The following is a 72,089-nucleotide window of genomic DNA, read 5'->3' as shown; positions in this document are numbered from 1 at the left end:
GGAAACCCAAGGAGAAAAGTAAAGCTGGCCGGTGTGTAGAGACTCTCGGGTGAGTGTGCATTTCTTTCTGTGTCTGCCTACGTATCCCAAAAATCACATTTCGCTAAGCATCACTTTCCAGTCCCGCATGTACAGCTGAGTGTGTTGGTGTGTACAGCTGTGTCTGGCCATGTGTACATCTGTGCTATACACAGGAAATGGTAGTGTAGCGTGTGTGCACATGTAGGCATCTGAGCGGGTATGTGTGTACTTAAAGCTGTGTGAGTGTGCCCGTGAGGAGAGTTTTCTGCGTGGGCACACGATTGTGTGTGTGTGTAAGTTTGCATACATGTGGAGTTAGATAAAATGTTTGAACTTGAACTTAATACACCTGGCAAACAAGACGCCCAGAAGAGAGATCAACTTTCCAACATTCCTCCATGTATGTGTCTGCCTGTATGCATATCTACTGTACCTGCTTCTGTGTCTGTTGGGGTACCGTATGCTTATATATATATACTGTATATATATATATATATATATATATATATATATACAGTATATATTCTTCTTCTTCATCTTCCTTCGGCTGCTCCCATTAGGGGTTGCCAGAGCAGATCATCTTGTTCCATATATACAGTATATGGTGTGTGTATTATATATATGGGCAGCAAGGTGGCACAGTGGTAGCGCTGCTGCCTCGCAGTTAGGAGACCCGGGTTCGCTTCCTGGGTCCTCCCTACGTGGAGTTTGCATGTTCTCCCCGTGTCTGCATGGGTTTCCTCCCACAGTCCAAAGACATGCAGGATAGGTGGATTGGCGATTCTAAATTGGCCCTGGTGTGTGGGTGTGTTTGTGTGTGTCCTGCGGTGGGTTGGCACCCTGCCCAGGATTGTTTCCTGCCTTGTGCCCTATGTTGGCTGGGATTGGCTCCAGCAGACCCCCGTGATCCTGTGTTCGGATTTAGCGGGTTGGAAAATGGATGGATGGATATATATATATATATATATATATATATATATATATATATATATATATATATATATATATATATATATGTGTGAATGTTTATACAGATCCGTTTAAGTAATGGCTGCATGTGTGTTTCTTCTATACGCCGTCCAATGTTGTAGTTAATATGTGGTGTTGTAGTCATTCTCCTTATTATTGGTATTTTTGTATGATGGCTAGTCTGTAGGCTGCAGGCATGCAGTTCAAAATTTCATTGTATGTATATGACAATACATTCAAAGTTGGATGCAAGGCTCTTAACCCGAAAATTGCTCCACGGGCACTATACAGTGGCTGACCAGCCAAAAAGACAATTTCCCCTCAGGAATTAATAACGTATATCATCATCATCATCATCATTCGTTTATGTACATCATATATTTATATTTATATATTATATATTTTTTTGAATATATTATATATATGTGTCATATATATTATATATTATATTTTATAATAATATATATTATTTATATTATATATATAATATTATATATATTGAATATATTATTATATTATATTTATATGTACATCACATGGATGTACAGAAGAGCACTCTGTGTACAGAGAACTTAACTATTAGCTAATATCTGGAATCAGGCTTTCTAATGTTCTTCCATGGACATGTTCAGCTGAATAAACATTTGAATGGTCTGACTGCTCTGGCTTGGATGAAATTTACAATCCATATGTTTATGGGGTGGGACGGTGGGGTAGTGGTAGTGCTGCTGCCTCAGAGGGAGGAGATGCAGAGTTCGCATCCCAGGTCCTCCCAGCATGGAGTTTGCATGTTCTCCCTGCGTCTGTCTGCATGGGCTTCCTCCAACAGCCCAAAGACACACAGGTTAGGTGGATGGGCGATACAATACAATTTATTTCTGTATTGCCCATAATCACAAAAGAAGTACCGCAATGGGCTTCTGACTGCCCCATAGCCTTGACTCTCTAAGAAGACAAGGGAAAAATTCCCAAAAAAAAGCTTTGTAGGGAAAAAAATGGAAGAAACTTTGGGAAAGACAGTTCAAAGAGAGATCCCTGTCCAGGTAGGTTGGGCGTGCAGTGGGTGTCAAAGAGAAGGGGGTCAATACAATACAATACACAGAACAGAACACAAGTAATCCTCAATACAATACAATAGTGCAATAGAACGGTAGCAGAATTCAACAGTAGATGATATCACAGAATACAAATTGGATCCGATAGTAAATTGTCCCCAGTTTGTGGTTGGATTCCATGTGTGTGGGTGTCCACTCTGTGATAGATTGGCACCCTGTCCTGGGTTTGTTCCTGCCTTGCTCCCTATGCTGCCTTTGATAGATTCCATCCCCAATTGTGTCCCTGTTCAGGACCAAGCAGGTTAGAAAATGACTGAATGTTTATACTCTATATGTTGTAAAAGACAGGGACCGACACTGATCCCCAAAACCCAGACACACCACACTAAGGAGTCCCAGGCTCATATTAAAGGTTTATATTAAACAAAATATGTGATTTCCAAACCAATTCCACAATCGTTCAATACATAATCCACCTCTTCCTCCTCCAGGTGAGCTTTGCCTTCTGACTCCCAACTCTGACTTATTGGCTCACTTTTAGTTTCGGTACCGGGGCATAGCCTGACAGAAGAACTTCTGAGTCAGATGCCTCGTGAAGCAGGGAGACCCTTTCCCTGCAGCTCCCTCGGGCGACACACAAGTACCCCGACAGGATTGTCCCTCAGGACTACAACTCCCTAATACTGGTTCTGCACCAATTGAGCACTGCAATCTATTATACTGGGGGAGGAACTGTCCTGAATGCACCAATTCACCCGCATCATCCATTAAGTTATCACTTTGAATGGAATCTCTGCTGGAGTTATGCCTCCTTCCATATTGTCCTTTGATTACAGCGTCCAGAAAAGGGTCCACCATAGCACTCACAATGTGCATGTGTACACGTGTGTGAATTTGTACATCTGAGTACACATCTGTACATGCGAGTGGGTTGGTTTGTCTGTAATGAACACTTTAAGATTGTACAGGACAATTCCATTGTTCATTTACCCAAAAACCCAAATGGGTTGAACAGCTTCCTCCTGGTTGTAAGTCCCCTAATGTTCGAGTGTTTATGTGTCTGTGTAGAAATCCGTATGCATCGGAGGGTGCTGACCTGGGCGCATACTGAATTTCGTTAAAGTACATAATTTCCAATGTTTCGTATGTGTGCGTCTTTCTCTCTTTCAACACAGCCACGGGGTAAGTTTATTCTTAGCTGATAAACTTTCTAATATCATAGGGGCCCTTCCCTGTGTACAGCTGCCTTCATTTGAGTGTGTGCTCGGGTGTGTGTCAAAGCGCACGCTGTATGTCCTTTAAGGGTCTATAAAGAGTCTTCATCTCTTAGACATTTTCAAAGAGTCTTCATCTCTTAGATCAGTGGTTCTCAAACTGTGGGGCGGGTCCCCCTAGGGGGGCGCAAAGTAACAAAAAGGGGGGGGGGGGGGGGGGGCGCGAAGATGTGAAAAAAATAAAACAAGAATCGAAAATATGAAAAATACATCTATTGAAACCAAAACAAATTAACTTAAACTACATTCTGATACTAGAAAAATAAATATAGAGTTAGATAAATGTCCATAAAAGTTAAGTAGGTATAATAAAATATGCATCTATGATATATCATTAACTAAAAAAAGAACAAATTGGTATTAGTGGGCTCCTTTCAGAAAAACCTTAAGGGGGCGCGATTAAAACTGTTATGAAAACTCGGGTCGCAAATACTTGATGGTTGAGAAATGCTGTCTTAGACTTTTTCACACTTTACTGCCTCCCACTGTTCCAGTGTGGTGCTGAGGGGCCACTGGCAGCACACTGGTCCCAGTTCAGGTGGTCCGTCGTGTGTTGGGTGCGGTAACGTGCTATCTGTGCATTCATTGCTATTCTACATTGAATCGCAATGCACTAGATTTGGCTTTTTGTATGCCAATCAACAGGAAAAGACTCTTTAGTGTCAAATCTCTGCAAAGTGGTCTAAATGAATGACAAATATAAAACATAAAATGATTGAGTGCATACGCAGTCCATCCACGTTTAAGTCCATATTTAGTAGATGGCGACGGTGATTGACGTGAGTCTGTGTACGCAGCTCTTCCTCTAATGAATGCTTAGTTACTCAGTTCCAATGACTGTGACTTTAAGACGAATATAAAGGGACAGGAGATTAGATTAAATGATTAAATGTTAGTTTAGAGAAGATAAAACTTTAAAATAAAATAAAATGCAAATGCATGCAGCAGTAGAAACATAAAAAAACAAAAATACAGACTCACATGTCAATCAATCAATCAATCAATTAATAAAAATAAACTCAGCAAGTAGATTGGGGGAGTGCATTGTATTGCCTGATAGCGGTGGGCAGAAAAGTGCTCCAAACGAGAGATCGCCCCCTGGTGGGGATGGAGGGGATTTTTCATGATGGCATCCGATTTTGCCATCATCCTCTTTTCCACATCATCTTCCACTGTGTCCAGGGTTCGCCCTGTGATGGAGCTGGCTTTCCTGATAAGTTTCTTAAGGCAACAAAAATACATGATTTATAAATATCAAAAAATCATTAATTGAATTTTAAATATGCAGTAAATACATCCTTCCATCCCTTGTCCAACCTGCTGAATCCGAACACAGGGTCACAGGGGTCTGCTGGAGCCAATCCCAGCCAACACACGGCACAAGGCAGGAACCAATCCAGGGCAGGGTGCCAACCCACTGCAGGACATACACAAACACACCCACACACCAAGCACACACTAGGGCCAATTTAGAATCGCCAATCCACCTAAGCTGCATGTCTTTGGACTGTGGGAGGAAACCGGAGCGCCTGGAGGAAACCCACGCAGACACGGGGAGAACATGCAAACTCCACGCAGGGAGGACCCGGGAAGCGAACCCGGGTCTACTAACTGCGAGGTGCAGTAAATACAGGGTGAGCCAAAAAGAAGTACTACATTTCAAACTTTTATTCTACAAAAACGCTACAAGATAAAATACATGTAATTACGACACAAGAAAGGGTATACGAAATAGATTTTTTTGACTGTGTTTTGAAAATGATGTCTTCCAGGTGGTGGCCATCATTAACGATACACTCTTCGAGAGGATTTCTAAGCGCTCGTATGACTCATTCGGCCATTTCAAGGGGAATTTCAAGGTGAATAGTGAACTTGAGGGCTGGTCTTGAGGTCAGTGTGTGTATACCTTCGACTTGTGAGAGCCCCACAAGAAAAAATTGCATGGAGTGAAATCAGGTGAATGGGAAGGCAACCCAACATTGTCATGCAGGAAGATCAGCTGCCCCGCAAAACTAGCATGGATCTCCACGCCGTATGAGCTGTTGCTCCATCCTGTTGAAATCAGGCATCCAGTACATCCATTTCTTCTAGGCGGGGCTGAAAAAGTTCTCTAGCATTTCAATGTAACGTTCTGGGCTCTTGTTCAAAAAGTGGATGCCAAAAGCAGACTAGGGGTAACCTTAACATCAGGGCCATAGGTAATAAACTATTTTAGCCTCAGGGCCCAGTTCCAGTGGGGTTAAGGTTAGGATAAAAGGCGAGGGCAAGACAGTCGCAAAGGGGGGTGGGGGATACGGAGTAAGACATTAGGATAAGAACCAAGTGGCGTCCACTTTTTGAACAAGACCCACGTTCTGAAGTGACGGTGACCGTTGCTACCCCCTCCTCATCAAAGTAAGGGTTTACAATGCCAAATTCTACAATGGCGCACCATACTGTAACACACGCGCACTGTGCAGGGGTCTCTGATGAAGTTCACGAGGGTTGATTTCAGCCCAATAGCAAAAGTTTTACTTATTTACTCAGCCATTCAAATGGAAAATGTGCCTTGTTGCTGCACATGACGATGGCATCTCGATGAACAGTTTGCAGAATGTTCATGCACAACTCTCTACGGCTCTCCCAGTCTCTCGCAGTGAGTTCCTGCACTACCATCATTTTGAATGGATGGACATTAAGGTCCTCATGCAAAATCCTCCTGAAAGACGTGTTTGAAATGCCTAAGGCAGAATGGCGCGCTGAATGTCTAGGAGACTACGAAATTGTTGCCCTTACAGCTGAGATGTTTTCAGACGTTCGTACGGTCCGAAGACTGCTTGGAGATTTTCTGTTTAATGTTGTACCCATCTGTCTAAATTTAGCCACCCACTGAAGAATTGTTTTCCGATTTGGGACGTCACCCTTAGGAGTAATGCTGAAGGGTGTTCAGAAGGCGCGTTACGTAGTGATGGTGGATTTGTTGTTTTTGAAGAACACTTCGACAGCAAAAGCACGGTGTGCACCGGACCAAGGCATGTTGCCGACTGAAAACTACAAGGGATCGCCTATCAAAGGACCTCCCACCCCAACCCTCTCAGCTGCCTCTACCTTGCACAATGACCTTGAGAAATGTGGTACTTCATTTGGGCTTACCCTGTATAATTAACCCTGTTCATTATATTAATAATAATTAATTATATCTCTCTATTATATGAAAAATCTTGGGACGAGACGAGACTTTTTCAGAGAGACGAGACGTGACTTTCTCAGAGTGACACTTTCACGTCCTGCGAGACAAAGAGTAGATGACAAAGTAGAACGTCGTAAAGAATTCAAAAACTTTGGCTCGATACACATGCAGAGCAGGTTAGAGATAATGGAAGTAGGAAAATTCGAAAGTCTCCAAAAAATGATACTAAAGATCGCATTAGCGCTAACAAATGGAAATCATTACTCGGAGATATAATGGAACAGCGAAAAGAGATTGAATATATTGTTCAGATTTAAACTTTAAGTCAGAGACTTGTAGATCATCTCATTCGTGTTGCCATCAAGGAAAAGTAGTGTTACTTCCCAATGAAGAGGCGTATCCACGAGAATTAAAAGTTTTGTTGTTTGGTGAAAGTGAAATCCTCATACGCTGTCATGCTTGGGTCACAGAGTAGCACGGATACAGAGGAGATTTTAGAGACAGAAATGTTATTCAGACACTTCAAACAAACAAAAGCCTCTTTCAGCAGTGAATCGAGCTCCGTGTGTAGACAGAGGCGACAGTTCCGTCTCTCAATTAAAAGAATAGAAAATCTTCCCCTTCATAGGGGCGCGCCTTGAAAGTGGGACCCCCAACAAGAGCAGACACAAGGCAGTCTGGATGAGAAGAGAGACAAGGCAGTGAGACAAAGAGTAGGGCAGCTGCTGTACAGGCTTTTAAAGGTTCGAAGCGCTCTGCGAGATGCAGATCACACGGCACGGCAGCAGCAGCAATCCAGAAGCTGATCGAGCAAAGAGGAGGTAAAAAAAAACCTATTTGCTTCCCATTGTATCACTGTTTAAGAGGGGGCTTCAGAGGAGTGACTGTGCCTCCTTGGGGTGCATTCAGCCCCCCTCTTCACAACGTGAGCGGCAGAGATACGAAGCGGCTGGCGTGTAGCGCAGGTAGGGGTTTGGGAGGGTGGGGGGATAGATTGGCACACGAAGCGAGCAGGGGGCGAAGCCTCCTAGTTAATTATATAATAATAGATATATAACTTAATAACTTAATGTAAGAAAGAAAGTTTACAAGAGAGCGTCATGTATTTCTAGACACTTTCCTTATTTGATATGCGTGTGGACGGTGGACAGAAGCTCCTTCTCTGCCTCTCTGAGGTGGTCTTCAGACACTGGTGCCGTTTTCTGACCACAGCACACAGAAGAGGCCGTCATAGGGATGTCTGGCATTACTGATGGTTTTCTTTGCCCTGGTCTGACATCATTTGGTGTAGATGTCCTCGACGTTAGGCAGTGCGCCCCCTAGTGATGCATTCAGCTGGCTGCCCCCCACCTGTAGAGCCTTGTGGTCCTGCTGCCTGCTGTCCCCAAACCAAGCAGTAAGACTTCCTGTCAGGATACTTTCAATGGTGGATGTGTAGAAGGTCTTTAGTAATTAGGAGGGCAGCCTGCCATCGTTGAGGCGTCTGAGGTTGTACAGATATTGTTGTGCCTTCTTCACCAAAGTGTTTATGTGCCTGAACTGTGACGTGGACCCCGAGGTATCTGAAACTGTCTGCCCTTCCCACTTGAGTGCTGTTATCACTGAGGAGGCGTTCGTGCCTCTGCTGTTTCCACTTAAAGTCCACAGTCAGCTCCTTTGTCTGATGGATATTCAGCTGCACACTGTTGTCCTGACTCTCCACCTCATTGCTGTTAGAGATCAGGCCTACCACAGCTGTGCCATCAGATGATGTCAGAGACATGTGCAGCCGTGCAGTCACATTTAATTGTATAATATTTAATGATGCTAACCTTGTATTCATATTTGCATACACACAAATATCTACAAGAATTAAAATGACTTACATCATATAGTTGAACATGAGAAACTCAAACACACATTTTAATTAAGCCTGACAATAACACCCAGGAGAGAAGAAGAGAAAGAAACAAAACTCTGAAGATAGGTGTTGTCAGGTTGACTTGAAGTCGTGTCCACCCTTCACTACCACCACACTGCACACTTGACAACAGCTTCAACATGTGGTCGCTGAAGTCGAGAACAACAGAAGGCGGACACCAATAAAAAGTAAAAAGCAATTTCTTTTATTCTTGGTGAGAAGAGAGGCTGTCCGCCTGCCAGCTCAAGTTGCTACTGACAGGTCAGATCAGACAACCTGCCCAAAGCAGGAAGTTTATCTCTTTTTATAACCAGTCTTTATTCGTAAAAAAAAAGAGGAAATATGGCAGTTCATTTTGAGGTCATACATAGATCGTTATAGCTTGTGGACACACCCTGAATTGGAACATGCAGGAACACACAGTGTTTCTAACAGTTAAAAGAGTTATTACCACATTCACAGTCTTAAGCAATAGCCCTTGTCAGCATCAATACACACAAGACCAACTGCAGCGATCTCCCAGCTAACTGTCACAGGGTGTGTGCAACCTAAGCAGATTTAGACGATACACACTTCCTTATTCTTTCTGCACCATCAGGGTTACAATACTTCAGCTGCTATGTGGCAGTTACAATCTTTTGATTCAGCTTATAAAAGGATTAATGTTATACTGTCAGTTAATGCACAGCACATTCTTATTATAGCTTACATATCGTACATAATGATCATCACACATAATAATTGATTATACAATATCAAAAGCTACCTTAAAAGTTAGTTTAGTACATTTGTCTTACAAGAATACACTCTTACAGCTTAATGTCTGTATTAGGTTACATTTGTTTGGTTAGCTTAACATATCCTTATTTAATGCATAAGTGACACGCTTCTTATAGTTCTATTAGTACCATACTTTGTTATTTGGAGAGGCTGAAGCATCTTAATTCGAAATATTCTTTCTCAGACAACAACTCTGTGTTTTTGTTTTAACCATGTGCGGTGGCACGTACATCTGCCTCCCAAATCCAAAGACCCAGGTTCAGATTCCATGTCCAGTCATTGTCAGCGTCAACTCCTTGCGGATTTTTCTCTTTGGTTTACTATATTTCTCTTCACACAACCCAAAGATGTCTTGAGTTTTGTGTGTTTTTTGTTAATTTGCAGGTCTGTTTTGGGCCTGGAAGTGTGAGTAGGCCTTATGATTGAAGGGTTGCTGCTTCATTTTGGATTTGGATTTTTTTCCTGACTTAACCCCGGTATGTTTGCTCCAATTGACTTCAACCGCCATGCAGCTCTGAATTGGCTTAAGCAGACTGAAGATGTTATGCCATGTTACGTTTTGTTACTAGTAATTATTTCACTATGTTTATTATGCCTCATCAACCATTTTGATATTTCCTTTGAATGTCATCATATCTGGAGTGATCCTGCCAGAAGCTTGGCTTAAATATATGAAAACCAGAAATTTAAGATAGTGTAAAATTCTTTGGTTTTTGGCTCAGATTTGAATGTAGAGGAGAGGTGGCACCATGTTTAGAGCTGCTGCCTCGGACTTCCATAGACTTTCTCTTCTACAGTGGCGTGGGAAAGAATTCAATCCCTTTAAAAGTCTCCCTGATTTTCTGCAGGACAAGAGATTTGTCCACATATGTATCCATTCAGTCATTTTAATGTGAACTCTTATGTTGTAACAATATATTTCCAAAGTCAAATCCACCATTTCTGTACATATCTACTCTCTATATAAAATCCTAAAAGTCTAACTTGAAGGAGGTGAATACTTACGAGTTCAGTTACTTTGTGGTTAATATTTCTCATTAATGTAGACCACTTTGCAGAGATCTGTTTTCACTTTGACATTAAAGCGTCTTTTTCAGCTGCTCATTGCCAAAAATAGCCAAATTAACCCCACTATTGTGAAACAATCAAATGTGAAAGCTTTCTAGGGGAGTTCGGCACAGTGGGTAGCGCTGCTGCCTCACGTAAAGAGACCTGTGGTTTGCTTCCCAGGTCCTCCCTGCATGGAGTTTGCATGTTCTCCCCGTGTCTGCGTGGGTTTCCTCCCACAGTCCAAAGATGTGCAGGTTAGGTGCATTGGCGATCTTAAATTGTGCTTGGTGTGTGGGTGTGTGTGCCCTGTGGTGGGCTGGCGCCCTGCCCAGGGATTTGTTCCTGCCTTTCGCCCTGTATTGGCTGGGATTGGCTCCAGCAGACCCCCATGACCCTGTGTTAGGATATAATGGGTTGGAGAATGACTGACTGAATACTTTTTATCAGCAGGGTATATTTATGAAAGTATTTGCTAAACATTGTCGGAAGTCAAAAGTACAGGAAAGTATAAATGCAGAATTATTGGAAAGTGATTAACAAGCTTTAAACTCCTAATGCAGGATGACCCTCTGCTTTCTGTCATGTTCTGCCCCATCCCAAAAGACCTACACTCCAGAAGGGTCTCCCTCCCACTCTTTTTAGGATTTCAGTAGCCATCGTGATCCTTTAGTTGAGCAGCTATGGCACCATCCCGTCCTCCAGCCTGGCATCCTTGGCATGTTGATGGGTTACTGCTGTAAAAAGACTTGTTCACATGATGCTCTTTTTTTTAGTCAGATTTATTGAAAATGATGGCATCTGTGCACATTGGTGGTGACACAGCTGTCCACTCAAGTGGCACAGTAAAAAAAACAAAAAACAAAACCAAAAACACTGATTCTGCATGCAGTATTACAGTCAAAAGAACAAGACGAAGATGTGGCCTCCTGCTTGCCAGCTGACACCACTGAGCACAGCCACTTTGGCTTCTGATCAGACTGAACCCCAAAAGTCCAGGGAGGCACCCCCGAATACTGGTGTGACAGACCCTCACTTCCCCCAAGCCATGTAAACTCCCATATTGGCCAAACATCTGCTTATAGCACTGGCAGCTAAGACCAAAAAGGTGCCTCGATGGTTTTTAACACCTTGAGAGTAATAAATCACTTCCCACCCCCATATCTCATGATCACTCTTGTGCTTTTAGGAACCAAGTTACTTGAACTCTTCTCTTTAACTTCATACCCTTGGTTTAATGCTTGTTCTACTATTTATACAATTACCATTATACTATTACAGTATGAATTACCAGGTTTATCCTGGACTAGTTTTTAAAATCACTCCCAGGGTTGTTTTTTTTTTTTTTTTTTTTTTTTTTTTTTTAACCTTAATATCTTAACTTAAAAGCGCTGAAGATTATTTCAAGATTAAATATTGTTAATGAGAACATTTTCGGCAGATAGTATTAAGGATTTAACTGTAAAAGATATCTCTGTTTTAATTCTGTAACGCCGCTGCAGGGTGGGGTTTGTTTTGTTTTGGACGTGCTCTGTCTCTTCGTATGTCAGAGGACTGGAACATCGCGAAGTGGGGTCTAGCCTCATGTGGGGAGGCAAAATGGGGGGGTGGGGGGATAAAGGGGGGAGAGAAGGAGAGCAGGTTATATCTAATCTATTCTTATAATCCTTATAATTATAAATATCAATGCAGCAACAGGCTAACATGCAACAACTCCTGGGGAATCTTGAAACTAAGATTAAAACTGCCATATTACCAATTAAAACTATAAAATGACATTAAAAACTCAGAATCAATGTCTCCATGATGGGACAGTTAACTTTGTGAGCTGGAATGTTAAAGGCCTGAATCACGAATTAAAGAGAAAGAAAGTATGCTCTCACCTAACAGGCTTAAACGCTAAAATAGTATTTTTACAGGAGACCCACTTACTAACCAAGGATCAGTTCAGATTACAAAAAGACTGGACTGGCCAAATGTTCCATTCTAGCTTTATAAAGAAAACTAGAGGGGTGGGAATTCTCATACATAGAACAGTTCCTTTTGTAGCATCAGAGGTAGTGTCGGACCCTGAAGGGAGATATGTGATGGTCATGGGCAACTTATATAACAGTAAAATGATTTTGATAAATGTTTATGCACCCAATGTTGATGATAAGGAATTCATGCAAAATCTATTTGCATCCATTCCCAGTGTGAACACTCATAAAATTATAATGGCTGGGGACTTTAATTGTGTTTTAAATCCACTCTTAGATAGGACTCCTGTGACAGGGGGGACGACATCTAATACTGCAAAGATAATTACACAGTTTTTAAAGGATCACAACTTATCAGACCCCTGGAGGTTTCTTAACCCAAACTCAAGAACATATTCGTTCTACTCACCAGTGCATTATAGCTACTCAAGAATTGATTATTTTTTTATAGATAATAATTTCCTGCCTACAATTAAATTATGCAAATATGACACAATTGTTATCTCTGACCATGCCCCTCTAGTCTTGGAGCTAAAATCAATAAGCCCCTCGTACTCACCTCGCAGATGGCGTCTTAACCCTCTTTTATTGGCAGACGAGAACTGCACAGAATTTATATCCAAACAAATCAGCTTCTTCCTAGAGACAAACATGTCTACAGAGGTTTCTGCAGGAACACTCTGGGAAACTCTAAAGGCCTTCCTAAGAGGCCAGATTATTTCATATCTTTCCCATAGAAATAAATTAGAAACCAAGAAAGTGTCAGAGCTAAGAAATGAAATTACTAGAATAGATGAAGAACAAGCCAGGCGTCCAAGTGAAGCTCTTCACAGGAAAAGGCAGGCCTTGCATACAGAACTTAACATCTTAACAACTAAAGAAACTGAACAACTTATTTATAAGTCTAGACAGCATTACTATGAACACGGAGAAAAAGCTAATAAGCTTTTAGCTCAACAAATTCATAAACAAGAAGTTCACAATGCAATACCAGTAATCACCAACAAGAATGGAGAAGAAATCATCGACCATAATAAAATAATGCACACATTTAGAGATTACTATAAGTCTTTATATTCCACTGAGCCCAAAGAAGACAACACGCAATCTAATGCATTTCTGGATAATTCACAAATACCACAAATAGATGCTTTAAGTGCTGAGGAACTAGATAAACCTCTAACGCTAACAGAATTACTAGACGCTATAAAGTCACTACAAAGCGGGAAATCATCAGGCCCTGATGGTTACCCCGTAGAGTTTTATAAGAAATTCTCCACTCAGCTAGCTCCACTCTTATTGGTAACATTTACAGAAGCTAAAGACCACCAAATACTACCTCAAACATTTCGACAAGCATTAATCACCGTCTTTCCTAAACAAAATAAGGACTTGTTACAATGTGCATCATATAGACCAATTTCACTCCTGAATAATGATGTTAAGATACTCTCAAAAATCCTAGCTAGAAGGATGGAGAAAGTGCTGCCCTCGGTAATATCACAAGATCAAACTGGATTTATTAAAGGCCGACATCTATCTTCAAATCTCCGACGCTTGTTTAATGTTATATATTCACCAGCAAAATCAAACACCCCAGAGATATTACTATCATTAGACGCAGAAAAGGCATTTGACATGATCGAATGGAATTACCTTTTCACTGCATTGGAGAAATTTGGGTTTGGCCCGAATATTTGTGCTTGGATTAAACTACTGTATACCAGTCCAGAAGCTTCAGTTTGTATTAATAAAATTTGCTCAGACTACTTTAAACTAGAACGTGGTACCAGACAAGGATGTCCCTTGTCGCCACTGTTGTTTGCAATCGCTATTGAACCACTGGCGGTTCACTGCCGAAATTCTCATCAGATAAAGGGGATTGTCAGAGAAGGACTGGAACAGAAAATTTCTCTATATGCAGATGATATGGTCTTATATATATCGGACCCAGAAAACACTGTCCCTGCTGTTTTAACAGCACTAACAGAATTTCAAAAGATATCTGGTCTTAGAATTAATCTGAATAAAAGTATACTCTTTCCAGTGAACTCACAAGCATATAATATTAAATTAGACACCCTACCTTTTACCATAGCAGATCAGTTTAAATACCTAGGGGTAAATATCACAAGTAAACATAAAGCTCTTTATCAACAAAATTTTGGCGTCTGTATGGAAAAAATTAAGCAAGACTTGCATAGATGGTCAACCCTTCATCTCACTCTAGCCGGAAGAATTAACATTGTTAAGATGAATATCCTTCCTAAACTTCTCTTTTTATTTCAAAACATTCCAATATATATCAATAAATCGTTTTTTAAACAGTTAGATTCAATAATAACCTCATTCATTTGGAACTCAAAACACCCACGTATCCGAAGAGCGACCCTACAAAGACCTCAGGCAGAAGGTGGCATGGCTTTACCTAATTTTCAGTTTTATTACTGGGCAGCAAACATACAAGCCATAAAAACCTGGACACAAATAAATGCACATACACAGGCTTGGTCTGCAATAGAAGTAAAATCCTGTAGTACTTCTTTATATTCCCTGCTTTGCTCTCCAATAAATGAAAGTTATCGCAAATATACTAATAACCCAATTGTGCTTTACTCACTCAGAATATGGAACCAAATTAGGAAGCATTTTAAGATGGAAAATCTTTTATCAGTGGGACCTTTGCAAGGGAACCACCTCTTTCAACCTTCGCAAGTATATCCAGTTTTTAATACCTGGAAAAGTTTTGGGATTAAAATGCTCAGAGATCTTTATATAGACAACATATTTACATCTTTTGAACAATTACGTTCAAAATTTAACCTCCCAGCTACACATTTCTTTTACTATCTTCAAATTAGAAATTTTGTTAAACAGAAATTGCCCGATTTCCCCCACCTTGCACCCTCCACAATGCTGGAAAAAATACTGCTCAATTCCGAGGAAACAAACACTATTTCCGCAATATATAAAATCTTATTAGAGTCCCTACCTTTCAAAGATCCAAGAGGACATTGGGAAGAAGATCTCTTAATCAATATATCAGAAAAGGAGTGGAAGGTAGCAAAGCAGAGAATTCACTCGAGTTCTATATGCGCAAAGCATAGAATTATTCAACTAAAAATTATATATCGAGCTCATCTGTCTCGCTTAAAACTGTCCAAAATGTTTCCAGGCCAGGATCCGACCTGCGAGCGCTGCAACCAAGCTCCTGCCTCACTGGGTCACATGTTCTGGGCCTGCACCAAACTAACATCATTTTGGACAAAGATTTTTAAGTGCCTCTCAGACAGCCTTAGTATCACAATCCCTCCTAACCCACTAACAGCTGTGTTTGGTGTCCTTCCAGATGGACTTGAATTGGAGAAGGACAAACAAACGGTGATTGCATTCACTACACTCTTGGCACGCAGACTTATTTTGTTAAATTGGAAGAATCCTAATTCTCCTCTTATAAGTCAGTGGGAAACTGATGTTTTATATTATTTGAAATTGGAAAAAATCAAATTTTCAGTTAGAGGATCTGTACAAAACTTTTTCAAAACTTGGCAGGATTTAATCAATATTATTTTAGAATAAGAGAATTAACTATTATTGTATTTAACTCCCTTCTCCATCTCTTATTTATATAGATATTTACTTCTCCCCTTTTTTTGCCTAATGTTGCCTTATTAAAAAGCTTAAAGAAATTTTCCTTTAGCTAAGCTCTCCTTCTCAGGGATGGGGTTTGATTTGTTTTCAAATTTGTTGTGTTATAAATGGATCTGTTTGTATGGAATGATTACAATGAAAATTAATAAAATAAAAATATAAATGAACTCTTCTCTAACATTTCGGGAATTCTTTACCGCTCTGATGCTGATCACTCTGATCATAAAATTGGTCATTACGATAGTAATTGACGAGAAGGATTCATAATGAATTGCAGAATTATGGTATTTGAAGCTTCCTCGAGAGTGCTGCCTCTTTCTCTTACACGATTTAGCTCAAAACCTAATCGGCACATCGTCATCTCATAACAGGCTGAAGTTTCGAATTTGGGATTTTTCTGTCCAGACGTTTTAGCTCGAGACCATCCTCAAGAAACTGTGACACACACACACATCATGGAGATATCGATGTTTTCGGTATCAGGAGGCCCCAAAACGTCAAGATCCGGAGATTGATATTTTTGACAAATCTAAAGCTTTCGTTCCTCCCCCATAGATGACAGGTTATGTTGGGTGGGGTTTGGAGTCCCCTAGACTTTCTCAAGGGCCATCTTAACGCATGGGCACACTGGGCAGTTGCCAGGGGGGCCCATGCTAATCCATGTAAGTTGTGACTTGCTGAGTGGTTGTGTAGTTAGGGGCCCCAGTGCACTACTTTGCCCGCGGTGCCTATAATGCTGTTAAGGTGGCTCTGGATATGGGGATGGATATTTGAGGAGTAAACTGCAAGACAATGATTCTCTTTTTATATTATGTATATTAAAGAACCATCAACAACAAATCAAATCAAATTAATATATTGAACAATTATTATGAAAGTAAAGTTGAATAAATTGGACTCTGCAGATGCATGAATTAAAGGTAAAGTACCACTTTTGGTTAATGGAAATAGCCCAAAAGTTGACAGAAATCTACGTTTTTTACCGAATAATTGTATGCAAAATTTGGTTGACCAAAGTGTACTCAGGTTGTTTGTGTTTACATACACACACACACACACACACACACACACACAGGCACAGACATCATTTCAAAGATGGTATTTTCAGACTCTGGGAGGTCTAAACGTCGAGATTCATCAAAATCTCGAGAAAGAATTTCTGGAGGATTCCAGTATTTTCCCCATACTTTGTATACGAGACAGTCAGGGAGGTCTAAAACGTCGAGATTCATCAAAATGTCGACATCAGATTTTTGGTCGATTACAATACTTTCCCTACACTTTGTATACAAGAAGAAAAAAAATGATTACCTGCAAAAAAAAAAGCCTTCAGCTGCTGTTTGAGGGATGCAAAAGAAGAAATGGAAAATTAACGACAAAGTTCTAAAGGGATTCATTATGGAGCACGACGAAGGGCACAATGATGGGACACAGAAAACCACCTGTCGGAGGTGCCAATGCCTGCAGAATGAGTCCTGTACAACTCAATTCACCCAACTATGGCCTTCCTGCCAGACATGCAAAGGGGCCGACCCCGTCTTACTGATAGAACTGACTCATGGTGTTCGCTCATCCAACTCAACTACATTGTCAAAATGTAAACTCGCCTGCTCGTATAGGTGCTCCATTTTCTTCACTGTTACCACAGCCTTTGTAGATCCTCCCTTTGCTCCTTCCCTCTTATCCCTTCCCAGAGTCTATTAAGTACCTTTTATGACTGTGCAAGCTAAGAAAGATGATGCGTAAACTAGAAGAGAGAACGGGTGCCACTGCAAATCAGGAGTCATGAGCAGAACATTGGCGGGTTCAGTGCAAAGGCCAACCACAATAACCAAGCCCCCCACCCATAACACAAATGGATCCAAGTAGTGAGCCTTCGACACCCATCAGCGTCTAAGAGTCCTCATGGGCATGTCTTCCCCCTGACCCTAACCACACAACACCATACCACAGGGAGTGACTATCCACAGACATGGAGAGGCAGAGACAAACAACATCTTCATTCTTTGGCCAGTCTACTTGAGTTTTGGAGACAACGAATCTCTGGGACCCCATGTGTTCGCTTACATGGGGGGCAAGGCTTCACAAGCGGGCAGATAAAAAAAAAAAAGGGGGTATAGAGGTGTTGTTTCTACCTCCCTTCCTCGCAATGGCAGGGGCATGCACCATTAAATACTGAGGACAGGTGTCCGGCAGTCACTTGGCAGAATTATATGGCAGTGAGCCCCCTTTTCCCCCAGAGAATACCCAAATGCACTGTGTTGGGGGAGAAGGGGCAAAGGATTAAGAGTTGTTAGTTGTGCAGCAAGGTTCACAGGGAGGGAGGAGCAGGAGGACGAGCTTTACACCCCATAATACAAAACCTGTCACCAGGGAAGCAGGGCGTTAGACAAGTCCCCATGTCCATGCAGGAAACTATTGACACCTGGGGGGGGGGGGGGGGGGGGGGGATTGGAGAGAAAAAAGAAAAAGACGATCATCAGCATCATGTAAGACAGCACGTTATAAGGAGTCATTCAATAATATTAACTCCATGACACAGAGGGTAGGAGTGAGTGCACCGTACAGCAACAACAACAATGACAATGACATTTCTTTATGTAGCACATTTTCAAACAAATGATGTACAGTAGCTCAAAGTGCTTTACATGATGAAGAAAGAGACAAAATAAATAAGGAAATAGAATTAGGGAATACAAATTAACATAGAATAAAGACATTCAGGGTCCTCCATAGCTCTGTTGTTTCCAGAATGACTTCTTGTTCTTTCAGCTCTGACCAGGAAACACAAGGAGCACAAAATGGATGGAAGGATGGATGGTTGGATGTATCGACGAATAAGAAGACAGACAGATGGCCTCGTGCTGAGACAGAGGGGGTCTTTATAATGAAAATGCATAGGGAGAGGCAATGCCAAGTTCATTACTGGCAAGTCAAATCAATCTTTCATTAAGCCCTAAATGGTAAACCATAAATCTGGAAGCTTGAATCAAAGCTAAGGCTTTTTGTTTTTTAAGAAATGTGACAAACGGCTGGGGCCCTCCATAGTGGAAGGACTGGGGGAGAAAATACACTAAGAGCATTACCTCCTCCTGAGTGCTAGATGCTGGAGTATGTGAATTTTCCCTTGGGGATTAATAAAGTATCTATCTATCTATCTATCTATCTATCTATCTATCTATCTATCTATCTATCTATCTATCTATCTATCTATCTATCTATCTATCTATCTATCTATCTATCTATCTATCTATCTATCTATCTATCTATCTATCTATCTATCTATCTATCTATCTATCTATCTATCTATCTATCTATCTATCTATCTATGTAGATAGCAGCCCCCTGGGTTGCAGCGGGAGTTGGAGTTTGGCACAGTCATGTTGGGTGCCAACAGGGGGTGCTGCAGGGACTTCAGAGCCCTAACTTGGCTCACCCAGAAGTGCTTCCGGACCACATGGAAGTACTGCCGGGTACAGGATTAAAGAAACCTGCTGCCATCACTCTGGCGTCCAGAGTCGGGAGGTGGAGGACAAAGCTTGAAGGAGGAGTGGAGGCAGAAGGAGACAATCAGAGGCAGGGAGTGAGAGAAGAAGAAGTAGTGCTGTGTGCTGGTGCTTATTTGTACTTTGTACTGTACTCTGGGAAATGCTTGAGGAAGCGATTCCCCCATATAAATAAACAACAACAACATTTATTTCTATAGCATATTTTCATACAAATGGGTGGCACGTTGGCACAGTGGAAGCACTGCTGCCTCGCAGTTAGGAGACCCAGGTTCGCTTCCCGGGTTCTTCCTGCGTGGAGTTTGCATGTTCTCCCCGTGTCTGTGTGGGTTTCCTCCGGGTGCTCCGGTTTCCTCCCACGGTCCAAAGACATGCAGGTTAGGTGCATTGGCGATCTGAAATTGTCCCTAGTGTGTGCTTGGTGTGTGTGTGTCCTGCGGTGGGCTGGCGCCCTGCCCAGTGTTTGTTTCCTGCCTTGCGCCCTGTGTTGGCTGGGATTAGCTCCGTGACCCTGTAGTTGGGATATAGCAGGTTGGATAATGGATGGATGAATTTTCATACAAATGATGTAGCTCAAAGTGCTTTACAAGATGAAGAAAGAAAAAATAAAAATAAAAAAATAAGATTAGGCAATGCTAAGTAACAAAGAATAAAGTAAGGTCCGATGGGCAGGAGGACAGCAAAAAAACAAAAAACAAAACTCCAGAGGGTTACAGAAAAAAAAAATCCTTCAGGGGTTCCAAGGCCACGAGAACACTGAGCCCCTACTGGACATTCTACCGAACATGAATGATCTAAATCAGGCTTCACGTGGAAGAATTAGATGATGAAATAAAAGCCGTGTGTATGAAAGAAATTCTGTCTGCGTCTGTCTGTGTCGGGTTTGGAGAGCTGGTGCGCCCCCTGCAGGCCGCAGAACATTAAGACAGTCTGGATGAGAAGACGCCGTTCAGCCCAACAAAGCTCACAAAACTTATCCACATCAGTCTTCCAAAATAACAAGTCAAGTCCAGAACTGAATGTCCCTAAAGTCCTACAGACTGCCACACGACTTGGTCACTTATTCCATGTATCTGTGGCTCTCTGTGTGAAGAAAAACTTCCTAATGTTTGTCCAACTGTGTCCCCGTGATCTTGATGAACTCATTTTAAAGTCACCATCTCAATCCACTGGACTCATTTCCTTCATAATTTTAAACACTTCAGTATGGTGTCCTCTTAATCTCCTGTAAAGGCTCAGCTCTTTTCATCTTTCCTCATAACTCATTCCCTGTAGTCCCTCAGTCAGCCCAGTTGCTCTTCTCTGGATCTTTTCTGGTGCACTTATGTCCTGTTTGTAGCCTGGAGATCAAAACTCAGTTCTTAGTATTCCAGATGAGGCCTCACCACTGTGATATAAGGCTCAACATAACCTCTTTTGACTTGTACTCCACACATCAAGGCGCTATATAACCTGACATTCTGTTAGCCTTCTTAATGGGTCCTGAACAATGTCTGGACGTTGATAGTGTCACAACTTTAAACACATCAGTCATGTCACCTCTTAATCTCCTTTAAAGGCTCAGCTCTTTTCATTTTTCCTCATAACTTATTCCCCTGTAGCCCCTCAATCACCCCAGTTGCTCTTCTCTGGACCTTTTCTTGTGCTGTTATGTCCTTTTTGTAGCCTGGAGACCAAAACTGCACCCAGAACTCCAGATGAGGCCTCACCAGTGTGTTATAAAGGTTGAGCAGAACCTCCTGTGACTTGTACTCCACACGTCAAGGCGCTATATAACCTGACATTCTGTTAGCCTTCTTAATGGCTTCTAAATACTGTCTGGACGTTGATAGTGTCGAGTCCACTATGACTCCTAAATCCTTCTCAAAAGGTGGACTTTCAGTTTTCAGACCTCCCATTGTGTATTCAAACCTCACCTTTTTACTTCCTACATGTAATACTTTTTGATATACAATATTAATCCCCAACAGGAAATCGTCTTTTCGCATGACAGACTCAGAGTTAGCCATTGTAGAAGAAATTTTCACTTTAAGGGCCTTAACCTGCAATTGCTCCCTCCTGGGTATGACGTTAACCTGCATGCAGCCCTGCAAGTAGGCCTTCCAACCTACAGGAAAAACTTGGGGGTTGGTGGGAAGACTGGCACTCCAGCCATCATAAATGGCCCAACAGAGTAGGATCCCTTCTGGCAGTAATGGGACTTGAATCGGCAATCATGCAGATACCAGCGCAGATCTTTCACCTCAAAGCCACTATGTGGTCCTTTCTGTTTAACTAGAAATACACCAGAAGAATCAAGCAAAGAAAACTCTCAATATCCAGACCTCAGATGATTCCAGGAGCGCACATGTCAAATGTTATGCACTTGCACTAACCACATCACTCCTGGTTTCCCATGGGAAACATCCCTACAGCCACCAGCACGCTCTAGCTGTAAAATGGCAGAGCCCATGCACAATCACAAAGGGGTCGTGCAATACCACAAAAAATTCCAAACCAAACTTTACAAAGAATTTTTCTTGCAAAAAACTAATGTCAGGAACAGATTCCAGGAAGAAACATCCATCATGACGACAAAATGAACTTTCAATGTATGTGAAAAACGACTAACAAATTGTAAGCTATATCATAAAAAGCCGTGGAGACAGGAGTTATTCTCACCCTCTGCAGAGCACCCACCCATGGCACCACACTAGAAGCTCTGTCTGCCAATCTAACGTTTGAGCTGCGAGAACATCTGCAGAAGCACAAGCGCAGCAGAAAGGCAGCAGATGCCACCCTCATGTCATATGGCTAAAGCTTAACGAAACTCAGTCCTTTCAGTCTCCCATGGGGAAGATGAAGTTTCATCCAAATCCGGTCGTTTAGAATCCTCCAAGGACAGGGAAATCCGAATGATTTCCTAGAACTGAATATTAAAGAAGACCCTCGAGGACCTTGGTGCCAAAGAAAGGATAATTCAGTTTGAGAGCTGCAGCAAACTACTGGGTCATGATGTTGAAGTGGAGGCCCCTCCCACTTTTGAGCGTGAGATATTCAGCTCATTTCATAATTAGATAACCAGAAGAGGGATGCGGAGAGGATTGGATTGACTTGCTTCCTCTCTTCTGGAAACTTTAGATGTTATTAAGGTCGTGCTTCTTGCCTTGTCTACTAATTGGCGTGTGCATAAGCTTTTAAAATTGCTTGCATACAAATATGTGAGACATAATGGAATCCATTATTGTGTACCGAACTGTTATTTCTGCGAGCATTTGCAGTGTATAAGATGACAACTTTCAGATTTAAATTTATGAGTTTTAGGCTTTTAGGGTCAATAGTGTCACATGTACATAGTACAGTGAAATTCTTAATTGCGTGTGCTGATCCGCATGTAACACATCACCACTCCCTAGCATCGCATTCAATCAGTACAGACACCGTACCTCGAGAATTCTGTCTTTCATATTCGACAGATCTCTGTACCAGAGTGGTACAGAATCCAGCCCCTCTCAAGGAGACTGGTTCCAGAGTCCACGATGTGCGCCAAGGTGAGCTCGACCTCGCACACTAGCTCAGGCTCCTTCCCCTTCAGAGAAGAGACATTCCATGTCCCAAGAGCCAGCTTCTGTAGCCGAGGATCGGACTGCCAAGGTCCTGCCTTCTGCCACCACCCGACTTACACTGCACCCAACCTCCTTGTTCCCTCTTACAGGTGGGAAGGGGACACATGTTGCCTCTTTAGGCTCTGCCCAGCTGAGCCCCATGGATGCAGGCCCAGCCACCAGGCGCTCATCATCGAGCCCCATCTCCAGGCCTGGCTCAAGAAGGTGGCCCCAGTGACCCATGTCCGGGTGAGGGAAAACACCATCCAAAGTTTTTCTTTGTTTTAGGAGGTTTTCTGAACTGCTCTTTGTCTTGTCCCTCACCCAGGACCAGTTTGCCTTGGGTGGCCCTACCAGGGGCATAAAGCTCCCAACAACAAAGCTCCTAGGATCATTGGGACACGCAAACCCCTCCACCACGATAAGGTGGCAGCTCGAGGAGGAGCTACTTCAGTGCTCACGTGGGCAATGACAGTGAGACCTGGAAGGGCGTGATTGAGCGGAATTGCCCCCCTGATCTGAACCCGAGTGGTGTTTTGTTATTGGACTTCTGTGCTCGTCACGGATTGTCCATAACGAACACCATGTTCAGGCATAGGGGTGTCCAGATGTGCCCCTGGCACCAGGACACCCTAGGCCTCAGTTCGATGATTGACTTCGTGGTCGTGTCATCGAACTTGCGGCCACATGTCTTGGACACCCGGGCAAAGAGAGGGGTAGAGCTGTCAACTGATCACCACCTGGTGGTGAGTTGGTTTCGATGGTGGGGGATGATGTTGGTCAGGCCTGGTAGGCCCAAACGTATTGTGAGGATATGCTGGGAACGTCTGGCAGAGTCCCCTTTTAAAAGTAGCTTCAACTCCCACCTCCGGCAGAACTTTGACTATGTCCCGAGGGAGGTGGGAGACATTGAGTCCGAATGGGCCATGTTCCATGCCTCTATTGTTAAGATGGCTGACCGGAGCTGTGGCCGTAAGGTGGTCGGCGCCTGTCGTTTCAGCAATCCTCAGACCCATTGGTGGACATAAGCAGTGAGGGATGCCATCAAGCTGAAGAAGGAGTCCTACAGGACCTTTTTGTGCAGCTTCGGTGGTTACTGAGGCAAAAACTCTGGCGTGGGAGGAGTTTGGGGAGGCCATGGAGAACAACTTCCAGACGGCTTCGAGGAGATTCTGGTCCACCATCCGGCGTCTCAGGAGGGGGAAGCAGTGCAGTGTCAGCACTGTGTATGGTAGGGATGGTGTGCTGCTGACCTCGACTCGGAACGTTGTGGGTCGGTGGGGTGAGTACTTCGAAGACCTCCTCAATCCCACTAACATGCCTTCCAATGAGGAAGCTGAGCCTGGGGACTCAGAGGTAGGCTCCCCCATCTCTGGGACTGAGGTCACTGAGGTGGTCAAAAAAACTCCTTGGTGGCAGGGCCCTGGGGGTGGATGAGTTACACCCGGAGTTCCTCAAGGCTCTGGATGTTGTAGGATTGTCTTGGTTGACACGCCTCTGCACCAGGCGTGGTGATCCCTCTCTTTAAGAAGGGGGACTGGAGAGTGTGTTCCAACTACAGAATGATCACACTCCTCAGCCTCCCTGGAAAAGTCTATTCGGGGGTCCTGGAGAGGAGGGTCCATCAAATAGTTGAACCTCGGATTCAGGAGGAACAGTGTAGTTTTTGTCCTAGTTGCGGAACAGTGGACCCTTGGCAGGGTCCTGGAGGGTGCATGGGAGTTTGCCCAACCAGTCTACATGTGTTTTGTGGACTTGGAAAAGGTATTCGCCAATGTCCCTGTGGGAATCCTGTGGTTGTGCTCCAGGAGCATGGGGTACCGGACCTCCTGATAAGGGCTGTTCAGTCTCTGTACAACCGGTGTCGAACCTATTTTCGGTGAGAGTTGGACTCTGCCAGGGCTGCCCTTTGTCTCCAATTCTGTTCATAACTTTTATGGACAGAATTTCTAGCTGCAGCCAGGGTGTTGAAGGGGTCCAGTTTGGTGGGCTCAAGATTGGGTCACTGTACCAGTGCCTGCTCCCCAACCTGACCTGACTTGGCCTTGTTGTATTCACCCTGTCAGAAGTTGACTTCCTGTACCAGTGTTTGTTCCTGCCTTGCACTCAACACTTGATGAGACAGGGTCCAGCTTTCTTGTGACCATGCTCTGGATAAATGGCTTTAAAAGATGGACAGATAGATGGATGAATGGATGGATGGATGGATGGATATTCCTTGTGTTTAATGGGTGGATCCCCCAAGAGCTGAATCAGTCCTGATGACACTTCTGCCAGGACTGTCGTCTACCTTTATATCCTGGTGGTAGACATGGTCCCGGCAGTGTGTCATTGAGAGCTGTGGAGATAGCATCAAGTGAGTACTGGTCTGATTTACTGGTTTGTGAATTTTTTGCATTGTTTGTGGTTTTTTTGGTTTGTGGACTGGTCTTGTTGACCTTGAATTGTCTTTTCAGGTAGACCCTTTTTGGGATTATTTTGTACTTTGTTCTGTTTTTGACAATTTTCATATTCAACTTATTCATACAAATAAATTATTTTTTCATGAAGATTCATTGTTGACCTTGCCATTTCAGATAAAGGCTTTATGATTAATCGTTTCTATTAAAGGGTATTTTTGAGCATTTTGAATATTTTTTAACTTTTAAACCCAGTGCCCCATTTTGGGCCACTCTTCAGTTTTGGGGTCTGGTTGACTGGGGTGAGGCTTATTGCGTTAGAAGTTGAAGTTGAAACATTAAAAAAAAAATCTACTTCATGAGAGTCAGTCATAATACTTTTTTGTTAATTAAATATTTTTGTACCAGTGAGTCATATTTAAAATTAGCAAGACAAATGGAATGCAATTACACTGGATTGAGAAAGTCTTCAGACCCTTTCAATTTCTACACACTTCATTGTGTTGGATATTCATTTCAAATGGATACATTTGCCATTTCTGCCCATCAATCTACGCTCAATAACCCGTAATGACAAAGTGAGAACATGTGTTCAGAAAGGTTTGCAAATTTAATTAAAAATCATAAACTGACATCTTTCATTTCTGTAAGTATGCCGACCCTTGACAGTGGCCCTCCAAATTTTGGTCATGGGTGTCCTGTTGGCTTTGATTCCCCTTGAGATGTGTTGATAACTTGCCTGATGTCCTCCTGTAGCAACTTGAACTGCTTGGAGTTCGTCTAGAAAAGCACACATCGCACCCGTGTGCAGAAGGTCCACAATTTACAGTGCATTTGAGGACACAAGCCATGAAGTCCAAGGAACCCTCTATAGACATCTGTGATCAAATTGTGGTGTGCCATAAATCAGGACAAGAGGGGTACAACCATTTCTACAGCTTTGACAATTCTCAGGAGCATAATGGCCTTGATAATCATAAAACAGAACAAGTTTTGGAACCTTTAGGACTATCCCTAGAGCTGACTGTCCAGCCAAACTTAATAACCAGACAAGAGGGGGCTTTAGTCAAGGAAGTGACCATGAAACCCAACTTTCACTTCAATAGAGCTTCAGAAGTCATCTGCTGAGATGGGAGAACCTGCTGGAAAGATGGCACATCTGAGCAGCACCTCATCAGTTGGATGTTAATGGTAGAGTTACTAGATTGAAGCCACTCTTTCCAAAATGGCATTTAAAGGACTCTTAGACCATGAAAAAAAATATTCTTAGGTCTGATTACACAAAAGTTGAACTCTTTGGGAAAAACTCCAAGCACTATGTCTGGTGAAAATCAGGCAAAGCTTATCAACTGCCTAATATGGTGAACAATGCAGCATCACGGTATGGGGTGCTCCTCGGTGGCAGGGACAGGACAGGGAGACGGGTCTGAATTAAAGAAAGGATGAATGCAGCCAAATACAGAGAGGGAATCTGCACACAACCTCCGACTGGGGCAGCAGTTTACCTGTCAGTCCAACAATGAGCCAAAGAATACAGCCATGACAATGCTGGAGTGGCTTTGGGACAAGTCTCTAACTGTCTTGGAGGGGTCCAGCCAAAGCCCAGACTTGAACTGCAGAGAGAACTGGAGATGGCAGTTTACAGACACTTGCCATCCAATCTAACCAAGCTGGAGAGGGTCTGCCATGAAGTCCCAAAATCTGGGTGTGTAAAGCTTGTGGTGACTTACCCAAGAAGGCAAGGAGCTGGGATGGCTCCCAAAGGGGCTTCTACTAAGTACTGAATTAAGGGTGTGAATACTTCTATGAAGGAGAGATTTCAGTGTTTGAGTTTTTTATGAATTTTCTAACCTTTCTATAAACACATTTTGGTTATTGATGAGCAAAAATCAGAAACGCATCCATTATATGTTACATCTACAACACAACAAATTGTTCACAGATCATCCAACAGATGTCAAAGGAAAGTGGTATGACAATGGAGCGAGGCTTTGTGTGTCCCAGCAGTGACCGGATGAGATAGCTGGATATGAAAGTTATTTTAAAGCAGTGGTTCTCAAACTGAGGGGCGAAGTAACAAAAAGGGGGGCGCGAAAATGTGAAAAAAAGAAAACAAGAATCGAAAATATGGAAAATACATCTATCGAAACCAAAATAAATTAACTTAAACTACATTCTGATACTAGAAAAATAAATATACAGTTAAATGTCGATAAAAGTTAAGTAGGTATAATAAAATATGCATCTATGATATATCATTAATTAAAAAAGAACAAATTGGTATTAGTGGGCTCCTTTCAAAAAAAGGATTTTAATTTTTATACTTTTTTTATTTTATTCTTTGTCATACTTCCTTCACGATTTCTTCTATTAAGTTTATAGTTCTTTAAATAAACCCGTAAAACTATGGCCGAGGAAGAAAGGATTTATGTTGACGAAGTAATGGTCCCTCACCACGTGGTGCGGATAAGCGATGACAGCGCGTGCCTGTTCTCCTCGCGGGCCTACCTTGTGCTTGGCATTGCCTCTCTGGCTGCTCACATGCGGGTTGACATTGTTAGCCACGTCTCTAATAACTGGCGTGAGGTTCATGACATACACCATTGGTTCTCAACCTGTGGGGCGGGCCCCCGGGGGTGGGGTGGGGATTGGCATTAGTGGGCGCGAAGTAACAAAAAGGGGGGCGAAAAGATGTGAAAAAAAGAAAACAAGAATCAAAAATATGAAAAATACATCTATTGAAACCAAAACAAATTAACTTAACTACATTCTGATACTAGAAAAATAAATATACTGTAGAGTTAGATAAATGTCGATAAAAGTTAAGTAGGTATAAAAAAATATGCATCTATGATATATCATTAATTTAAAAAGAACAAATTGGTATTAGGGCGGCACGGTGGCGCAGTGGGTAGCGCTGGGTTCGCTTCCCGGGTCCTCCCTGCGTGGAGTTTGCATGTTCTCCCCGTGTCTGCGTGGGTTTCCTCCTGGCGCTCCGGTTTCCTCCCACAGTCCAAAGACATGCAGGTTAGGTGGATTGGCGATTCTAAATTGGCCCTAGTGTGTGCTTGGTGTGTGGGTGTGTTTGTGTGTGTCTCCTGCGGTGGGTTGGCACCCTGCCCGGGATTGGTTCCTGCCTTGTGCCCTGTGTTGGCTGGGATTGGCTCCAGCAGACCCCCGTGACCCTGTGTTTGGATTCAGCGGGTTGGAAAATGGATGGATGAAATTGGTATTAGTGGGCTCCTTTCAAAAAAACGTTAGGGGGGGCGCGATTAAAACTGTTATGAAACCTCGGGTCGCAAATACTTAAAGGTTGAGAAACGCTGTTTTAAAGGATGACTGTGTGACGCTATATAGCCTCACCGGGACGCTAACACGGTATAGTACACACAGATTAGATTCTCAATAAGCTGTATGCACGGACCGCAATGAGCAATATGTCAGCGAGTTTACAACGAGAAAAGAAATATTTAACAAGGTTTTTGGACTTACCGGCAGGTTGTTTTTTTTTTTAGTGTCTTTTTTCAGATGTTCCGCCATTTGTTTCAGGTATAATCCTCGCGCGTAATATTCCAAAATTTACCGGCCGGTGTTTTAAAGGTGGCGCCGAAGCTAAGCGCAGTCGCGAGTGCCTGGGAAATTCGAAAAGACGGTGTATAGGGGAGTCCATTTTGGATTAAAAGTGCAGGTGTAACATTTCCGTTTGTGTCTTAGTGACCTCCAGGTTAGGTATAAATAATATTTTATTTAGTGTTTAATTATGTGTATTTTACTGTCGGATACTTTGATTTTTGCTCTTATACAGTATATAAGTATATAAGTGTATAAGTACAGTTGTTCGAAGAGATTTGAGAAGAAGGGTTAGGTTGTGCGAGGTACGCCAGGCTAAGAGGTGCCTGGTGGCTGAGCTGTTGGTTGGTGTTAAGGAGAACCAAAATTCAGCTTCTAAGATGTTGTTTTGTTTTGAGGAGTTGCATTTATGACATGGGCTGAAACAGAGTCTAGTTTAGTTTTATTTTAAGGTTGCTGATACCCTTACATGAACTATAAGTGACTGCGTATATATCAGGGTAAGAGCCTCTGTGTTTTACATATTCTATTTTTCTTCTTTGCATTTTCATAATTAGATTTGTTTTGTCACTGGATTATATATACTTTTTACGCAACCATTTACATCACCAACTGTTTTTTTTTCTTTTTCTCTATCGTGGAATAATAAAATTATCCATCCATCCATTTTCCAACCCACTGAATCCGAACACAGGGTCACGGGGGTCTGCTGGAGCCAATCCCAGCCAACACAGGGCGCAAGGCAGGGAACCAATCCCGGGCAGGGCGCCAACCCACCGCAGATAATAAAATTACCGTTTTTAAAAAAAAATATATATATATCTGCCTTATGCCTCTCTCATTACCCCCTCAGTTCAGGCCATCTGGTTTAGTAGACGGCTTGTGATAGACTGTTCTTGCCCATGCCTCAGCCCCATGGGGAGACACGATGGGTGGGCAGGGGGGCGCACAGAAGAAGACTTTAACTCAATAGTTTTGGTCTTGGGTTTATTGATTACTTGGATTTGTTGATTGATTTTAACTCCCACAAAAGAAAACTGGTTTTATGACTTATTAATTGGATTATTTATTGAATTGCTCCACACTATTTGACACTGCCTGATTTGAATAAACTGCACTACACACTTTTTGCACCAGCTTATCGTTTGTGTCCTCAATGCTCGGTTGCTCACTATCGATGTCCTGGGATCAGGAAGATGCCAACGTGTGTCAGTGGCCTCCATTAAAGACAAGCTTTCTAACAATGGTGTGTTAATCCTTCGAAGCAACGAGACTTTTTGGAACAGAGATTTTTTTTCATGTCCCGCGAGACTAGATTTGTTTCCTTCCATGTAGTCCTTTTCTGCACAATAATTGTATAGTTTCTAGATAAAATGTCCTGCGGTGGGTTGGCACCCTGCCCAGGATTGTTTCCTGTCTTGTGCCCTGTGTTGGCTGGGATTGGCTCTAGCAGACCCCCGTGACCCTGTGTTCGGATTCAGCGGGTTGGAAAATGGATGGATGGATGAAATGTCAATGACTAAGCGAAGAAGAAAGGGCAGCAAGTCGAAAAGAGGCCTTAAAGCGTTGGAGAGAAAAGAAGTCAAGACAGAACAATAATAATCTAAGTGCAAATTCGGAAAATAAGGAAAGTTATAATCAGCCCGGACCAAGTGGAACTGAATGCCTAACAGGTCCAAGCGGGGACGGAAATAAAAGACAAAGAGTAGAAGACAAAGTAAAACGCCGTAAAGAAGTTCAAAAACGTTTGCGCGATACGCATGTAGAGCAGGTTAGAGATTATCCATCCATCCATTTTCCAACCCGCTGAATCCGAACACAGGGTCACGGGGGTCTGCTGGAGCCAATCCCAGCCAACACAGGGCACAAGGCAGGAACCAATCCCGGGCAGGGTGCCAACCCACCGCAGGACACACACAAACACACTCACACACCAAGCACACACTAGGGCCAATTTAGAATCGCCAATCCACCTAACCTGCATGTCTTTGGACTGTGGGAGGAAACCGGAGCGCCCGGAGGAAACCCACGCAGACACGGGGAGAACATGCAAACTCCACGCAGGGAGGACCCGGGAAGCGAACCCAGGTCCCCAGATCTCCCAACTGCGAGGCAGCAGCGCTACCCACTGCGCCACCGTGCCGCCCAGGTTAGAGATTATGAAAGTACTAAAATTCGAAAGTCTCAAAAAACTGATAGTATAAGATCGCATTAGCGCTAACAAATTATTACTCAGTGAAATAACGGAACAGCGAAAACAGATCATATATATGGACATAGGTGATATAACAGAAGTAGATATTGTTCGGCTTTAAACTTTAAGTCATAGACTTGTAGATCTTCTAATTCGTGTTGCCATCGGGGAAAAGTAGTGTTTCTTCCCAATGAAGTGGCCTATCCGCGAGAATTAAAAGATTGGTTATTTTGTGAAAGTGAAATCCACAAACACTACAGGCAAAATATCCGAATCTACAATAAGCTGTTCGCGATTCAGGACCATGTGCTTTAAGAATCTGCAGTGGTCCCGCAACAATTAAAGCTACGACAAGTTTAATTTCGAAGAAACCACAATTTGGTCAGGTTTACATTTATTATCACGGAGAAGCGATGCAACATAGAATCGAAAGAGTTAAACGATCTGACGTATTAGAAAGTCTGCAGCCAATAATGGATGCAAATCCATACGTCCAAAAGTATCGCACTTTACACAAAATGTATCTGAAAAACACGAACAAGGAAGTTTTCTTGGATTTCTATATTATTCAGAAAGATCACGCTCGTATAGATAATAAACCAACATGTGATGAATTCTCAGCGATAACAGTTTTGAAAGACGGAGATATCAAAGACAGAGTCGATATTCGTCTTTATTCAAAAGCACAGCACGATTCGTCAAAAGAGGCAGATTCGGGTAATGACGAGCGCGGGGGTTGGTGAGCGAAGCGTGCAGGGGACAGAGCCCCCTCGTTTTTATAAAGTAGGGACAGGATGTAATTTTCAAATAAAAGCACAAATCAGTGTTTTGTAATTGTTCTTTAACCCATATTTAATCAAAAACAATACAAAACGTGTAAGGTTTAAGCCTAATCAAGGTCATTTATTTCGCTCAATTTGCTCTCAAATCTATACGTGATGCCTGCAGCTCGTTCCAAAGATGTGCCAACGGGACTGCGTTTTGGTACGTCGCCATTCCTTTTAATGACATTCAAGGATCATCGTATGAGAACGGAGAGCACTAATGGTTGGAGTGTTGGAAGTCGGATTTTTTTCCCCGCTCTTGGTTGACACAAGCAGTACTCCAGCTGTGCAAAATTGGGGGGGGGGGCGTTGGATCGTGGCTCTGCCAGCGTATTATACACTTCATAATACGTCACACGTTTTGTTTTTATCGGGACTGCCGGCCGGCCGACCAATCCAGCACTCTCCGCCTGCAAAGCCTCGCTGTTGTACTAACACATGACAGAAGCTGACATTTAATCTTGGCGTTACTAACAATCGGGATTTTCCTTTTATTCCTCTTGTTGACATGGAGAACACAATGTCCATTTTCTCTAAAACACAAGTTGTAACGGACAGCTGGGACCTCTACCTGGCTGGGGTGCCTTTATAAGGGAAGGACTGGGGGTAAGAGCTTGCATGGGGCAGTACAACCCCCCCAAAAGGAGGATGACAGAGGGCTTGCCTTGCTGCAGTGCCATGGGTTTGGAGCGTGGAAGCTCAACCCTGTTAGGGCCCGTCGCCACCACCAGGGGGCACAAGAGGAACAGAGGAACTCTTTTCTGCAGGACGGCCACCACACCCGGATGTTCGCTCGGAAGGAGATCACGGGGAAACCAGCAGCACTTCCTGGTGCTCTTTAAAAGGAGCCACCTCGGGAGACAGAGTTGGGAGGGGATGGACGATGTCTGACCGAGGAGGAATGGAGGAGGCTGTGATGGAGAGAACAGACAAAGCACTGTGATTTATTATACTGTGCTTAATTCTGTGCTGTGCTTGATGCTGGTGGGAAACTTGGGAAACGTTTCCCACTAAATAATGGTCTGGTGTTTCTTGTGTCGGGCGTTGAGGAGCTGACACACCCTCTGGTGGTCACAAAGATGAAAGGTGGACTCATCAGACCACAGCTTGCATGTCCGCTTTGCATTCATTCCATCCCAGATGGGCTTTATCCGCCCGAGCTAGCCTGCATTTCTGAACGTTGCTGATGTATGACTCCCGCCTTGTGTGCTGTGGTACAGTTTTAGCTTGCATTTGTAGACGCTGCGAGGACCTGTGTTTACTGACAGAGGTTTTCTGAAGTGCTCCCAAGGCCTTGTGGTTACCTTCATTAAAGAAGAAGGTCGGTTTCTATGCAGTTCCGTCCAAGGGCAGCTCAAAGATCGCGGGCATTCAGTGTCTTTTTATGGCCTTGTGCTTTACACACACATATTTTCAGTGATTTTTGGAATCTTTTAAGGATGTGAAATCTGTAAATTCACGTAAATTGAGAAGTGTTGTTTCTAAACTCTTCAGCTCTTTGACTATTTGCTCAATCAGCGTAGCATAAAGTGGTGAGCCTCGACCCATTCTTCCTTGTAAACCACAGGGCTGTTAACTCACCTTTTATAAATAAAAATCGGGAGTGGTCTCTCTGGGACTTTCTCGTATACTCAGATATATGGGGATGGATAATTGAGGAATAAACCCCAAGAAAATGATTATATTTTTATATTTTGTACATTAAAGAACCATCGACAACAAATCAATTAATAATACAGGTGCTGGTCATAAAATTAGAATATCATGACAAAGTTGATTTATTTCAGTAATTCCATTCAAAAAGTGAAACTTGTATATTAGATTCATTCATTACACACAGACAGATGTATTTCAAATGTTTATTTCTTTTAATGTTGATGATTATAACTGACAACTAATGAAAGTCCCAAATTCAGTATCTCGGAAAATTACAATATCAATTAAGACCAATGCAAAAAAAGGATTTTTAGAAATGTTGGCCAACTGAAAGGTATGAACATGAAAAGTATGAGCATGTACAGCACTCAATATTTAGTTGGGGCTCCTTTGGCCTGGATTACTGCAGCAATGCGGCGTGGCATGGAGTCGATCAGTCTGTGGCACTGCTCAGGTGTTATGAGAGCCCATGTTGCTCTGATAGTGGCCTTCAGCTCTTCTGAATTGTTGGGTCTGGCGTATTGCATCTTCCTCTTCACAATACCCCATAGATTTTCTATGGGGTTAAGGTCAGGCGAGTTTGCTGGCCAATCAAGAACAGGGATACCATGGTCCTTAAACCAGGTACTGGTAGCTTTGGCACTGTGTGCAGTTGCCAGGTCCTGTTGGAAAATGAAATCTGCATCTCCATAAAGTTTGTCAGCAGCAGGAAGCATGAAGTGCTCTAAAACTTCCTGGTAGACGGCTGCGTTGACCTTGGACCTCAGAAAACACAATGGACCAACACCAGCAGATGACATGGCACCCCAAACCATCACTGACTGTGGAAACTTTACACTGGACCTCACGCAATGTGGATTCTGTGCCTCTCCTCTCTTCCTCCAGACTCTGGAACCTTGATTTCATCAGAGAATGTAACTTTGGACCACTCAGCAGCAGTCCAGTCCTTTTTGTCTTTAGCCCATGCGAGACACTTCTGACGCTGTCTCTTGTTCAAGAGTGGCTTGACACAAGGAATGCGACAGCTGAAACCCATGTCTTGCATACGTCTGTGTGTGGTGGTTCTTGAAGCACTGACTCCAGCTGCAGTCCACTCTTTGTGAATCTCCCCCACATTTTTGAATGGGTTTTGTTTCACAATCCTCTCCAGGGTGTGGTTATCCCTCTTGCTTGAACACTTTTTTCTACCACATCTTGTCCTTCCCTTCGCCTCTCTATTAATGTGCTTGGCCACAGAGCTCTGTGAACAGCCAGTCTTTAGCAATGACCTTTTGTGTCTTGCCCTCCTTGTGCAAGGTGTCAATGGTCGTCTTTTGGACAACTGTCAAGTCAGCAGTCTTCCCCATGATTGTGTAGCCTACAGAACTCGACTGAGAGACCATTTAAAGGCTTTTGCAGGTGTTTTGAGTTAATTAGCTGATTAGAGTGTGGCACCAGGTGTCTTCAATATTGAACCTTTTCACAATATTTTAATTTTCCGAGATACTGAATTTGGGACTTTCATTAGTTGTCAGTTATAATCATCAACATTAAAAGAAATAAACATTTGAAATACATCAGTCTGTGTGTAATGAATGAATCTAATATACAAGTTTCACTTTTTGAATGGAATTACTGAAATAAATCAACTTTGTCATGATATTCTAATTTTATGACCAGCACCTGTATATTGAACAATTATTATTAAAGTAAAGCTGAATAAATCGGAATCTGCAGCTTCATGACTAAAAGGTAAAGTATCACTTCCTGTTAACAGAAATAGCTCAAAAGTTGATAAAAATCTACATTTTGCATCGAATACTTGTATGCAAAATTTGGTTGACCAAAGCGTACTCAAGTTATCGTGTTTATACACACAGACACAGACATAATTCCAAAGATGGTATTTTCTGACTCAAGGAGGTCTAAACATCGAGAAATACATCAAAGTTGATAAAAAGCTATTTTGGTACATAAGACATGAATGCAAAATTTGGCTGACCAAAGTGAAAGCATACTCAAGTTATCATGTTTACACAAACACACACACACACACACACACACACGCACACACACACCCACACACACACAGACAGACACACAGACATAATTCCAAAAATAGTATTTTTTGACTAAACGTCGAGATTCATCAAAATCTTGAAAGATAATTTCTGGAGGATTCCAGTACTTTCCCTATACTTTGTATATGAGACGGTCAGGGAGGTCTAAAACACTGAGATTCATCAAAATGTCGATATCGAATTTTTGGACGATTACAATATTTTCCCTGTACTTCGTATACGAGAAAGTAAAAAACAGAGTCGCCTGTTACAGATTTTTTGACACATTCAATAGATAAATAGGTGCCTGTACCAAATTTGGTGGAAGATCAATATTGGAAATAGGTTATATTAGGGAATATTCAACCCAAAAACGATATTTTGTTTGAATGTCACTTACCACATGTGCTTTATAGTGACGGCAAAGAAAATTTTTTAAATCTCATGGTTTCATGCAGAAAAGAGGTAAGAAAGTTTAGGATTCAATGTCACAGTAGGTCACCAATGGAGGACAATGGCAACAATACCAGTTGAAGCCCAGATGGAGCCCTGGGGGGGGTCCTCTTTGGTGCCCCTTGAGTTACCAAAAATACACCCCTCAGTGTCCATAGAAGTGAAAAGGACCAGTGTGCATGCCATTTGAGATAATAAATGGCATCCCTCAGTGCCCATACGGTACCTTAAGTATTATTACACTTTGAGGACCGAGGGGGGTGTCCCCCTCTGTTTCTGGAGCAAATGCCCCTTAATTTACATAAATGGTGTCCCTCAGTGTTCAGAGTACATGCAACTTCGGAGCACATGCCTTTGTCACCTAATAGATCGACTGACTCTTGAATGGCAAAAAATATGGCAAAACATCCATGAAAACAATCTCACGTTACTCCCGTTGCATTATCCACATGCAATGTCATCCATTTGTTTGCTCACAACATGACACTTTGCGATTTTTACTACAATATTTTTAAATCAATCACTTGCTCTCGTGAACTAGGAAGGAATGGCCACATACACACACACAGACACACAGAGAGCGTGAATGAGAGTCTAAATTGAAGACCCGCCTCTCTCCCCCATTCGTTGGTCAGGAGGCCTGTTCTTCAATTCAAAAGTACTCAATTGTGGGAATGCAGTGTGCTGCTTTTTCTAGAAAGTATATGTTGGTAATGTTTTTGTAAAAGATGCATACTTTTGCACATTTTAAGCATTTGAATGGATAATTGGAATATGGATTATGCAACACGAGTCACGTGAACGTTTTTTTTCTTCTTCCATGGACATTTTTCAAGTCATTTGTTGTTGTCCAGGATTAGTGGCTGTTAGCTTTTATTATATGATGAGCTATTTTGGTTGAAAACATGAGAATAAAATTGTTTTCTCAGCCATCACTATATAGCACACAGGGTTAGTAAGATTTAAACAAAATATTGTTTTTGGGTGGAGTATTCTGTTTAAGATTATGAAGTTATCCATTAAATATTTTGTCTTTGTGTTATTTTTAAATACAGTAATCCCTCCTCCATCGCGGGGGTTGCGTTCCAGAGCCACCCGTGAAATAAGAAAATCCGTGAGGTAGAAACCATATGTTTATATGGTTATTTTTATATTGTCATGCTTGGGTCACAGATTTGCGCAGAAACACAGGAGGTTGTAGAAAGACAGGAACGTTATTCAAACACTGCAAACAAACATTTGTCTCTTTTTCAAAAGTTTAAACTGTGCTCCATGACAAGACAGAGATGACAGTTCCGTCTCACAATTAAAAGAATGCAAACATATCTTCCTCTTCAAAGGAGTGCGTGTCAGGAGCAGTGACTGTCACAGAGACAGAGAAAAGCAAACAAATCAATAGGGCTGTTTGGCTTTTAAGTATGCGAAGCACCGCGGCACAAAGCTGTTGAAGGCGGCAGCTCACACCCCCTCCGTCAGGAGCAGACAAAGAGAGAGAGAGAGAGATAGAGAGAGACAGAGTTTGTTTTTCAATCAAAAATCAATATGTGCCCTTCGAGCTTTTAAGTATGCGAAGCACCGTGCAGCATGTCGTTTCAGGAAGCAGCTACACAAAAGATAGCAACGTGAAGATAATCTTTCAGCATTTTTAGACGAGCGTCCGTATCGTCTAGGTGTGCAAACAGCCCCCCTGCTCAAACCCCCCTACGTCAGGATCAGAGAAAGTCAGCGCAAGAGAGAGAGAAAAGTAAGCTGGGTGGGTAGCTTCTCAGCCATCTGCCAATAGCGTCCCTTGTATGAAATCAACTGGGCAAACCAACTGAGGAAGCATGTACCAGAAATTAAAAGACCCATTGTCCGCAGAAATCCATGAACCAGCAAAAAATCCGCGATATATATTTAAATATGCTTAGATATAAAATCCGCGATGGAGTGAAGCCGCGAAAGGCGAAGCGCGATATAGCGAGGGATTACTGTAATGGGTTAGAGCAAAAGAGCTTTTACAAATCGGGGCGTTACCTTTTTAGTTGCATTTTACATCCTGTCCCGATTTTGGAACGAGTCGTCCGCCAGATGAAGTGAGTCGCAGGACGTGTCACATTATCTGAATGACTTCACCAGACTGTACTGACAACTGAAAATCACTGGAGACGTCACGTAATGTGACACGGCCTTAACGTGTACAGATGATCTGTTTTGCTGTCAGGAGTGGCTGCTGGACGAGTAAAAGAGGAAAACATTGTGATGCATGTGCACCGGACTATCACCCTCTGGGCTCACCTGAAGTAAGCAATACCACCTCAGGATGAGAGGGGTCACTGCCGCTAACAGTCTTGTCTCCTTCTTCCCACACAGCCTGGTGGAACTGCCCTTTGAGGGCACTGAACTGAAAGAAGTCCCCACCCATTGAGGGCACAGAACTGATAGAAGTTCCTGCCCCTTGAGGGCACAGAACTGAAAGTAGTCCCACCCCTTGAGGGCACTGAATGGAAGAAGCCCCGCCCCTTGAGTACACAGTACTGACAGAACACCCACCCGTTGAGGACAGTGAAATGAAAGAAGTACTGCCCCTTGATGGGCACTTAACTGAAATAAGCCCCGCCCCTTGAGGCCATGCAACTTAATAAAGCCCCGCCCCTTGAGTGCACAGAACCAACAGAACCCCCGCCCTTTGAGGGCACTGAACTTACAGGAGCCCCGCCCCTTCTGGTCCACAGCATATAAGAGCAGAGCAGCCACAGAGGATGGAGTCGCATTATGATGTGGACCCGACTTCTGTGCTGATTCAAGTCTGAGACGTGGCTGACTAAGAGGACTACTCTCTGTTTAAAAGTGCTTCATTTTTGTTGCTTTTCTGCTTTTTTATTCTAATTAAATGGGGATTTGTTGCTCAGTTGGCACCCCAAGCATCCTATTTTGCCCTCCACCATCTCTTCGCCCCTGCTATAACACACAAAACACGCAAGCCGGAATGAACTCTGTCAAAGTAAATTTGAAGCGGTAAACTGAAGTTGCACAGAATTTTTCTTTTTTTCTAAGACAGACGCGTCCACAAAGCTTTTCAATGGGAGGTTTTTGAACTTTCCTGATGTACTTCCTTGTAGTCAAATGTCAGTAGAATTTGATTCAGGTGGACAGTCGGTGTGGGGTGAAGTGCTGGCAGCCCTGTGCCGTGTGACGTTTTCTGCCTGGAATGTGGAAAGTAGGAAGCCGCACATTTCATGTTTGCTGATAACAGCAGCGTCACCACTTCCCAGAGTGGAATATGCAGAAGCCTGGCAGGTTTCCCATTGGACTCTGGAATCCAGGAGCGACGGAACAACTGTGTTGTGATTGGTTTGGAAATGCCAGCATGAAAGTTATTACACCCGTGATGAAAATAGGTCAAAAGACCTAAAGAAGGTGAGCAGCATGATCAGCAGAGGGAAAGGTCCACTTTAAGATAGTGAGAGCATACGCTGATAGCGCGTTGCCATACCCACCACACAACGGACCAACCAGATTGGGACCTGAGTGCAGAGGGTGACACTGTATCACCACGTGGGATCAGGGGAGGTTTTTGACGGTGGCTGGAGTGCCAATCCTGCCACCAACCCCCAGACCTGAATTTGACCTGTAAGATTAGCATCATCCCCAGGAGGGGATAAGGGCCTCGCTCAAGGGCCCAATGGAGGGGAGTCACTTCTGATGTTTCAAACTGGCAACCTTCAGGTTCTGAATGTCCAGCCTCTAGGGGCTTTAAAAAGGGGTCTTAATTTGTGGACAAAACAGAAATCTTTAGCGTATTGTAGGCTACCTAGCAGGATATACCAGATCAAGAAAAGCTGAGCGTAGCCTGCATGACTGTATGCAGCTTTTTAAATTCAAGACCCTGTCTATTCACAATTAGTTACGGACCCTGCTACAGATCTGGATACAAAGTTCTTTTTGGAACCTTCTTCTGGATGGTTCTTTTAGGAAGCAGATGTGATTCCTCTGGTGGGGGAGGGGTCCCAATCTCGGTCCTGAGAACCCTCTGTGGCTGCAGGTTTTTGCTTCGATCAGACTCACAATCAGTGATAATAACTGATCTGCTTTAGTTAGGTGGTCTTTTTTATTCTTTTTCTCTTATTCTGCATTCAGATTTTTATACATATAAGACATTTAGAACCTTTGATTTTTTAAGAGCGTATGGAGAGGCAACAACAAGAATACTGCAACATAAGGCAAAGGTCCAGAGCCAAAAAATACAAAGCTAAAGGTCAAGACTGTCACAAGAAAAAGGCGCTCCGTAACTGGCACTACAGGGGGCAGCTCGAGGACACTTTCCTAAAGCCGGAGGGCAGGCGCTATGCAGGTATGGATACCTAAACAACATGGCAACAGCCACAAAATGGAGGTGAAGAAAACAAGGATCAGCAACCCAAAGGGAGATGGAATAGTACCAGAGAAATGACAAATAAAACTGAAAAAACAGAAAGGAAATTCACCAAAGATGTCAGATTTCCAATGGCCAGAAAATCTTCATAACGCATGTGGCCCTGGTGGCCTTGTCTGCATGTTGGTGACGTTTTTACATGCATGTGATAAGACAGATGTGTGCGTGTGAGTGTGTTATGTGTGGTGTGTGTGTATGTGTGGTGTGTGGTGTTTGGGGTGTGTGGATGTGTGTGTGTATGTAGTGTGTGTGTGGTGTGTTATGTGGTGTGTGTATGTGTGGTGTGTGGTGTGTTATGTGGTGTGTGTATGTGTGGTGTGTGTATGTGTGCGTGTGAGAGTGTGATGTGTATGTGTGTGTGTGTGTGTGTGTATCTGGTGTGTGTGGTGTGTGTGTGTGCGTGTGTGTGTGGTGTGTTATGTGTGGTGTGTGTATGTGTGTGTGTGTATCTGGTGTGTGTGTGGTGTGTGTGTGTGTGGTGTGTTATGTGCGGTGTGTGTATGTGTGTGGTGTGTTATGTGCGGTGTGTGTATGTGTGTGGTGTGTGTGTATGTGGTGCGTGTGTGTATGTGGTGTGTATGGTGTGTGTGTGTGTGTGGTGTGTGTGTGTATGTGTGTGGTGTGTGTGTATGTAGTGTGTTATGTGTGGTGTGTGTGTGTGTGTGTGTGTGTGGTGTGTATGTGTGTGGTGTTTGGGGTGTGTGTATGTAGTGTGTTATGTGCGGTGTGTGTATGTGTGTGTATGTGTGAGCTGTGTGTGTGTATGTGTGTGGTGTGTGTGTGTGGTGTGTGTGAGTGTGTGGTGTTTGGAGTGTGTGCATATGTGCGTGTGTATAAACACAAGTATCATCTACTTACTTGGTGCCTTCCTCAGTGCCTCCCTCTCCATCCATCTTGCCCTCTTCCTCAATCTTCTGCTCATCTGAGATCAGCTCCTGCTTTTTCCGGCGCCGGACGCACTTCACGACCACCAGGATTAGAATCAGGACGGCCAGGAAGCCTCCGACAGAAGCACCAATGATGACAGCGATGGTGGAGTCTCGCTCCGGGGGCACTGATGTAAAGACAGAAAACAAAAACCAAAGGAGAGACATTTTTTTCATCAGAGTGTGACACTGAGCTGACAAGCAGCCCCTCTTTGTCTTTTACCGTTGTCAATGACCCCCACCTGAAGAATGGCCACTAGACTGCTGATAGCCAGGAACATCGCTTAGGGGTCACTAAGGCAAATGGATAAGTAAAAAAAAGCACAGGTGGCAAAGCAAGACAGAGGACAGCATCATTATGTGGGACTGAGACATTTAGGAAGGCAGAGATGTGACCAGAATTATCCTGAACTAAGCTGGCCCACCTTCTGTAATGACATTAAAGTCAATGACGCCACGGCCCTGCTGTCGGTCAGGGGGGTTCTTCACTTCACAGGTAAAAAGCCCAGAGTCGTCAATCTGAATGTTTTTAATGGTCACTGACACGTCGTTCTTGTTGAGATTCCCAGTGAAGTTGACGCGTCCCTCAAACTGGTGGTCCTTCGGGTAGATCCATTTGTGCTTGTACTGTAGAAACTGAAATAAGCAAAAATGGGGACTGAGTGGACAGGAAGGCTTAACAGAAAGAGAGAAAGAAAACCACAAACAAGTGTACACCCGCAGCCAGAGTGTCAGGAAGTGAGTCACTAGTGAACACAAGGCACACACATACAGATAGATAGATAGATAGATAGATAGATAGATAGATAGATAGATAGATAGATAGATAGATAGATAGATAGATAGATAGATAGATAGATAGATAGATAGATAGATAGATGTTACATTTGCCCCAAGATTAAATTTAGCATTTACAGAAGTAATATTGAAATTTTTTACACAACACTGATCAACTCATTAACATACATGTGAACACATACAGTATGACGTATTTACTTACATATCAGCTCTCAGACGTCATTGGTCCCAGGAGTGATTTCTTATCACAGACATACAGTTTACCTCAGATAATACTCATGTACACACCTACACAGTACTCATTTCATTAACGTACTCATGCACACATTCTCTACATGGACCATTTTCATGCTGAGTCACACAAACACAAACCCAACCAAAGTGCCAATCTGTGGATTCAGCTGCATGCCAACCTACAAGCTTCTAAATACTTGCCAGAATACAGGAGCACCCAAAGAGTTGTACCACAGATATGTACATCATCATAGAGGCATTCTCCGGCACACACCATCTGAGTAACATTTACATGCATACACCCCCACACACACATGAACACCAGTAATCATTCATGCACCTACAAGTACACAGCAGGCCATAGGCACACACTTATCAGAACACAGATAAGCCTACACGCATACTCAGGGGACGCTTACTTGCATAGACATGTACCCAAGTCACACATGTGCATCAACACTCAAACATAATCTTGTTCATCTGAACTCGCATTTATTCATACATATGTGTCAGCTGATAGGGACATGCAATCACACCTGCGGACCAGAACACAGCCCCCATTCATACAGCCAGGAATACACAAATGTATACACTCAGACACACAGAGGCATGAGTAACACTTGTACAAAAACTCAAATACAGACAAGCACTGACATGTGTACTCACTCAAGTGCACACACACACACATAGATGTGAAGAGACAGTGACACACACATACATACTCAGCATCCATACACATGCTGACTGGAATGCACATACTGTACATACAGGTGTCTATCAGCGATTAGGCTTCTGAGCGCACACAGAAGTCAGGACTAGATACATACAGTAGATACATACAGTACACTCATAGACAACACACACATACACCAAGCCAGACTGGCACGTGCACACTCATACTGGACTACAGACAAGATGCACATACACACTACAGAGACACTGAAATGTCTGCTCACATAAATGCAAACCAACACTCAAAAACTCACACACTCAGGCGCTGACACACTCAGACACATAGAAGTGAACACCAGCATGTGTACTCACTGCTGAAAGACACTTGCAGACACAAATTACATGCCTTAGACACACCAGGCAGAAACACTTACCAAACTGACCAGGACCACAAATACCAGCAGGCACGTAGCCATGACGTCACTGGTACACACTCACTCACTCATTTACTCTCTCACTCACTCACTCACCGTCACGTTGGTGCAGTTGTGGCACTCCTTGTAGGTCCAGTTCATGCTGAATTTGCTGTTTTCGATTTTGTAGCAGGAGTTAAAAGTGCAGCTGAGCCGCACATTGGTGCCATTCAGGGCATTCATCTTTGACAGGACAGTCACGTCCATGGCTGAGGCCAAGTGACCTGCAGGTGGGACAGGAGGCGTGTTACACAGTAGGACTACTTGGTAATGCAAAGGTCACTTTAACAGGTTTAGCTGTGTTCATAGTAAAACTAGCAGATGTAACCCCCAGGGGGGCAGAGTCGATGAGACGCACGCTTTACTGGGGCCAAGATGACAGCAGGTGCCAGGAAGGAGGTGACATTTTTAAAGAAGTTGTGCTTCACCTTTGCAGCTGCCTGTGGGCTCAGCTTACTGGACGAGGTCACTTCATTTCTGACAACAGCTGCAAGCAAGACGTGATTTGAGAACGTCCTTGAGATAAAGACATCAGCTGAGGAATTTGAGAAGGGTGACGCTCATGCCAGCACATCGGGTACCTCTTTATTACAGGCCATATCTTCCCCACCACATCCCCAACTACAGCCATTGACTGTGACTACAGTTTGCCGGCTGCACCATCAATCAGCCATCTTGACAGCAGGCTGCAGGCCAAGTCTGCAGTCCGCATCCACAGCTGCACACTGCGGGTTGCATTTCTTATGCGCCTCCCTGACTGCAGGCGGCTGATCAGATCTCAAACCCTGCAACGTGAACGAGTCTGCTGCAGCACACCGTGCGCCAATTCAGGTCGCGCTTCGAATGACCGGGGAGCGCTGTAGTGCCAGGCGAGGGGACATGTGTCAGTAAGTAGAATGACAAGGGGGCAAGTGTGCCATGTGACCAAAACACTACATACAATAGTCACGGGGCAACGTGTTGTTCACCATTAAGGGAATATGGATTGAGATTTGATTGGTTATTAATCTGCCTGACTTCCACCTACATCCATGAATCTCCACAACCATGATGGAAAGGTGGATGGATTTAAAGAAAGAAAGAAAGAAAGAAAGAAAGAAAGAAAGAAAGAAAGAAAGAAAGAAAGCATAGATAGATAGATAGATAGATAGATAGATAGATAGATAGATAGATAGATAGATAGATAGATAGATAGATAGATAGATATGTGAAAGGCACTATATAATAGATAGATAAGTAAGACAATATACTACAAATAGATAAGGCACTATATAATAGATAGATAGATAGATAGATAGATAGATAGATAGATAGATAGATAGATAGATAGATAGATAGATAGATAGATAGATAGATAGATGTGAAAGGCACTATATAACAGAAGCTCAAGTAATATTGAGATATTAGACAGAACACTAAGCAATTCATTAAAATACATTTACCCGCTTATTCAGAGCAAGGTCGACTGGATGGGAAGCTGGAGCCTAACCCAGCAAATGTGGGCACAAGGCACCAGTCTATCCCAAGGTGAACACACACATGAGTGAACCACCTAACCTGCATGTCTCTGGATTGTGGGAGGAAATAAATGTGGACACTGGGAGAACATGCAAACTCCACACCGGGAACCCCAACCTCCTTATTGTGAAGCAGCAGTGCTACCACTGTGCCACCCCTCTGCAAAATTCTTAGCATAACAACAACAACTAAAATGACATGGGGGAACATGAAAACTTCACACAGACAATGATGTGTGGATGTGTGAAACACCAACCACTATCCTGCCCTCAAATATTCATTTCATTTTATCAGATTACCTGCTCGAGGAAGAACAAAACATGGGCGACACGTTGAGTCCACACCATGGAATAGTTTGAGAGTCACTTCTCAGAACTGACATCTTAGAAAGAACTCTGATTACCCAAAGTCACTAATTAACTTAACCTGCACATTTCTGGTGAGGTGGAAAGAAACCCCTCACTGACACAGGAAGAACATGCAAACTTCCCACAGACAGCAATGTGTGGAGATGTGAAGCAGCAGCAATAGCAGCAGCACCCACCACTGTGCTACCCACAACTCCTCACTGATCTTTCAGTTTACATTCTTCCAGTTGGGAGCCTCCACTGAGACAGCACTTGGCCACACCCAGCACACGATCCCAATTTAGGACCTGAGCAGAGCCATGAAGTGGCTTATGGGTGGTCTCATTTCATCACAGGAGACCTTTGCAAAATTGTCAGACAAACCACCTTAGGATCCCAAATTAGAACTCGAGTGAAGTGAGCCAATAGATGACCCACTAAGCAGGGGCCTCAAACTCCTACCAGTTTCACTGCCACCAGTTTCTTAATTTGAAGCCATTTTTTTACTGTTAATTAATCCTGTTATTTAATTCTATGACTTATTGGCGGTCTCATTCCATCACAGGAGACCTTTCCAAAATTGTTAGACAAAGCACCTCAGGATCCCAAATAAGGACACAAGTGCAGAAGCAGTCACCTCAGCACCACACTAGTTTGAGTGGAGTAGAACAGGGTGATGTTTTTTCTGTTTTTTTTTACAGTGGCTGGAGTGCCAATCCTGCCACCAACCCCGAGTTTTCCCAGAAAGTTGGAGGACCTGCTGAGTGTTGGTTAACATCAAACCCAGGATGGAGCAATTGCAGGTTAAGGGGCTTGCTCAAGGACCCAATGGAGCAAGATGTCCCTTCTGGCATTTACAGGATTCGAACCGGCAGCCTTCCAATTGCTGACACAGACCCCCAGCCTCAGAGCCACCACAGGCCTCACAGTCTTGGAGAAGAACAAATTCTGGGCAAGATGTTGAGTCCACACAAAGGAACTGTCTTAGTGTCACTTGTCAAACTTGAAAGGTTTATCTAAATCTCAGATTACTCAAAGTCAGCAATAAACTTAACCTGCCTGTCTTTGAAGAGGTGAACAGAATCACCACAGTGACACGGGCAGAACATGCAAACTTCACATAGACAACAATGTGAGGAGGTGTGAGGCGGCAGCACCCACCCCTAGGCTGCCCACAAATTTTCAATTAGTTTTCACTTTACATGCTTGAAGAAGGAGAAACCCTGGGCGAGATGTTAAACTCACAGCAGGAATTAGATTTAGAGTCACCTGTCAAACTTGAAATGTCAAATAAACTCAGGGTACCCAAAGTCACCAATACAAAACCTGTATGTCTTTGAAGAGGTGAACAGAATCTTCACAGTGATACGGGGAGAACATGCAAACTTCACATAGGCAACAATGTCTAGATGTAAGTCAGAAGCACTTAGCACTTAAAAATAAAGGTGTCATTGTGGTTCATCACAGCGATGACAAAGGACAGTGTTTTTTTAACTGTGGGCCAAGGACATGCAACTGATGGGTCCCACACAATGGTGTAGTAGAACTAGCCAAGTTTGTCCAAACACAATACCACCCTCTATATGGTGTACTGTTTATTGCAGGAGTGTGTGTTCTGAGCTGAAGCCTATAAGCAATGCTGTTGGTCACATCATGGAGCTTTCCTTTCTATGGTATGAAAATACATTTAATATTCACTACGATACCAGCCTGTGATACTGTCGAACTGAGATGACCGCCAGCAAAAACACATACAAGAAAGGGGGAGAAGAGGAGGGTGCCACTTTAAAATGTTGAAATGAAAATAACAAATGAAGCACAAGGATGCAAGAACATATCTGTGCAGCCCAGAAACTCCACACTGGAGCTCCAAGTAGGCGGAGTCGACTCCAATGGGAGCCAATACAGTAGCGGCAGAACACCAGAGCTGTGCAGAGGAGAGCAAACAGGTGTATGTTATGGAATGCCATGCTTAGACTATACAGTGCTATTAAGGGATAGCGGGTTTGGAAAATGGATGAATGGATGGATGGGATGTTATGCTCACACTATATAATGTGCTAGTGAGACCACACGTGGAGTGCTGTGTGCAGTTCTGGTCACCACAGCACAAGAAAGACAGAGCAGCACTTGAAGATGTGCAGAGGAGACCAACCAGGTGTATGTTATGGGACATTATGCTGAGACTACATGGTTCTATCAAGGGATAGCAGGTTTGGAAAATTAATGAATGGGATGTTATACTCAGACTATATACCACACTAGTAAAACTGCATCTGCAGTTCTGTGTGCAGTTCCAGTCACCACAGTACAAGAAAGACAGAGCAGCACTTGAGGAGATACCAGGTGCATCATGAGACATTATGCTGAGACTACACAGTTCTATGAAGGGATAGAAGGTTTGGAAAAATGGATGGATGGAGGGATGGATGGGACCTACTGTATCTTTCAGTCAGTCTTTTTAAATGCTCCAATACACTAGTTCAGTGGTTCCCAAACTCAGTCCTGGGGACCCCATGTGGCTGCAGGATTTTGTTTCAACCAACTTCCATTTTTCATTGGACTCTTAGCCTAATGAAGTGAGTCATTATTTTCCAGTTTCTGTGTTTTGGGGTCAATGCAGAAATTCCAAAACTACATTTGGTAATTTTTTTATTAAAATGTACTAAGCAGTTATTTGGAGAATATGTAGTTTTTGTAAGAAGTTAGATGTATTTTCATTCTGATTTTCCAGGTGTTCTGGTTATTTAATTGATTATTTACTAATTAGTGGGTCTGACTCTAAAATAGCTGTAGCTTTCATCATCTGGGGTGTCTGCTTCGCTTTTTGTTAATAGTCACTACTAGGGTTAAATGAAGGGAACAAACTACACAGAAATACTGCTTTACAAACAACATGGCAAATAAGAGTTATGCATTTATAGCTTTAGAAAAAAAGAAAAACAAAACAGAAATATTTCTACATGTCTTAGAAATATAAAAATCATATTGCTGTGCTTTTCCGAATACTGAACAAGAGAAGCGACAAAAGGACCACCTAATTAAATGTGATCAGTTGTAATTGATTATCACTGATTGTAAATTTGGTTGGAAAAAAAACTTGCAGCCATAAGGGGTCCCCAGGACCGAGTTTGCGGACCACTGCACTAGCTGAACAGGTAGTAGTCTGGTACTTGTGTACTAAACGGATGGCACGGACGACTAGTACCCTTTTCTATTATCATGACGCAAATCAGATTTTTGTTTTCAACATTAGGCACCCAAAGGGGACATTAACATTAGGAACCTATAGGCAACTATGCTCCACCCCCACTACCTTTAAGGTTAGCATTTGTGGTTGGGGTAGGTCAGTCTAATAATTTAAACTCCAAAAATTAAGCAACTGGGGTGCCTCCCCCATGGAGCCCAACACTAGAATGGGTAGGAACTTCCGTCTGCGCCGTCCATTTAGTACATAAGTACCAACAGTCTTTAACAGAATATCACAAAAACTGTTGAAATTCAGTCAAGGGACATTCCGCTCAAACTATACTCCACGCTAGTGAGACCTCATCTGGAGTGTTGTGTGGAATTCTGGTCACCACAGTACAAGAAAGACATAGCAGTACTTGAAGCTGTTAAGAGGAGACTGATCAGGTATCCATTATAGGACATCATACTTAGACTACACAGTTCTATAAAAGGATGGATGGATAGGACATTATACTCAGACTGTATAATGCACTAGTGAGACCACCTCTGGAGTTCTGTGTGAAGTTCTGGTCACCACAGTACAAGAAAGACATAGCAGCACTTGAAGCTGTGCAGAGGAGACTAATCAGTTATCCATTATGGCACATCATACTTAGACTACACAGTTTATCAATGGATAGTGGGTTTGGAAAATGGATGGATGGATGGGATATGCTCAGACTATATACAGTACCACTATAGTGAGACCTCATCTGGAGTGTGGTGTGCAATCCTGGTCACCGCAGCACAAGAAAGACATAGCAGCACTTGAAGCTGTTAAGAGGAGACTAATCAGGTATCCATTATGGGACATCATACTTAGACTACACAGTTCTATAAAAGAATGGATGGATAAGACATTATACTCAGACTGTATAATGCACTAGCGAGACCACCTCTGGAGCTCTGTGTGAAGTTCTGGTCACCACAGTACAAGAAAAACATAGCAGCACTTGAAGCTGTGCAGAGGAGACTAATCAGTTATCCATTATGGGACATCATACTTAGACTACACAGTTTATCAAGGGATAGTCGGTTTGGAAAATGGATGAATGGATGGATGGATGGGATGTTATGCTCAGACTAAATATAGTACCACTATAGTGAGACCTCATCTGGAGTGTGGTGTGTAATCCTGGTCACCACAGTACAAGAAAGACATAGCAGCACTTGAAGATGTACATAGGAGAGCAACCAAGTGCATCATGGGACTTAAGGACATGTCACACTGTGACAGACTCAGAGAGTTAAACCGGTTTAGTTTCTAACAGAGGAGAATGTGTGGGGACCTCCTCCATGATTTAAAAACCCTCAAAGCCATTGATAAAGGAGATCCAGCAGAATTCTTTCAACTAAACAGTGAGTCACACACCATAGATAAGAGGGGGAAGTGCATTTCAAAAAATGTGACATCCGGCGCCGCCGAGAGTGGCAGCCTTTTCAGCAGCTCCGTGTATGACTGTATATATATGTGTATTTTTCTACTTTTATTTTTCTATTTTTATTTATTGATCACTCCCACCACTTTATTTTATGTGGATTCGTTCCCTGGACACACTTTGTGAATTTCCCCCTGGGATTAATAAAGTATCTATCTATCTATCTATCTATCTATCTATCTATCTATCTATCTATCTATCTATCTATCTATCTATCTATCTATCTATCTATCTATCTATCTATCTATCTATCTATCTATCTATCTATCTATCTATCTATCTATCTATTTAGGACTGAAGCCAGGAAGCACTTCTTTATGCAAAGAGTTGTGGGAATCTGAAACAAACTATCAAGCTATGGAGATGAAGCAGAAACCATGACAACCTTTCAGAAGGATCTGGATGAGATATTAGGACGACTCAGTTACAAGTGACAAATGGACAGAATGGCCTCTCTTCTCGTTTGTCAGATTTCTTACGGTCGTTATTTGGGTTGACAGATTAAAAAAAGCTGAGAACACCTGGTGTAGGAGAACTATTTTACTTTGTCATAAGAATCACCCACATGAAGGTTCCAGAGAGAATATTTTTTGTTTGTTTAAATCTGCAAAAGGTTTAAAAAATACCAATGAATTAGCAATGACGATGATAACAGACAAAATGGGTTCCTGATTTTCAAAAGACTTTAGCTTCATACAATAACAGGGGGCAGCGTTTCGGTTTCCTTGATCTGTTCGTGTCCTGTCTGGTGACCTACTCTACACTAAAGATTTTCTAGGGTTTTTTTCTACATATTATGGACCTTTTCTAAGCCAAAAAAATTAAAATCAAAGAATCCTTCCCAGAATTCAGTAGTTCTTGTTTACCAGTGTGAACTTGCCAGACACTCTTAACAATTCCTGGAACTTTATGGTTCTTTACTGGGTTGTGTGGTTCTTCGTGGCTCCATTGCTTGACTAAGCACCATTTCATTCTGGGGAGGGTTCTTTGCGTATGACGTTAGTTCTTTCTGCTTTGAAAAACTTTCTGATATGTAAAAATTAATGAAATATTTAATGTATGGTAGGCTACCCAAAGGACACAAACAGATTAAGAAAACCTGGGCTTGTGTGATGGTCTGCAGTGAGGGTCCTTTTAAAATCAGGAGCCATTGGTATTTCACAAACCTGTCCCCATCTTGTTAGTGGCTGTATGAGTCTGATATGATTCCAAGGAAATAACAAGATCTTTCTGGAACTTTCATGTGGATGGGTCCGTTGGGAACCAAAGGTGGGCCCCCTATAGCATCACTCTGAAGAGCCACTCTGACACCTTGAATTGATGTGGCGGATTTGTTATCAGATGAAACTTAATGTCAGTAACTGTAAATTATTACACATAGGAAGTACAAATGCATAGTGAGAGGTCTGAAAATTAAAGTCCACCTTTTGAGAAGGATTTAGGAGTCGTAGAGGAGTCGACGCTATCAACTGCCAGACAGTGTTTAGAGGCCATTAAGAAGGCTAACAGAATGTCAGGTTATATAGCGCCTTGATGAGTGGAGTACAAGTCACAGGAGGTGATGCTGAAGCTTAATAACACACTGGTGAGGCCTCATCTGGAGTTCTGAGGGCAGTTTTAGTCTACAAAGATGACATAACAGCACTAGAAAAATCCCAGAGAAGAACAACTGGGCTGATTGAGGGGCTACAGGGGATGAGTTATGAGGAAAGATGAAAAGAGCTGAGCCTTTAAAGGAGAAGAAGAGGAGACCTGAGTGAAGTGATTAAAATGATAAAGGGAATGAGCTCAGGGGATCAAGACTGGGACTTTAAAATGAGTTCATCAAGAACACGGGGACACAGTTGGCAACTTGTGAAGGGTAAATTTTGCACAAACTTTAGGACATTCTTCTTCAAACAGAGAACAACAGACACTTGGAATAAGTGACCAAGTAGTATAGCAGACAGGAGGGACCTTCAAAACTCGACTTGATGCTATTTTAGAAGAAAGAAGTGGGTAGGACTGGCAAACTTTGTTGGGTTGAATAGACTGTTCTCATCAGATTTTTCTAACGCTCTAAAAAAATAAAGAGTCCATGCACAAAGAAAGAGTGCTGCCATGTCATCGCAGTGTGCCTTCACACCAGTCTCTAGGTGTACACACTCTTAAAAATAAAGATACCAAGGGGGTTCCTCAGAATGAAGCCACAGGGTGAAACATTTTTAACTCCCAAAAGAACCATCCACATGAAGATTCCAGAAGGAGCCTGCATTAATTTAGATAAATCGACATTAACAGATGGGAACAGATCTGTGCACTACCAAGGGGTTTATGGTTTCCAAACAGCTCTCGCTGAACACAGTAACACTGGCTGACTTCAGGTTTTCTTGTTCTGGTCTACCCTGCTAGGTGGCCTACTGAGCATTAGAGATCACGTGTTAGGGACCCTCTCAAAGCTCAAGGAACCAACTTAAGATGCAAAGAACTCCTCCCAGAATAAAATGGTTCTTGGTCAGGCAGTGACTCGATGAGGAACCGCACAGCTTGGTAAAATGCCATTAAAGAGCCGTCGTGCTGCCCACAAATGCTCTTTTCTTGTTCAGTTTACAGTTTTGCCTCATGATCTTGAGCCGCACTTAATGCTGCCAATGTAGAGTCACATGCCAAATTGTTCATCTTAGATATGTGGAAGGAGCCCAGACGACTCAGAGAGAACTCAATCAGAGAATAAAAGAAAAGTCATTGGCAAACCCAGGCTGAAACTGGAATCCTGGAATCCAGGAATTCCCCCATCGATATCTCATATTCCATGGCTTTGAGTGATTGAAAGCAAGTTAGCGCTGAAGTCGCATGGTGGCAGCTGGATTTGCATGTTCTCCCTGTGTTCAGGTCAGGGCCGTCGTAACATCATCATAGACCCCCGGGCAAAGTAGTGCACTGGAGTCCCTGTTGTGTGTGTGAAACACACATAGACATCAGAAACATTGGGATCCCCTATGCTCCTGGGACCCCAAGCCAGTGCCCATCATGCCCATACGTTAATATGGCCCTGGTCTAGGTGGGTTTTTCACCCATGTTCCATGGATGTGATGGTTGGATGAATGGATGATTCTGAGTTAGCCTGGTATTAGTGATACTGTGTGTGTATGAAATTCTGAGCTGGCATGATGAACTGGTAGGCCTTCCAGGTTTGGTTCCTGCCTTGCCTCCTATAATTGCTTATTATCTGTCTGACACTTTTATCCAAAGTGACTTACAACATTTAAGATACAATTAGTCCCATTTCTTTTGGTTTTCCAACTGGAGCACTGGCTTAGGCTCACATGGTGTCAGTAGTGGGATTTGAACCCACCACTTCAGAGAGTGAAGTCCACTGTGCTAATATGATGGACTCTTGTCCCAACATTGATCCTGAAATGGGCTTAATGGGTTTGAATGTGTTATCTTACAATTTTGGTGTGTTTATATTCAGTTTACAAGCAATTTGATCATGTGAAAAGCGCTATATAAATTATAATAATAATGAGCCAAGAATCACTTCATGACAGCTTAGCCTCTTAGGCTTCTTGTATCTTCTTTTCACTGGTGCTAGGAATGTAGCACGAGCAGATTCCCCTTTTAAGTCGGACTTTGGTTTTGGTAATCAATTCTTTCAAGCATTTAGAGGAGATATGGCTGTGATTGGGGAGATGAGACTGAGAGACGTAATGAAAGATAATAACATTATCGACTAAAGCAAATGCGTTTCAATTGACTTCTGAAAGTTCCATCTGTCCTTCCACCAGTCCACCCATTGTCTACCCCGACCCCAGTTTGTCCACTTCGGGTTTGTGTGGGCTGGAGACTTTCAACACAAGTTCTTCACCAGACCCCCCCCCCCCCATTAAAATGTGTATAAAAACAGTTATAATAAATAATTTGTCTCAAATCCTTCTACATATTCTGCAAACAACCAAAGGTAAGAAACCATCACACTGAGGACAAGAACAGAGCCAGGCGTTTAGATAACCACATTCCTTACTTACATTAAAGTCCCGCTACCTTCAACCACTGGCACTCATCCATGCCTCACAGCCAAGTGACATTTTGAGGGATTTGAATTTTTGAGACCAGTCGACTCATACATGTTTGGTTTACAGTTAAGGTCACGTGTGATACTAAAGTTTAATTGCCTTACAAAAATACAATGCCTATAAAAAGACAAGGACCGGCACACACTCCGCAGCCTTGGGACGTGCCTGCATACTCACAGCTTGGCAAACCCGCGCGCTTAACACTTTATCTTGTTTCCTGAGTCAGCTTTTGGGATACGCAGGTGTGTTAGTGTGTGTGTGTTTCCCCGTGACAGACTGCCATCCCACTCAGTTTGTCCTTGTCTTATCCCCAGTGGTGCAGATGTATAGCTTTGGACTCCCAGCATTCTGGTTATAAAATAAGCGTCATCCTAAACTGCATCCCAAAGACTTCCACGAAGATAATGACCTGCACTGCAAACTGATTTTAGGCTTTAAGTGATGTATTTTCCGCTCTTCTTCATTTAATCTTTGGAGGTTAACAATGTAGCGGAATGTGCTCTTCACTGCAAAGTGCCCACGGGATCATTAATGCTACTGCATAAAATAGAGGCTGGTTAATTGATGCAGGGCTTAACTTTCCAGGAACTTCCGACTCGCAAATGGAAGCCTGGAAGAAAGGTCAATGGAGAGGAGTGTGTGCCACTGGCTAATGGTCAACTCCCATTTGTATTGTGAAAACTGATTCATACATTCATATTTCAAGGCAGGGTGGCAAAGGGTATGCGTATAGATAGATAGATAGATAGATAGATAGATAGATAGATAGATAGATAGATAGATAGATAGATAGATAGATAGATAGATAGATAGATAGATAGATAGATAGATAGATAGATAGATAGATAGATAGATAGATAGATAGATAGAGTGCATCTGGAAAGTATTCACAGCGCATCACTTTTTCCACATTTTGTTATGTTACAGCCTTATTCCAAAATGGATTCATTTCATTTTTTTCCTCAGAATTCTACACACAACACCCCATAATGACAACGTGAAAAACGTTTACTTGAGGTTTTTGCAAATTTATTAAAAATAAAAAAACTGAGAAAGCACATGTACATAAGTATTCACAGCCTTTGCCATGAAGCTCGAAATTGAGCTCAGGCGCATCCTGTTTCCCCTGATCATCCTTGAGATGTTTCTGCAGCTTCATTGGAGTCCACCTGTGGTAAATTCAGTTGGTTGGACATGATTTGGAAAGGCACACACCTGTCTATAGAAGGTCCCACAGTTGACAGTTCATGTCAGAGCACAAACCAAGCATGAAGTCAAAGGAATTGTCTGTAGACCTGAGACAGGATTGTCTCGAGGCACAAATCTGGGGAAGGTTACAGAAAAATTTCTGCTGCTTTAAAGGTCCCAATGAGCACATTGGCCTCCATCATCCGTAAGTGGAAGAAGTTCAAAACCACCAGGACTCTTCTTAGAGTTGGCCGGCCATCTAAACTGAGCGATCGGAGGAGAAGGGCCTTAGTCAGGGAGGTGACCAAGAACCCGATGGTCACTCTGTCAGAGCTCCAGAGGTCCTCTGTGGAGAGAGGAGAACCTTCCAGAAGGACAACCATCTCTGCAGCAATCCACCAATCAGGCCTGTATGGTAGAGTGGCCAGACGGAAGCCACTCCTTAGTAAAAGGCACATGGCAGCCCACCTGGAGTTTGCCAAAAGGCACCTGAAGGACTCTCAGACCATGAGAAGGAAAATTCTCTGGTCTGATGAGACAAAGATTGAACTCTTTGGTGTGAATGCCAGGCGTCGCGTTTGGAGGAAACCAGGCATCGCTAATATCATCCCTACAGTGAAGCATGGTGGTGGCAGCATCATGCCGTGGGGATGTTTTTCAGTGACAGGAACTGGGAGACTTGTCAGGATAAAGGGAACGATGACTGCAGCAATGTACAGAGACATCCTGGATGAAAAGCTGCTCCAGAGCACTCTTCACCTCAGACTGGGGCGACGGTTCATCTTTCAGCAGGACAACGACCCTAAGCACACAGCCAAGATATCAAAGGAGTGGCTTCAGGACAACTCTGTGAATGTCCTTGAGTGGCCCAGCCAGAGCCCAGACTTGAATCCGATTGAACATCTCTGGAGAGATCTTAAAATGGCTGTGCACCGACGCTTCCCATCCAACCTGATGGAGCTTGAGAGGTGCTGCAAAGAGGAATGGGCGAAACTGGCCAAGGATAGGTGTGCCAAGCTTGTGGCATCATATTCAAAAAGACTTGAGGCTGGAATTTCTGCCAAAGGTGCATCAACAAAGTATTGAGCAAAGGCTGTGAATACTTATGTACATGGGATTTCTCAGTTTTTTATTTTTAATACATTTGCAAAAACCTCAAGTAAACTTTTTTCACGTTGTCATTATGGGGTGTTGTGTGTAGAATTCTGAGGAAAAAAAATGAATTTAATCCATTTTGGAATAAGGCTGTAACATAACAAAATGTGGAAAAAGTGATGCGCTGTGAATACTTTCCGGATGCACTGTAGATAGATAGATAGATAGATAGATAGATAGATAGATAGATAGATAGATAGATAGATAGATAGATAGATAGATAGATAGATAGACTTTGAAAATAAAGGTGTCAAGGTGGTTTATCAAAGCAATGCCATAGGGAAACCTTAGTTTCCAAAGCAGCCATCCACACGAAGGTTCCAGAAAGAGCCTTTATTTATTTTGACCCGTTATTTCCTTTAAGAGCTAGGAACAGATGATAACCGATTTGTGGAATTTCAGCGGTGTTGTGGTTTTTCAGAATGTGAGTTCAGGATTTTTTGTTCTGTCATATCCTGTTAGGTAGCCTGAAGATTTGTTTTGTCTCCGTGTCATGAAACTTTCAAAGCCCGCAGAAACAGCTTTATATGCAAAGGTCCCTTCCCAAGCACGAGTTCTACGAAGGAACCACACAACTCAGTAAAGGGACTTTGTTTGTAAGCGTGAAGACATATGTAAATATTTTCATCGGGCTTACAGGTAGGCCTGTTGTTTGCTGCCTTATCTCTCAAGTTAAAAGCAGGATGTTCTTTTGGCAAACTGTGCTTATCACAGAATAAATTCGTCTCGTTATTTGATTCTGTGGCTCACGCTTGTCACAGTGCGTTAGCAATTTCAAGTTTTTTTGACTTTTCTCATTTCGGTGTGTGGGTGGGGGGCTTTTATGTATATATACCACAGTGCACATTCAATATTCTGTGGTCATCACTCCATTAATTCGCTCCAAGTCCCGGAAGAGGAATGTCTTTACCTCTCTCTTAGTCACTGCGTGCATGCCAGGAATCAACCCTGGTCGGGGTGCCAGTTCGTCGCAGGTCACACCAACGTCTGCCCGCATCAGACCAAATCTGAGTGTCTGTTTGACTTAAAACTCATATATTGGGAATATGGGGGCAGAGTAAGGAGTACAAACCCACAAACACATTTACGTTATATTCTGTAGCCGCCGTTAGCACTGTGCCACTCAGCAGGATTCCCAGGCAGGTTTAACTGGCAGTGGTGCACAGTGCGTTCCCGAAAGAACACGTAACGAGTGTCCTTTTGAACATTCCCGTTGTATAAGCACACAAACCCGCGCGCTGCAAGTCGCACCGCATTGCTGCTTTAAATAATTCAGAGCGGACGCAGAACGCACTTCCCGTGACGCGCACATTTCAGATCGATCTCGTGGCTTTTAAGGGAGAAAAATGCGCTGACGCGCTGCGTTTGGCTAGCAGAGGCTCGCTGCGGTGCAGCTTTCGAGTGCCGAGAAAAATGGATCAAGTCATTGCCGAATTGCAGTCCTGCAAATGGGGGGGGGGGGGGGGGGGGGGGGGGGGGGGAGGGGGTGATCGGGGGTGGGGGTAGTAGTCTGGTGGGGTTTGCGAGATGACCTCGACGGAATGGAAATCGACCTCAACACAATTACAACCGCAGCCTACAGAGAATGGAGAAAAAGTCCTTAACGGAGCCGCATAATAAAGAGGACAATGCGTGCTGCAGAAAAAAAATGCTGCAAATGCCCAACTCGATCCAACATCAATAATCCAAGTCAATGAGAGTATTAAAAATAGCAACTGTAACTGAGTTCAAAATTTTGGAGAGAACAGACAGCCAAGAGGCATATGATAGATAGATAGATAGATAGATAGATAGATAGATAGATAGATAGATAGATAGATAGATAGATAGATAGATAGATAGATAGATAGATAGATAGATAGATAGATTTGATTCCATTATATATTATAGATACTTTCTGACTCCGGTTTTAAAAGTCATGTAAACTTTTCCCTTGATTCAGTACATCTAATAGAGATGACGCAATTCTTCATTAATCAAAAGATACAAGATGCGATTTAGAAATAGCTTAATTCAGATTAATATTTCAATGCCTTTTGAACTTCAGTGGTGTTAATATGAAGACAAATAGTTAAAGACGATTAACATTTATTATCTTCTCTACTGTTACAATTTACCACAATCTCTATTTCAATATGTGTTATAATCAAACAAGCATGGAAATTATAGAAGCGCCCAGGCTGCATTTTTAAATCAAAAATTGTAATTCGAGTTTATAGACGTATTATTATTATCACGAATGCATGTGGCCGCCTCGAACCAACTATCATCTTCGGTTATAATTTTTCCCTTCCTTGCTGACGCTTTTTGAAAAGTGAATTCGAACGTGTACATCGATCGATTGATATCGTACTTCAGTCAGAGCGTAGTTTATTTTTTAATGGAAAATTTAGGGCATCAGATAAGCTGACTGTGAGTCAACAACGCGCACCGACATCCACTGTCATCACCACCCCGTATCCCCTTTCATAGAATGCCTATAATATCCGAAACCTCTCCAGTCTTGTTAACGGCACCTGTTTACATGCCAGCATCCATAAATATTCCTTTAAACCCCCTGTCCCCAAAACTGTGAGGTGCGCCGTCACCCCATTTGCAGTGCTGGTGCAGATTTACACTCGCATTCAACCTCATTTCTTTTTTTATTCACTGCCTTTAACTTACCCATGACCAAAAGCATTGCGAATCCTAAAACACAGGCCTCGGAAATTTTCATCCACAGTCTGCTCCTCTTTTGTAAAGATAAATACATTTTTAAAATAATTTATAAATCCTATTTTTAAGACCGATATGCAATCTCGACGGTTTAATATGGCTGGCAGCAGCCGCAGCAGAGCGAGTAGTGTTGATTTCACGTTTGTCGTCAATGCATAATAGAGCGGGAGGGCGTCGTACATTTTACTCTTGAACCACAAGAGAAGAATATAAATCAAAAGTGGACTCGATTTCAGAATATAAGCAGTAAAACTATTCCAACGTTTCGATTAACGTTAGCTAACTGAGAACATAAGTTTGTAATGAAGCTGGGGAGTATTATAATACAGTACGCATAATGGAGTGGTAATGTGACCGTGCCCGCTAGTTCAAACATTATTACTATTATTGTTATTATTATTGTTGTTATTATTATTATTATTATTGTTGTTGTTGTTAAGCTCGATGCGTACAGAAATATGATATTCACATTGTGTCTTAATTGCAACCTCCATTACCCCTACAAAAATAATAAAGGTGCCTTTCACATCTATCTATCTATCTATCTATCTATCTATCTATCTATCTATCTATCTATCTATCTATCTATCTATCTATCCTATGTTATTGATACAGTCCAACGTCCGTTTAAATTTTGGCATTTCACAAATCTGTAATCATCTGTTATGGCTATAGAGTCTGTTGTGGAACTAAATAAAGGACGGTTCTTTTCTGGAACATTCCTGTGGACTGTTCTTTTTGGAACCAACCATGGATCCCCAAACGACACCTTTGTTTTTTAAGACCCCTAGATCTTGGAGGCAGTGCCACAGTGTCGCCATCACGAGATGTTCCATCTATCCGTCCTCTGAGAGCGGTCGTTCTAGTTTAGACTCACACAGAGCTCTGTTTCCTTCGGGAATCATCAGGTGCAAGTCAGAGACTAATTCTGGATGGAAAATTATACCACGAATTACTCCGAGTGAAAAGAAACACACACACACACACGCACCCAAGCTTCATATAAACATGTAACGATCAGTCGGAATTTGAACTTTACAATGGCAAAACGTCGCTAAAAACTTAAAGCAATGCAAGCGGAAGGCTCATTAGTTGATCAAGTGCGTCCTACTAATCCGATCCCTCGCCAGGTCTCGTCATGTGTGCACGGAATACTCCGCTTTCCATGTGTTGGTTTTCATTAATACTTCTTGTTAGTTTGCTCTCCACTAGGAAATTGCTCCTCTTGTTGTAATCATAGCACGTTACTGGTGCTTACCTTGACCTTGTCTGGTGTTTATATTATTTAGTGTGTATACCACCAATACCAAGACCAAAGTCTGCAAGGCTGACATACTGCCAACAAAGTGTTCTGAATCTGAATTGCAAAGCTGTGCATACAATCCAGACTGGTCACTACTGCATCATTCTGGGAAGCGCACCCCCCCAAACGCCCCACCCGAGTTGTGCAGTTTAAGCTAACTGACGATTTCGAGTTGATCCTGTGTGTGACTGTAACGATGTCCTCAGCTGGACTGGCATCACGCGAGTCATGCCATCTTCCTGCTTTGAGCCCCGTGTTGCTGGGAGAGACTACGACCTTCCAAGACCTCGAATTTGGATTGAGTGGGTTGGAGACTGTGCTAAGTATAAGAATGAAAGACGTTAACCGTGGTAGTTTTCCAGATTGTCCACCAGATGGATCCAAGAGATTTTAAAATGGAATTTACTGAGCCCTTTTCAACTTTTCAGACACATCAGCAGACAATTATTTCCATAAAGATATTTTATTTGGCAGTTGAGATGTTACCAAAACTGGCCGCAGAAGGCTGGAGAACTGTGATGTACTCTGGAATGACCAATAGGATTTTTATATTGAAGGGATGCTGACTTTTTAATTCCCTGGTATAAAAGTCTCCATTGTAAAGACAGAAAAATAATCACAGTATGAGGATGAGATTCGATTCGATTCGATTAAATTAGATTAACTATATTAATCCCATGGGGACATTCAAAAGCATAGAGCAGCAGAAACATAAAAGACAGACTCACAGGATTATGTAATTACATAATTCACAGTATGATTATTATGTAATTGTTTAGTTATGTTCACAAATTATTTTGCTTTTGTTTATTTATGGTAACATATTACAGGACATTTATTTATTTACATATTTATTTCTTTAATTAATTTTGCCAGGAATAATCATCCATACTGTACTGGTCAGACAGGGTCATCTGCAGGGTGCTGTCAGTTCGGTTTCACCATTCCCTGGTCTTAATTACGGTATAAAGACTACCTTTGGGGAATTATCGCCATTGCCAAATCAGAGCTTCGGACTCGCAGTGGAACAAAACTAAGACTGGGCAGGGTGGCAGTGTGCTTTTTAGAGTCGGGGAAGGCGAAAAAAGTACCTACTAACTTAAACCTACAAAGTACCAACTAACTCAGGAGTAGGTGTAATGGACTTAACGCGGTGGGTAATGTTACAAAATGAATTCCGCATGCATCAGACAAAATAATACGGATAAGAAAAGTCACTTTGTGTCATACAGGTGCATTAAAGGAAATCGCTTTCCAGGATCTCCTTATTTATGCAATACCACTACGGGCTGAGAGGGGGCGCTATCGCTATTGTATTGTACGGTCTCTTTTTCCCTCCAGAATGCCAAGAAGACTCTCAGTGAGATGTGGCTTTTCCTGTGGAGCTCCGCCCCTTCCAGCCGAGCGTGTATAAAACCAGAAGTCCCCCTAAATGAGGTGATACGCTTTGGACTCGAGCCACCGTAAGACGGAGGTCTCCCAAAACCAGACAAACCCTTTGTGTTTGACGCCCAGCATCGCGGATTCGGCTGTTTTTGTTTCTTTAAGCGTCATCGTGCATCTGTTTATTTTTAATTTTTCTGCGAGTATTAAACAGGGCAGCCCGTTCGGCACCCAACTGTAATTCTGGATTCTTTCACGTCTGTTACTTGTCCACAATTTACATGCCATTAAAAATATCGTAACACAATTATATTTGTACTAAAGTATAGCGAGATGCTGAATCAAAATTGCCATAATCAATGCCATAGAAAAAGACCAGCAACGCATGGAAATATTAATATTACATAATATAGGTGATATGAAAAATAAGAATCAACATACTTTTAACCATTCATTTTCAGTTAAAAGTCGCAAATTGTCAAAGGCTCTGAGAACTTTGGGAGCAGCGGCACCAGCTATGTGTCTCCACAGCCCGAACTCTTCTTGCATAGCCGTTTTCTGATGTCTTGCATGGAATTGTCTTTCAGGCTCCCTTACTTCTATTTATTTATGTTCATTTATTTTATTTCTATTTATGTTATGTTAATTGTATGTTTTTTCTTCTATTATTGTAAAGCACTTTGGCCACAGCATTCCTATGTTGTTTTAAATGTGCTATATAAATAACTTGACATTGACATTACTTTCATCCGCTTTTTTAGGTAATGCTGCTCGGCCGCTGGTTTGGAAAGTGCGCATGCAGAGGCTGCCAGTTTCTTCCATGCTGTGTCCCTTTGGACTGGCGTGGAGGTGTCTTTGCTGGTGTCCTCCAGATCTGATATGAGATCCCGAACAAAATGTATTATATAGAGCAGTGGTTCTCAAACTATGGGACGGGCCCCCCTAGGGGGGCGCGATGATGTGAAAAAAAGAAAACAAGAATCGAAAATATGAAAAATAAATCTATTGAAACCAAAATAAATTAACTTAAACTATATTCTGATACTAGAAAAAATAAATATAGAGTTAGATAAATGTCGATAAAAGTTAAGTAGGTATAATAAAATATGCATCTATGATATATCATTAATTAAAAAAGAACAAATTGGTATTAGTGGGCTCCTTTCAAAAAAAAAAAAACCTTAGGGGGGCGCGATTAAAACTGTTATGAAAACTCGGGTCGCAAATACTGGTCTGCCTGTAACTCATTTCCCAGTTACATACAGAATTAGGATAATACAGAACAACTGGTATTTGTAATTAGTATATACTCCTGGGTTTTATAATAGCCAAATTAATCTAAAGCGTGTAAAATATCTACACAGAGGTGGGAGAACATTTATAAAGAATGCCTAATTGCCATCCAAACTTCACAGCAAAGCTTAAGCTTTATATCAGCGTTTCTCAACCTTTACATGCTTCGGATACGATTTTACTAACGTGCAGCTCTCGCCGTCATTACTTTCCGTGTAGGGATTTCAGGGGCTTTTTGTACACTTGAAGTGAATAACTTTCAAAATAACAACAACAACACTCATTTTGCTCTAATGTATCTTAATGATTGCATTTAATAGGTTTACCTAAGGGCATACTATTTCCCTGTGCTCTCTTCTTTGACAGGAGGGTACAGCGGCGTTCGTTAACTGAGAGGACGAGATGTTAATTGCAGGTGCGTCTCCATTAATGGGCAATCAGGCGTCCAGCTGAGCAAAGTGAGGAGAAACACGAAGCAAAAGTGCGCATACTTTAACTTGGTATTAATCCTGTACCACTATTCACTGAGACGGCACTTAGATCTGGGGCTCATCTCCTCTTCTTACTGTTCTTCATAGGCTGGTCTTGATCCGCTGCTAGTACGGTACAATCCAAGGCACACTCCAACTGACCCCCACAGTGTTTTATACTCTGATATTTTTTACTGCTGCACCCAAGTCCCCAGCAGCTCACAGGCAACGGCACTGGTTGGGACAGTGCATGCAAATGCCAGTGCACTGCAGGTCCGGGCAAACTCTCTATATGGGCAATTTAATGTATGGGCACCGGCTGGTGGCTCCAGGAGCATAGGGACCCACAATGTTTCTGCTGCCTATGTTTGTTTCTGTTTTGCTATCAAAACAGGGGTCCCAGCGCACTACTTTGTCTGAGAGACTATGATGCTGTTAAGACGGCCATGGGATGGAGAGGTCAGAAAATTAGGTATAAAGACTATAAGAGGACTCCTTTGACTGAATATTGTATCCAGTCATCATCACTGTAATAGCACGGTCTGCCATTATGGTATCATGCACTTACAGGCAAAATTATTCAGAAAAAGAGCAAAAAAAAAAAAAAAAAGAGGGGAAAAGGGGCAACATAATGCAACACAATGGGACAAGCCTTGGCCTTTACACAGCCATGATGAACAGCAATGTCATCATCATCATCGTTAACAATGGACTGCCATAAGCAAGCAAGTAAAGCCGGTGTCACATTACGCAGCTTTTTACCGTGGGGTGTGCCAGATTTGACGATCTCGTCACTGCACTATGACAAATTAACGTGTCTGAAATTCGCATATCACATTTATGGACTGTACCCCAATCATCCAGCACAGCTGTGGTTCGCCATTTTAATAGTGTGTTGCATGATGAGCCATACGAAATGTTGACAGCTGCAGCGAGTTCAGCACCAATCTTTGCCCTTTATTATTATTATTTTTTCCATTCTATTGTGGTATGTAAAATATGAGACATTACAGTTAGATGGGCTTCCCTTCTATTTCTGTTTCAGAACATGCGTGCTCCTCATGGCTACATTCTATGGATCGAAGTTCCCGATGAACATTCATTGGCTGTCAGCTCTCCAGCTTATAGCGCCGGCCAATCAGACTAACGAGACAATCAAACAGGCTTTACTTTATCGTAGCCAGTCTCAGACTAGTTGGTCTCAGTCGTTGGGTGTGTCACATTAGGCGATCGTCTTCATGGGAGCGCTGCCCACCGCTTCCGACAGGCTACGATTATGTAAATGAAGGCTACGAAAAATGAAAATTGCTTGAAAAGTCGACTAATGTGACACGGCCTTTTAGATCATGTGGTCACTCAGTAACTCTGTTTATGGTGATATTCATTGTTATTTTTATTATTATCGTTATCATCGATAGCAGTTTTATACTGTACTTGATATGACGGATAAATAGTAATACTAATTCTAATAAAGTATTATCATCACAATTCGTGTTTGGTCAAGTGGCTTTCTGAATAACACAAAATGAGCCAGTGATAAGAACTGATTCCGTAATCTTGTGGTTTTTAAAAGGCCCTCTTTACAAGAACAGACGTATACTTGTTTTTAATTGTATTATGTCATTTAGATAGGAACGCGCTTTGTATGCTGACAGGCTTCATGGCATTAAGTCGTCCATGTGAAATAAAATGCCCTTTGTATGAGCAGTCCTCGTCTTCATGGCCTGGAGCGTCGCTTTCGTCCGCTGACAAGAACATTGCGATCCTCACGCAGGCATACAGGCCGAGTTTGCGAGCGGGCGGCGACGTGAAGCTACAAGTTAAAACCCCGTTTCCGCACCTCCCTCGCTTAGCCCCAATGTCTTGTTTATCGTTGTGCACCCTTATGCAAGCGAGTGGACTCTTGCTGACTCAGAACTAAGGCATTTTATATTTAGATTGGGGCAAGAGAACCTACAATAAAAGAGCGGCCAAACAGTCGTGAGTCGCTGAGACTCTACCGAGCCACAATGGCGCCGGCTGCTACACAGAGGGGCGCAGAACATTCGTGGTAACCGCATAAATAGCCGAACTGTGCTGCCGCAAGGCGTCCTCCTCGAGGACTGCGTTATAACTTTATACAGCGCCTTATACTTAAAGGTAAAATCTCAGTAAGTACTGCGCACTTAGTGATCCCCGGTAGAAGTGTGAATTAACACCGAGGTGAATATTGGATTTGAAGACACTGCTTCATTTCAAAGCGTCCATCTCCTAGCTGTGCCACATCCAGAAAGTTCTCCTGTCAGTGTGTCAGTCAAGACAACGTAGCAGGTAATGAGCTTGTTCAGCGTGAACTAGGACTTAAAACTGGGAACAAATACTCGATCAGGGCAGACTCTCCCAAATAGGCGAACTAGGCAATTTTCTGGGGCAGCAAAATTTCGGAGGCATTTTGTTTAAAATCATGACCTTCATGTACCCCCCCCCCCCCCCCCCCCCCCCCCCCTCCTCTTTAACTGGATATCCAAGTACACATCTTCCAAAACCTCAAGGGGGTCTCTAACCCCTCATTGATCTAACAACCATTTATGATTTGTATAGAAACCAGAAGGGGCGCTAAGCCCATGATAATATGAACGATGCCCTTGCCAGCATCCTCTGCCTTTGATTAAAAATACATAAATCGACTGCCCACGAGACAGCAAGGAGACCCCAACATACCAAATTTAAAACCATATACAAGTCTGCTAGGAGCACAAACAGGGAACCTCCAACAGTCCCCCAAATAATTTTATGTGCCCCATAATCTAAGGTTTGTGCATGAGTTGTACAGCTTGGCCTAGGGAACCAACAAAAGCTATAGTAGGCCCTGTATTCAACATTCTAATTTTATTAAAAAATATAGTAAATTTATTAAAAAGAGCACAAGCAAAATCTTCCTTCATGAGATCTAGGTGGGGTTTGGGCAAAGTGCAGAGGTGTCTCAACAACTCCTGCACCAACTTATCAATTCTTCTTGGGCCGTTGAGTGCAAATAAACATGTGCAGAAATAATAATGGCCACCACTTCAGCAATGACTTTGACCTTTCACTCACAAATATTCAGATGGGAGAGTAGAGCCCCCCCACCCCAAAAAAAAAAAAAATCTGTGCCAGCTCACTCGTTATGCTATTATTCAGCAGGGGGGTCTCCTACTCTTACTGTGTAGACAGGCACTTTCTGATGCAGGTGTGACCACCGCATTCATTGGGCAGTTTGCCCACAGTACCAAAGGAGACCTCAGTCCCCTCCAGTTGAGATTTACTGTCCAAGTAAAAGTGAGATGTTTTGCCAAGCAGGTTGTATTTACATCTGTGGGGGACACTAGTGCCGCTTCTCTCCATTTTCTTCATGACTCTCTACATGGTGGTGGTGGTGGTGGTGCTGCTGCTGCAATGACTGATTGGCATCATCTTCTTCATAATCCGATTCCTAGAAAGAGATCAGAGTTTAAGGAGAGATGATGGACAACAGGAGCTAGCCTACGAGTGGGCAGTGTTGATTATTGCCCACCTAACGACAAAGACCAGTAAAATTCCAGGTTTAGCTAATTTTGGCATTTAGTTGGCCTCCCTTTTTATCCAAATGCCCAAAACAGGATGACATCCTAGTAATGCCACTGTGCAGTTCCCAGGGAAGCCATACCAACGTTAGGTGACCCCTAAAGTACTGACCTCTGGTTTTCCCCTCACCTGAAAGCATTCAGCACAGCACATCACCATCCTCTTCTTCATGCTGGGTTTCTTCTTCAGGTTCTCCTCCCTGAAAGGGACAAATGAAAGCATCAGACATAATACAGCAAAGGGGACTAGCATCCCCAAGACCAAGACTTACTCCTCTGAAACTTCAATAGGTGACGTTCTGTAGCCCAGGCTCCTCCTTTTACACAGCAGGTCATTCTGGTACCCAATTATCAGTGCCAGGACGATAAGTGTCAGCGCAGACGGGATGAGCACCAAGGAAGCTAAAAGAGTGAACTCTGTGAAGGAGAAGGTCCACCCTAAAGGAGAAAATGGAGGAACAAAAACGATAAAATCAAATTTAAATGCCCTCATGATAACCCCTAGGGGTCCCTCCTCAAGGGCAGTACACACTGACCACTTCCACTCCTCCTTTCTCATTATAAGATTGTATTCTTTGTGAATTGTTACCTTTGGGTGTCACGGTGAGGGTGGTCTCACCCAGGCTGCCGTGGACATCTGGGGGATTTCGCACTGAGCAGGTGAAGGTGCCATTGTCACTGAGGGACGCATTTCGAATTTGAATGGATGCATCTCTCTTGTTTATATCCCCCCGCCAGTGGATCCTGTCCTTGAACTGCCCGTCAGTTGGAGGAAAGGCCTCTTCCTGGTAATGGAAAACCTGCAGGGGGCAAGAATCAGTGAGGGGGGCTGAAAAGCCACCATGACAATGAGCATGAATTGAAAGGTCTGGGGTGAAAGCTTAAGAAGCATAATGACTGTGCAAAGTCACCATGAAGAAAAAAAAAAAAGGATGGGGTCGCTTTGAGCAGCAGAACATCTAAGAACAAAAGTGAAAAGTTGGGTGGGTCAGTCTGGTCTGAGGAATGAGGAGATCTGGGGTCGGTGCAGACTGAACATGACAAAGGGTGAGGATACCTGGGGGGCCGGGTGGTGCGTAAGACAAGAGCAGTGGTGCTACCTGGACTAGTGTGTCGTGAGGATGACTGGTGTCAGTCCACAATACAGAATGACAGTAAGATACTGGAGACTAGTTGGTGTGACAAGAGTGACCAGTACAAAAGTACATGGGGTCAGTCTGTCGGTCATCATGAAAAGAAGAGCGTGTTTAAGATTATATTTTATGCTTATAGTATTGTCAATAAATATCTCTATTTTGATCCTTATACACTGCTGTTGGGGGGCGTGTTTTGGACCTGCTCTGTCTCTAGGTATGTCAGAGGACTAGGACTTGGTGAAGTGGGGTCTAGCCTCACGTTGGGGGGCAAAATGGGGGCCTGGGGGGTTGGTGGGGGAGAGAAAGAGGGCAAGCTATTTCTAATCTATTCTTTTAATCCTTATAAGTGCCAATGCAACATTAGGCTTCACGGCAATAACTCCTGGGGAAAACTGGAAAAATATTAATATAATTATTAAAGTGCTACTCTGCTGACTTAGCTCTCATTCTCATGGGTGGGGGTCAATTTGTTTCAAACCAGTTTTGTTAAGCTTGATCTACATGTATGGAATGTTTTTTGATTTTAATAAAAAAATATTATATATATATATTTTCATGGCATTCATAGTCTGAATCACAATCTGATTGTATGGGTGGCTACCTACCAGGTAACGCTTGTGGTTGGTCTGCAAGTTGGCTAACATCCGCCACGGTGCCCTTTCAGTTGCGAGAAGCAGATCATAGAGTGGTTGAATAGTTTTACCGTCAAATAATGCAAAGAGTATGCGACACGTGTTTCGCCCTAATTCTGGGCTCATCAGGCGTACACACTCACTGCAGCCCCCTCTCGGGGATTGAACCTCAGACGTCAGCGCTGAAGCCTTCGCCACGGCGTGTAGTTTGTTCATTTGACAGCCTGTAGATCGGGGTAATTACATTCATGGCATTCATAGTCTGAATCACAATCTGATTGTATGGGTGGTTACCTACCAGGTACCACTTGCGGTTGGTCTGAAAGTCGGCAAACATCAGACTATGAATGCCATGAATGTAATTACCCCGATCTACATGCTGTCAAACGAACCACACGCTGTGGTGCAACGCAAGAGGCTTCTAACGCTGACATGATATATATATATATATTATAAATAAATAAATAAATAAAGAAAAGCAGCGTGATAATACTTGGGATCAGTTTGTGCAGTGACTGGTTGATAAGCAGATTGACAACGAGAATGACCTGCGAGACCTGGGGTTCGCTTATGGAGAAGGGTGACCACGAGGAAGAGTGAAGAGCTCTGTGGTCAGTTAATTCGGTAAAGTAGCTAAAGAAGGAATGTGCGTATTGGCAGTGAATGTACACGGCAGAGTGAACAAGAGTGAGCAGATCTGGGGTCAGTTAGTGGAGTGGAGTGCCAATCAGCCATAGTTCAGCTGTGCTGAGGAGAAGCACAACAGACATGGCAGACAGGTGGGCCAGGCAGAGGCACCAGGGACACCGCACTTCACAGCTAGATGGTGTCAAATATATGGACGACTGTCCTTCTAACCTTTGACAGACCCAAAGGTCAGGGTGGAAATGTCCTGCAGACAGTCTAATTAACCTAGCGACACTTGTAGTCGTGGCCAAAAGTTTGGAGAATGACGTGGAATATTAATTTTCACAGAGTTTGCTGCCTCAGTTTTTATGATGGCAATTTGCATCAACTCCAATGTTCTGAAGAGTGATCAGATGAATTGTGATTAATTGCAAAGTCCCTCTTTGCCATGACAATGAACTTTATCCCAAAAAACCCATTTCCACTGCATGTCAGCCTTGCTGACGTCACTTCAGTGATCCTCTCGTTCACACGGGTGAAAGTGTCGACGAGGACAAGGCTGGAGGTCACTCTGTCAGGCTGATCGAGTTACAATAGAGAGGTGAAGAAGGTCTTAGGACGCCAAAGAAAGTCCAGCAAGCACCAGGAGCGTCTCCTAAAGTTGATTCAGCTGCAGGCACCACCAGGGCAGAGCTTGCTCAAGAATGGCAGCAGGCAGGTGTGAGTGAGGCGAGGACTTTTGGAGGAAGGCAATTTGCATAAACTCCAGAATGTTCTGAAAAATGATCAGATGAATTGCAATTAATTACAAAGTCGCTCTTTGCCATGAAAATGAACTTCATCTCATAAAACCACTGCATGTCAGCCCTGCCACCAAAGGACCTGCTGATGTCACTTCAGTGATCCTCTCGTTCACACGGGTGAAATTGTTGACGAGGACAAGGCTGAAGGTCACTGTCATGCTGATCGAGTTACAATAGAGAGCTGAAGGAGGATTCATGGCACCCAAGAAAGTCCAGCAATCGTCAGGAGCGTCTCCTAAAGTCAATTCAGCTGCAGGAACCACCAGGGAAGAGCTGGCTCAGGAATGGCAGCAGGCAGGTGTGAGTGAGGCGAAGACTTTTGGAGGATGGCCAGGTGGGTGTCAAGAAGGGCAGCAAAGAAACCAAGAAAAACATCAGGGACAGACCGATATTTTGGGATTGGACTGCTGAGGGAAGATCATTTTCTCTGATGAATCCCCTTTCCAATTCTTTTGGGCATCCAGAAAAAAGAGAAGGTGAGTGGCACTACCATCAGTCCTGTGTCAAGCCAACAGTAAAGCATCTTGAGACCATTCATGTCACATGGGGTTGCTTCTCACCAAGGCAGTGGGCTCACTCACAATTTGTCCTAAGAACACAGCCATGAATAAAGAATGGGACCAAAACCTCCGAGATCAACTTCTCCCAACCATCCAAGAACAGTCTGGTGACAAAACGATGAACAATCCAGCATGATGGAGCACTGGGCCATAAGGCAAAAATGAGAACTAAGTGGCTCGGGGAACAAAACATTGAAATTTGGGGTCCATGGCCAGGATAATCCCCATTGAGAACTTGTGGTCAATGCTCAAACAAAAACTCCCAAATTCCGACAAACTCCAAGCATCGATAATGCAATAATGGGCTGCCATCAGTCAGGATTGGGCTCAGAAGTTGATTGACAGCCTGCCAGGGTGAACTGCAGAGGTCTTGAACAAGAAAGAAGGGCCAACCCTGCAAAATTTGACTCCTTGCATAAACCGAATGTAATTTTCAATAAAAGCCTTTGAAACTTATGAAATGCTTATAATTCTACTTCAGTACACCATAGAATCATCCGACAAAAAGATGTAAAAACACTGAAGCAGCAGACTTTGTGAAAACAGACATGTGTCATTCTCAAAACATTTGGCCACGACTGTGGAAGCAGACTGGCACGGGTACCCTCAGCCCCAGTGAAGGCACTCAGTCTCAGGACATTCAGCAGAATCAAAATTTATTGTACGGCGCACATACAGACTCGCTACAAATGCAATGGGCAGGAAGCCATGGACAGCTCTACATTTATTACAGCACTTATTACACAAGACATTATTCATCCTCATCTGACTCCGAACATTCCCCTGCTTTAGTTCTGCCCCTTATTAATTTCACCATCATTTTTCAGCTGAGGGGGTGTCAAAACCCCCCCTTTGTCCATCATGTCTGTCTGACAAGGCTTTACTCCCTACTAGCTCGTCGCTTGCTACCTTTATTAACAGCCAAAGAGTTCACATCCTCTTTCTACGCGAGGGGCCCATCCTTTTCCAGCTCTCCTGCACGTCTGACCTTTGGCTTATGAACTATCGGTGGTTTTTAGCTCATACAGAATAATAATATATGTAGGCATAAATCTTTTTAATCTCT

The 72,089-nt window shown here is 42.9% G+C and overlaps 2 protein-coding genes across 2 annotated transcripts in view; both read right to left on the bottom strand.

Moving 5' to 3' along the window:
• Positions 1-16,420: 16,420 nt before the first annotated feature.
• scn2b (sodium channel, voltage-gated, type II, beta) lies at positions 16,421-59,540 on the bottom strand. The gene is made up of 5 exons (XM_028808482.2): positions 59,185-59,540; positions 43,645-43,811; positions 41,836-42,046; positions 41,343-41,538; positions 16,421-18,270 (listed from the first exon to the last, which is right to left on the bottom strand). The coding sequence occupies exons 1-5, from the start codon at positions 59,270-59,272 to the stop codon at positions 18,261-18,263; spliced, it is 672 nt and encodes a 223-aa protein (XP_028664315.1). The 5' UTR covers positions 59,273-59,540; the 3' UTR covers positions 16,421-18,260.
• Positions 59,541-66,537: 6,997 nt separating this feature from the next.
• The window catches only part of mpzl3 (myelin protein zero-like 3), a 19,141-nt gene continuing 13,589 nt past the window's right edge, over positions 66,538-72,089 (bottom strand). The window contains exons 3-6 of the mRNA XM_028808481.2: positions 67,855-68,065; positions 67,538-67,703; positions 67,396-67,465; positions 66,538-67,135 (exon numbers count right to left, since the gene is read on the bottom strand). Coding sequence (XP_028664314.1) covers positions 67,028-67,135; positions 67,396-67,465; positions 67,538-67,703; positions 67,855-68,065 — 555 coding nt within the window. The 3' untranslated portion in view covers positions 66,538-67,027. The remainder of the gene's footprint in view (positions 67,136-67,395; positions 67,466-67,537; positions 67,704-67,854; positions 68,066-72,089) is intronic.

Source organism: Erpetoichthys calabaricus, chromosome 9, assembly GCF_900747795.2.
Source record: "Erpetoichthys calabaricus chromosome 9, fErpCal1.3, whole genome shotgun sequence".
Taxonomy (NCBI): Eukaryota; Metazoa; Chordata; class Cladistia; order Polypteriformes; family Polypteridae; genus Erpetoichthys; species Erpetoichthys calabaricus.
Note: the sequence above shows the minus strand (reverse complement) of the source record. Positions and strands in the feature narration are given on the sequence as shown.

What these genes read in the sequence shown, in the direction of transcription:
- scn2b (XM_028808482.2), bottom strand. Translation starts at nt 59,272, where the DNA reads ATGTATTTATCTTTACAAAAGAGGAGCAGACTGTGGATGAAAATTTCC. An exon ending in ACAACTGCACCAACGTGACG is followed by an intron (nt 42,047 to 43,644) that starts GTGAGTGAGTGA and finishes TGCTTATTTCAG; the next exon opens with TTTCTACAGTACAAGCACAA. An exon ending in CTTTAATGTCATTACAGAAG is followed by an intron (nt 41,539 to 41,835) that starts GTGGGCCAGCTT and finishes TCTTTACATCAG; the next exon opens with TGCCCCCGGAGCGAGACTCC.